This window comes from Physcomitrium patens, chromosome 8 (genome assembly GCF_059467195.1).
Source record: "Physcomitrium patens ecotype Gransden chromosome 8, ASM5946719v1, whole genome shotgun sequence".
NCBI classification, from domain to species: Eukaryota; Viridiplantae; Streptophyta; class Bryopsida; order Funariales; family Funariaceae; genus Physcomitrium; species Physcomitrium patens.
Window position 1 is genome coordinate 10,383,103 of NC_143417.1, and position 72,089 is coordinate 10,455,191.

Sequence of the window (72,089 nt, forward strand, 5' to 3'; positions counted from 1 at the left end):
TTTTCTATAAAAGAAATAAGATTTAGGGAAGATAGCAATCTATCTTGTACTCTTGTTTGTAACTTTTGTATATCTGTGATGATAAGAAGGTGGAAACCAACAATTAGTAGATCCCATTCAAGAACTTTCGCTTGTTGACTTATTAGATAAAATATTTTAATTATTATAACCTTCAAGATGACATAATTGAGATAAAGATCCTCAAGAATAACATATCTTTCCTTGAATAGATGATGAGATATAATATGTTTGATATCACAACCTTGAAAGAGATTCTTAATGTTTGGTGATTTTATTAGAGGTAGGAACAATGTTGTTGTAATCTAAATATATTCATGTATGGAAACCTTACTTGACTTATTTTTCTTTGAACTTTTATTTAAGTTCTTTTTTCTTCTTACCAATCTAGTTTTTTTAATAGTTTTAGAGAAATTTTTCTACTTTCTTCGTTTTTTTTTTTTGAAATTTTTGTTAAATTTTATTTTATCTTTAATCTTAACTTTATCTTTGGTTTAACCTAAAAACTTCTTTTATTTCTTTTACTTTCTTTTTAATCTTTGATTTTAATAGATTCAAAGTTATATTCATAGATGTAAGAAGAATTTTGACTTAGAGGTTGTATTTAGGTTTTTATTAAGGATAAATGGGAGTTTGGATTAATTGGCTGCCATTAACAGTGCTAACTTGGAGGATTAGATTTGGTGTTTGTTTAACTTTAAATTATTAGTTTTTAACTTGGACTTTGAAGACCTTAGCATATTAGGAGTTTTAAGATCCTAGCAAGAAATTGAAGAGTTGAATTAAAAACTAGACTTCAAGCTAAACATTTTACATCCAAAGATTGATAGAAATGAGTCTAAAATAAATGAGATATGGCTGATTAAAATCAGCAAACTAAAACTAGGATTTTGAAGAAATTAGAATAATAGAGGGTTTTGGTTTTAAGCTAGAACTTGAGCTTCAAGACAAATTTGAAGCTCATTTTTTGTGTACATGTCACTTGTGATGTAAAAAGCTTATGTCTAAAATCTCATTTCAATTGTAACTCTAACTTGAGAGAAATGAGGAAATTTATTTGTAAGTATCTAGGGTTTTGACTTTCAAAAGTATTTGATAAGGATTTGGTGATATCAATTGTTTAGCAACAAATTTACAACTGAATATTTGTATAATGATGATCAAAGGCATAAGTTTTATACTCCTAAATTTTAATCTTATTTGAATAGTTAGATCTTGAGATATGAATTTTCAAGCTTCAAGTTTGTTAGTTTATTACAAACATAGTTTTGTAAATACTCAAAGGAGAATTTAAGAAGATTTTGTGTATATTGGATCCAATTTGAATGTAAAGAGAGATCTTGCATCTTCCTACAACAATGCCTAACAATATTCTAAATATTTTATTTGAAGGAAGTTACAAAGGCCTCAACAATAATCAAATAATAAGGTGGTCTTTCTACCCTAGTATAGAATACTAAAAATGGTTGAGAAGACCTATCAACCATCTTCAAAGAAAAAAAAGATCAAAGTATGTAGAAAATATAATTTATTGCATCTTGAATTTCTTCAATATATGATGATTATTCTTCATAAAAATTGTCTTTAGAAGAGGGAAGATGTCATAGACATACATATTTACTCTAATATTTATCTATATGATTAAATAGAAGCAAATAAAAATAGATTTATTTCATAATATTTTCTAAAAATACTTTTTGAAAACTTCATAGATGTCGCTTTGACTTTACATGTATTTGTAATTGATTGATAGGTTAAAAATATAGTCAAAAGTTAACTTCATGCTAATAGCTTATACAACAAGTTAACTATGTAGTGTATATATAGAAAACTTATCTTGCAAGTTAAGATATATGTTTTCCAAGGTCTTATATAACATTGTCATGTGGTTTCTAATTAAAAGTATATATGGAGGCAAGAGTGAAGCCTTCTTGATTCTTTTCAATGCCTTTTAAGTCCTTAGTCTTATTTCAAGATTTTCTAATCTTCTTGTATTTGGCAATAGCCATTCTAATTTAATATTATATCATCTTTGAGTGATTTATTAGTCTTTTTGAGTGACATAAGAATGTATTGATATTTTAGTTATTTGAGGTTCATGTCTTTGATAGATATGAGATTTGTATTTCAACCTATATGAGAGTTGGAAGAAAATCAAAATCCCTCACAATCTATAGTCAATCAAACCTTCTTTTTAGAATTAAATTTTATAACTTTTTTTAAAAAATCAATCAAAGCCAAAAAAACCTACATGTAGTACCAGCTCTTACAATAATGACTTAATCTAGAGCTTCAATCTTATCTATCCATAAAGAAGAAGACACTAGTACCTTAGTTAATTCATCTTATATTTTAGATTTTTAAAAAATCACTGGAGACAAAATTAAATTAATTTATAATAATATTAGAAAATTTATAAAGTTTGACCTTTTGGTAGAAGAATTATCATTTCAAAATTTTGAAGTTAAATATGAGCTAATTAATAATTCAAATAACCATAGTTAGGAAGTTCTCAAAATTCCTATATTTGAATTTCTTCAATAATACAATGATGTGAAAGAATTAAATCTAAAATAATATGATTTATAGTTGAAATAAGTAAGTTGAAGGATAATATAATCTTTGATCAACTATAAAAAATTTCCTTGACTATTAAGAAATTGACTATTATAAAAAATTTAATAAGCAAAGTCAAAAAGACTATTTTTTATATTAATATTATTTTAATTTAAGTTATGATTCAAAAAACCTTTATGGATGGCTATTTGAAATATAATCAAATTTCTACAATTTTTGACTAATTGCCATAGAATAGCTTTTATCACTTCCTATGGCATCTTTATTTTTTTTTAATCATATCTTTTGGGCTTTACAATGCTCCTTCTACCTTTTAAAGAGCCATGACCTTTGATCTTTCATATTTGCTACAAAAATTTGTGACAATATTTATACATAATTTTATTATCCAATCAAATACTAAAGACCATCTAAACCATGCAGAAGAAATCTTAAAAAGGTATAAAAGAATATTATGAAGAAGACAAGTCTCTTCAAAAGAACATAGGATCTTTGATTGCGAGTGGATTATAAGAAGGACAATGTTGTCTAAGTGACCTCAAATATAAAAAAGATAGTCAAAGGCTCAATAAAAATAATACCTCTAATTTCTTGCTTGTCCCAAGATACATCCAATTCCTCAAATGTAAACCTCTTCTTACTAAGATACTTATAATTCACCCATTATTAATCCAATCTAAGTAAAGTTTAGCTAATTCAGCTCAATTCACATTAAAAACTTCAAATTTTTGAATTTAATAAACAAAATTTTGAGAAAATGAAAGCCAAACCTAAAAAAAAAAAATAGTTCCTTATTGCAGCCACTGCCCTCAAAATCCTTGTCCACAAATTAGCATGGATCTTTCTTGGCATAGCTCTTTTTCTTCCATGCTAAGGTTTGTTGAAAAGCTAGCAACAAGATCTAGTTTCTTTCAAAATCTCAAATCAAACCACATCAAAAATTCCAGCGACCCCCTCCTACATACTCCTACCTAAATAAAAAGAGAAATAAAATTCCACTTAATATCAAAATTCCTATCCTAATCTTCTCCCAATATTTGCCTTGAACCATTATAGAATCACATATCTATCCTAAAAGATAATACCTTCAAAGCTTAAATAATCCATTCAAGCCAACAATCTCGTATTCTAAATTCCATTCAAATTTGTAAATATATGAGCATTATATTCCTCTCCTCCTATAAATAAAGTTTATTATCTTCCAAATATCTTTGATTTCAAAAAAATATATTTAGTAGTACAAAAGAGGAACTTATTGGATTATGTGGTGTCCAAAGAAAGAAGAAAACTTGATAAAAAAAAAAAAAAAAAAAAAAAAAAAGAGAATTTATAGCCAAAACACAACTACTAACAAATATTAAAAAAAAAAAAAAAAAAAAAAAAAAAAAAATCTTGAGACATCTTTAATGATATTAAGAATTAATTTCCAATTATGCTATAAAAAATTACCTATTATTAATCTTAAAAGAAAATTGATCAAGTTTGAATGGAATAAAGAGTGTCAAGAAGTCTTTGATTAGATAAAGGCAACATTGAGTTCTTATTTTATATTAAAACCACCTAATAAGAATAACATTAATAGTAATAGTAACTTAAAAAATAAAATTAAAATAATGGTAATAAAAATTAAATAAATAGTAAATAAATAAATAAAATTTTATAATATAAAATTTTTTAGTAAATTAGTATTATGAGTATAAGTTAATGGTAGAGATTTGCTTAATTACTTGGATAATTTAAGAAATATAAAGAGTGTATTAATTAAGATTTGAATAATAATTACAATTTTTAAAAATTACATAGTTAATTCACTTATTGTAAAGTAGAATAAACTTTCAACTAGTGGAGGTTTGTTTTAGCTTGCAGCATATATATTTTTTATTTGTCAAAATGATAAAATAATTAAGTTGAAAGAACTTTTTGATAAACTACATTTACAATGGTATTTTTATCTTCATTATTTTCAAGATATAATATCTTGATCATATTCAAAGAAATGCATTGTAAAAAGATAATATATAATTAACTATGTACAAATATAAGGATTCTAAAATCTATCCCTATATTTTTTAATAATTATCTTTAAAATTTATTAATAGTCATTATAAATCTTATTTTTATTAGTAACTATCTTTGCTACAACTTGAACAAAATCTTCGCAAATAATGGATATAATGTGATCATTGGAAGTAAATCCAATTGTCTCTTGATTTTTATACAATTTAATAATTTTTACTTAACTCAATCACTAAGTTGCATACTGAATAGCCATGATCCATTACAAAATCTTTGATGAGAAGCAATATTTTGTAATAATATAATAAGACATCTAACCTTTAGCTCTAAAAAAATGGTGGCAATCTAAATAGACTTAAACTATTCAAATATTCAATTACATAATAATTACCATTATCGATACCATCTTCCATAATTGCTATATCTATGCTAAAATAAACATGTGAAATTTTAGAAAATCTCTCCATTGCATGCTTGTTTAGATCATCAATATTATAATTATCTACAAATAAAATTGACTTGTCAGTAAATATTCATCTCCAAGTATTTCATCTTCATTTAATCTTGAATAGATAACTTCAATCAAATCATTTTGATATTAGACCTACTTTCATATGTTTTGGAAGAATTACCATGTTTTTTAATAGATTTATAATTATTGATTTATTTCCAATCTGTAAATAGAAACCATTTTTAGATATATTACACAAAAATATTGTATTAAAAAAAATATCTCAAATGAGACACTCTTATATAATGCATACTTTTAAGAGATTTGCAGCAAATAATTGATTTTCATAAGATATATCTTTTAGATGTATATTTTCAGTCAACTTGCACACTTTAATGTTAGACCAAATCTTTGATCTTTTCAAAGAAGCATCAGCAATCTCTTCTCTTGAGTCTTTAATGACAATAAGAAGTATTTGCTGAAATTCTCCACCAAATACTACACTAATTCAATCAAATAGCTTGTTAATGTCATTTATGTCTTAAAAAGTTCTATCAAGTGCCTCAACACAATAGCAATGTTGCATTAGTGTCTCATCTCAAATAATAAAGATTATCTTTTTTTATTTTTTATTTTTTGAGATGAGAATCTAATGCAACATTGTGTTGAAGAATCTCAAATGTTTTTTATTTTTATTTTTTGAATCAAAAAAGTTATTTATGTAACTATCTCATTAAAAAAAACTTAATACAATACTTCTTTCAAATTTTATTAAGACATTATAAAAAAATAAATTTAAGACAATAAAAAATAATATATTTATAAAATTAAAAATTAAAAATTCAATTGGTCATATTAATAGTTATTTAAATTCAATAAATTATTACTTTAGTTGTAAAGATTATTTCATATACTTGTATAACATACATTAATTTTAAAAAAGATATAATACAAGATTTTTTGATAAAATAAAACCATATATTAGATATTTGGAATTTATTAGTGGCTAAAAATAAAGAAAATTTTAAGATTTTAAAATTATTTTTATAATATTTGTGCAAAAACCATATTTTAAAGGTATTAATTATTATTAATATAATTTATCATAAATTTATTTATCTCTAATAATTAAGATTCAATTTTGGTTATTTTAGACAAAATTACTAAAATAGATCATTTATCTTACTTAAAAATATTTGTCTCATTATAAAAGAAGCAAGTTTTTTATATATTTATTGCATTGTGGGACTTTTTGGAATTTTTTTATTTTAATGAATATTTTATGTGTATGTATGTATATATATATATATATATATATATATATATTACATAATTTTTTATCTAGTGTGTGCATTTATAATATTTTTTTATGAATTTTTTGATACCTAATATAAAACATTTATTATAACTAGATTAGAAATAGTTTTTTATTGTTAAAAAATTATTATTTTTATTATAGGTTCTAATAAACGAATAAATAAGTGCTTATAAGTTTTATCATTGGTACCTATTAATGATAATTACAAGCCAAAAAATTCTATTATCTCAACATTTTCAATAAAAGAACCTCAAGAGAAACTTTCACAGCTTTTATTAGAATATTAATACCCTTGAAGTGAACAAGACCCTACAGATCTTCGATTTAATTTTATTTCAAAAATTACATATTGTTCTACTTGTGCCATTATTATTTTTTGTATCCACACATTCTTTGATTCAATAACTTTTTTCAAGAGTGTTCTGTTATTGGATTGTTAAAATTTTAAAACAAACTCATATCCAACTTAAGCATAACCTATATTTAGAATATAAAAATTTATACTACACAGATACAATCACAATATTGTTGCAAGAAAAATCTGCTAGGAATCAATTTTCTTTTAATAAAAATTTCTACAAAAAGAAATTTTAGTTTAAAACAATCATAGCATATATGTAATATGAATTAATAAATAGTTCTTCTAATATTGTATATGAAGAAAAAAATTGTATAAGATTTAAAAATTTATTTTTTGTTGATCAAATATTGTTCTTTGTTTTGGCTCCAAAGATTCTTGTCTAAATAGTAGTTTTTGGAAAAGTCATGGCTTCTAAATTTCTTGTTTAGTAAGTGAACAATAAAATCATAATGACATATTTTTAAAACTTAATATATTTCAGTATAGTAAAATCCAAGAAACAACCATTTAATTTTTTTATTTAATACATTGAACTATATTAAATATTTAGTGATTTTAAGGATATCTATTTATTTTGAAGAAATTTGCAATAGAAAAAACTTATATAAATAAGCTTTCTATGTATCTTATTAAAACTTATATTTTTATATTTATTTTATTCTTAAAAAGTATATAAATTTTAATAAGAGAAATCAAATATTATCTTAAGGATTTAGTATTTTATAACAGAATAGAAATTATTGTTAAGAATTTAATAGAATATAAGGTAGTATAAATTTTAAAAGAAATTAATACACATTTTTCAAAAAAAATAATTTAGGTAGATAAAAAATTAAAAATATTTTTAAATTTCACTTGCATAATTTAAAGAATATAATTCAGGTGAATAATCCATCTTAATTATTAAAATATTATTATAGTTTATAAAATATGCTTAATATAACATAGTTTCAAGTGCTCATGTTTCAACAAATTGTAAAAATTTCATTGATTATAAATATTCGTCAATATCTTTATATTACTACACAGACTCAAAAGACATAAAGGTTTTGTAAATTTTTCCATAAGAAAAAAAAAAAAATATATATATATATATATATATATAGAACAAAAAAACATCATAATAAAGAAAGAAAATACCCTTAAAATAAAATTTTACTAATTTACATAAAAACAAAAGTTTCATTAATTTTTACACTGATATAATTCTAATTTTTTAAAAACTTTCGAATTTCACATATGGAATTGCAATACTAGTTTGATTTTTTTATAGTTTCTTAGACACAAGTCAAGTACTAATTATTGTAGCATGAGGTCAATTCTTTAATTTTTTGTTTTATTTGTAGTTTCGTGTGAAATCAATTTTGTGATCCATCACCTCAAGTTATTGATTTTGATTATTATTTATGTAATTTTCAAAGTACAGATTCTTGTTTTGAGTAACGTTCCTGCAAGCGTGGTTACTTTTTTATTAAAATTTCTTTTGCAACGGCTTTCAAATAATTTACTAGAAAATAATGAATTTTCTTATTTTTAAATATTTTATATATAACTAGTATTATAATTTATGGTTTAATAATTTTCTTCTAATTTTTTAATTTTATAAAACTATTATATAAGTTGGTTTTATAATTTAGTATTATTATTTTAAATATACTATTATTGTAATTTCTTTTTCAAGTATATCTTGTAAATTTTATCTTCAAATATGTTTTTGACTTTACTTTTAAAATTTTGAGGTAAAATTCATGTATCCCTAAAATATTAGAAATAAACAAATGAAATAAATTTGAATTTGCTTTCTCCCTCTATAAGTATGATTAAACAAATAGCATTTAATTTTAAATTAGATCTAATTTAATTTTTTTTTTGCAAGATTATGCATGAATATTTTGGAAGATCACAAATTTTATTTCTTTTCTAAATTTTGATATGACACATGAGGAGCAGTATCAATTTCTTGAAAAACGTTGTTTAACATCTGATGTTTTTATAAAATCATTTATATCTTACAATAAGGTTCACTCCCTTATGTATTTTCTAACCGATTGTATTATAAAGTGTCACCATCTTCTTGAATGAGATCATTAGATACATAGTAAATATTTGTTTTCTCAAACAACTACTTGTCCACTCTTAAAGCCTAGTCTAAACAACTACTCATGCATCTCAGAGGCTAATAAAACACCCCACTTATTGATAAAAAAATCACTTGTAAAAGAAACCCAGATCATGATGAATTTAAACTTAAAACACAAGAAAGATATCTCCATATTCCATATCTGCATTTATTTTCTTATATTATATTTTAACCTAGATTTTCATGAAGTTTATAACAATCCTCACACACAAGTGGATATGCAAAGAGATTTTGAGCAATTTCTATTCATAGGGAATGCATCACCAATGAGAGGTTGCAATGGCATCAATTGTAATAAGATTGTAAAATGGTGGGTCATCAATCCCCCACACAACCAAAGGAGAATCCTCTCTCTCCCCCAAATAGCTAACCCTAAAAAATGGCACCTAGGCTCTCCACCCACAGTGTTCCTGCTTTGGAAACATCATTGAAAAGCTTCAGAGAGGGTATAAATTACATACTATTAAAATATCACAGTAATAAGATACCACACAAACGAGGTAAAGCATAGAGAATACAATATATTGGCAGCTAGGGTAAGAACCTGGAGGGGGGGGGGATGTTCCCAGAGGGGAACGATTTAGGGGAACGATGCTGAGGGAGTTCCCTGCGGTGGGAACACAGTGCGCACGAGGGGAATAAACCACCACCAGCCCACCTGGTTGCATGGCTTTGCCCCCCTCCACCCCGAGATGCCCATCGAGGTACCCAAAATCAAACTGGATGCTATCGGGACGCCACCCAGGTGACCGAATATATGCGTCGTCGCCCCGTCGTTATGTATATTTGAGTCCCCGCCCCCGCCTCACGCTGTCTGTGTGTGGAATTCGTTGCGCTAGTGGGAAGTGCTTCTTGTAATCGCGTTGTGCTGATTTGCAACTCGTTTTGGAACTGATTTGAGAGAGTATTTTTTTCGGGAGCCGTGAGAAAATCCGGGGAGTGAGTAGGGTGGGATTGACGTGGTGAATGTGTTTTTTATTTTATTTGATTTTAAGTGAGTCAGTTGCGTCATATTTTGGAGGAAGGAAGGAGGATTTTGTAGAGTTTAACGGACACGCGAAGACATGAAAGCAGTGTTGGTGCTTCTAAGTGCGTATTGAGAGGGAGAGTATCTGGTGTTGAATTGTCGACGAAGAGGAAAAGTAGTTGGCAGAGGTTGTTTGTAGTGACGAGAAAGAGCGAATTGGGTAGAGAAGAAGGGTGTATGTCTGATAGTGCGGGTCTAGGGGAGGATTATCCAGGCATCGGGGTGCTAGAAAAGCCCTGTGAATGGCCTCACATACGAAGTCGCAGAAAATTCGCTGCCTTTCATCCACCTCACCTCTCGAGGATTTTGATTCCGACATGCCTTCCACATCGTCTTCTGAATCATCTCCTTTAGGCAGCAACATGGCTAGAGGAGGTCCGCGGCCTCAACCAGCTTCAGGAGAGGTTTCAGTCATGATGGAAGAACACATCAACCAACAAGATCATCACAGGAATCTTAAGGTTCCCTTTGAGTCCCTGGATCCTGCAGTCACAATTGCTGGAAGCGCCTTGAAAGGTTGCATTCTTCGCTCATTATTCACCTTCTCCACATGTAACGTGCATGCTAATCCCTTGCAGCGGCTTACAGTGTCTGCTTTTGTGGATGATAATAATCATTTCTGCTAATAATTTTCTCATTTAAATTTCTTAAGGCTAGATCTATTCAAGAGATGTCTCAACTTCGTTCTCCAGCACGTTCGTCGGCAAATGTTGGGGTATTTACTGATAACACAGGGTTAGATTCTTGCACTATTTTTCCACTTGTAACCACAGGTAGGTCGCCGCCTTTCAATCTGAGAGTGCCTGCACTATTTTGGATGCATGAGCGAGGCAGTTCGCGAGGAATTAAGACACTCTGGGAACTACTCCGTTGATTGGTTCCAACTTTATTATTACTATTTTTATTATCATTATTATTATTATTTCTTGTGTTCTTCAGTGACCGATTTCTATTTGAGGTGTCAGAAAACGTTAACATTCCCTGGTGCGATTTCATTGTTGACAATTGCCAGTAAATATCGCGTGTTGTATCTTACGCCTTCAAAAAGGAACATTCTCATCACCATCCTCTTCTGCGTTTAGACATCTGCACTGTTTTATATTCTATTGAGTACGTAATAGTGCACTTGCAATACGCGCCTGAATGGAAGTTAGTAAATGTCGTTTCGTTTATCTACCCTCATTCCTCCGTTGCGCCATGTAGACGTCGGAAGATGTCATGTCTGGTGTCGTAAGTGCACCTGACTTTTCGCGGTGTGTTCAGCGCACAGTTTATGGACTGTAAAACTAGGTGTCCAATATAAGTTTCACGAGGACGAAGGTAGAGCCAGAATGTTATATTTTTTCCATGAAGTAGTGCATACTTGAACTTTACTTCAGAACTTCGATACGTGACCATCTGCATTCATGCACGAAAAAGTCTTGTGTACTTCCTTTTAGCTTTAACCATGAGTGAATTGCTGTCAGAAATTTTGAAATTCTACTACGAAGGTGAGAGAACCTTTCCACCACGAAGGAACGTTTCAATGTGGGACACTATCCATCATCGAATGATACGTAACTAGACTGAACAACGAGATCAGCGGTGAGTACACGTATTTTCTATTTAGTCCCAAAGGACACAAACTATTCACCAGTACGGTAAGTGGTTTGCTTATAAAATACTTAGAGCACTCATTTCTCATGACACTCATTCTATTGTATCCTATCAATCCAAAGGGGGATTGATTCTGACAGTGACAGGCTTCTCCGAAGTCTGCAAGGGTTTGATTGGTGGCATCCTAAAAGAGTTAAATTGATCCCTGCGTGGGGTTTAACGTCGTGGAGTATGTAGCACACTTGCATGTTAAATATGAGAGATATTTTCTGGATTCAAGTCTGTTACTTTGACGAATTCTGAAACAGAAATATGATCGGCCTTGTCTTCGATCTCTGCGCAGGAGCACAAATGCTTGTTTTGAGGACCCAATCAGTGCATCCTTTGGAACCTTTGAGTCCCACCGAAATCGCCGTAGCTGTAGCTACTGTCAGGGCGGCAGGTGAAACACCCCAGGCAAGTGTACAAACCGATCCATTCTCTAAACTTCTAGTGAAAGACTGATTTCTTTTGTGTCGCTTGGAATGTGAGAATATCTGCAACGTCAACCACGCAGTCAAAGACCAAATTGATATGGTTATGTCCCCTCAAGTCCCAATTGTTCCTACTCAGGAGAGGTTTAAAATCGACTGTCCTTAGACAACTAGGAGCTGACCAAAAGATTGTATTACAAAAAATGCACATTTAGTACTTATGTGCCATCAATTCGTCGGTGAACGAACGTTGCCGTAATTCATGCTGCATGGTACTATTTTAGACTCTTGAGAAGTCTAAAACTCTGCCAATATTCATGGTTCGCATGTACGGGATAGGATGCGATTCGTGGAGGTAGTGCTGAATGAGCCAGACAAGCGTGTGGTGGCTGTGGCAGATGCATACTTCTTCCCCCCATATCAACCTATGCTAGACAAACCTAAAGGAAAACCATCTATGTTTCCGACCTTACAGCTACCATACAGGCAGGCCAGGCTTGTTGTCTACAACAAAAGAACAAACGTGACTAGCGTATGGGTGGTGGAGCTCAGCGAAGTCCATGCTGCAGCTCGTGGAGGAAAGAAGTCTCTTCCGCCGTTATACCAGACGTTCAGGCTCCTATGGTACGAATTCCTCCCGTTAAAATTAGCAATCTTTTTTTAACATTCGCTACAAACTACGTTGTAAATTTCTTAAGAGATGTATGTGAAGCATTTGTGTTTTTTCTAAAACTGATATTGTTCGTCTATGCTGTGATGTCAGGATGCGGTAGAGTATGCCGAATGCGAAGCAACCGTAAAAGAGCATGCATCTTTCATTGAAGCTATGAAGAGGCGCGGTATCGAGGACATGGATCGCGTTATGGTGGACCTCTAGTAAGCCTCCTCTCTTTGTGTACTAACTGGCTCGCGAGAATTGCTGGGACTTATTGTTTATTACACGATGACATTTTAGTCCACTATGTCCTTTAAGCTACGAGGAGAAATGATTGCATTGTATGATCAACTTGATTAACCTAATAAGTTCTGAGGGGGGTGGCCTTGTTTGCAGGTGTGTTGGGTATTACAGTGAAGTGGATTCACCCAGCCGAAGACTTGCGAGACCACTAGTCTTTTGCAGAACTGAGAGCGATTGTCCTCTTGAGAATGGATATGCACGACCAGTGGAGGGTATACATGTCCTGGTAGACATGCAAAAAATGCAGGTGCTAACATTCGTCCAATCCTGCATAACGTGAAAATGTTCAGACCCTATGTCGGTTCTCTTTTCATTCAGGCGTTTTTAATATGACAAAACGTCTCCGAAGATGTTATCTGTAATATCAATACCATTGCTATGTGACGTTTTCTACACTCTTTTCCTCCTGGGTTATCAGGTGATAGAGTTTGAGGACAGGTATTTGGTTCCACTACCACCTCCAGATCCTCTGAGAAATTATACACCTGCTTCTTCTCGGCGGGGTGTGGATAGGAGTGACGTAAAGCCATTGCTTATTTCTCAGCCCCAAGGACCAAGCTTTCGTGTAAACGGGTATGCAGTGGAGTGGCAAAAGGTATTTTAACTGTGTGACTCAGCATGGTGAGCAGAAAAAGATCTCATTTCGCATGAATTATATGAAGTGCGTACAGCGTGCTTAAGCATTTGGATGAAGTCAAATAGGAACTGTTTGATTATGCATGCAACTAGTTCATTTAGTCTTCCTCCTGATTTGAACTTTCTACCTGGAAACACTTATCCGCAGTGGAATTTTCGAGTCGGTTTCACACCAAGAGAAGGCTTAGTTATTCATACCAACGACTATGGAAAGATTTGCCACTCGTTAAAACGGGTCAGTGCGTTTTTCCCCTTCTTCAGAAGGCAAATCTTGTCACGTCTATTCTACTTTTTCCTTCATTGTAGCCTCAGAGCCTAACTCCTTATTGATGAAAGGTTCTTTTTTACCTTTGATACCTTAGAGCAGAACACTGAAGCCCTTACCTTTAAGTTACTAGAACACGTGAGTTGAAATGAAATGAACATGTTGATTTGATTATCATTCAAAAGGTGTGCAGGGGTGTGATTGTCTTGGTCTGATTAAATACTTTGATGCCCATTTTACAAACTTTCATGGAGGAGTTGAAACGATCGAAAACTGTGTCTGCATGCATGAAGATCATGGTGTGTTGTGGAAACACCAAGACTGGCGAACTGGTTCTACAGAAAGACGTCGGTCGAGGCGTTTAACTGTTTCTTTCTTTTGCACTGTTGCCAACTACGAGTACGGGTTTTACTGGCATTTCTATCAGGTTTGGTGCTGAAACTGCTTACTTGATGCATATCCTGTCTACAAAGAACTGACTAGAAGATCTTGGTGTTCTGTCTCCACATGCAACACACAACAGTAGTTAAGAGAGTCCGGTGAATGTAAGACAAAACTAATGAACCAAAGTTTTCCTTGCCTCAATTTGTCAGACTCGTTCGCAGAAGTTTCCGAACTAGTCCTAGCTGTAGTTCTTTTTTATTTTGATACCTTTGCCAGGAGTCCATATGATGTTCTGGCTCTCGAGCGCAAGACTTCGGGTAGTACTGTCTGCGGGTTTGAAAACACCGTGATCACTGTCACAGGGATGACAACTGTCTAAGCCCCTAACATGCGTCACTAGATTTTTCATTCCTATCGTAGGGTCAAATTTCTCATTCTACGGTAAGAATCTATGTTCGATTTTGTCTTGGAAGCTATAGGTGTACAGTTTAATTCCTGGATCATTTCAACATAAACTTGGAAGAGATCTAATTAACTAATGTCATGGTTGGGTTGTATATTGTTGTCAGTGATTAACGCCTATCTCTAATGCATCCCTTTCAAAATCTTAGATGTTCTATTCAATAAGCTTGTGATGACAGATTGCCTGAATGTGAAGCTAAGTTTTGTAAGCTTTGTTCTATTTTACTCTTTGGGATTTATTGATGACGACTTTATATAGTGCGATGTCAAGATAGTGAGGTGGGTAATTCAGATTTTAAAGATTCAATGGTATTGCCTGTTCGTAGGATGGCAATATAGAATCCGAAGTTAAGTTGACCGGAATCTTGAGCTTGAGTGCTTTGGATGCGGGTGAGACCCGTCGGCATGGCACTGTAATAGCTCCTGGTCTTTATGCGCCAGTACACCAACATTTTTTCGTTGCCCGACTGGACATGGACGTTGACTGTAAACCTGGTGAAGGTCTAAATCAGATAAATAACAATGGGTTTTCCTTGCATCAAAATTCGAGTTCCTATGTAGGGACGAGAAAGCTAGTCTACACATGCATGAATTAATTTCATCTTTTTACTGGTGGTGGAGGTGAATGTGAAGGTTGAAAAACTAGGACCGAACAATCCTCACAATAATGCATTCTATGCTGAGGAAACCCTTCTGCAATCTGAGCATTAGGCTCAAAGAGATTGCAATTCCCTCAGCGCTCGACATTGGATCGTAAGTAGCACCTCTCCACTCTGAAGAATAAAACTTTTCCATGGAGTATTGATCATCCCCCGAATATATAAGTTATATTAATCCATAATCTGTGATATCATCTTTTCAAAACACTGGTAGAAGCCTTTCAAATAAACCAGTTCTGGTCTGTACAGTATGACCAAGTAAGATAATGATTTTTGTATGCACGTTAAAGCGAGTAAGTCCCATCAGAATTATCGAAACTAAGATATTTGGTTTCGTAGGTACGAAACACGAGAACATTCAATCGAACAGGACAGCTTACTGGCTACAAACAAGTGCCAGGTTCCAACTGTCTGCCTCTTGCGGGGCCAGATGCGAAGTTCTTGAGGCGAGCTGCATTTCTCAAACACAATCTCTGGGTGACCCAATTCCACCCCGATGAGTGCTTCCCAGGTGGGGAATTTCCAAATCAAAACCCTCGGATTGGTGAGGGTCTTCCGACTTGGGTGAAGCAAGACCGGAAACTGGAAGATACAGATATTGTACTTTGGTGAGCTTTTCTGTCGTCTTTCTACCCACTGTTGATGTTAAACACCAATATGAAAAGCCACGGCTTATCCATCGATGAGCTAGAAGAAGTTTAGAGAGACACAAGATTCGGTGCCGCCGATTCTTGAAGCCTATTCTCACCATCTGAACCCTTAAATTCGAGCTTATTCACTGTCTTTTTGACAAGATTCGTAACTCGACTAGGCTGTTAAGTTGGTTGGCCAGGAGTAAATAGAGCTAATAAACTCCGACTTTAGTGAGGTGATGTTCTTACTTTCGTAATAATTTCACCTGGTGTGCAGGTATGTATTTGGAGTTACTCACATACCTAGACTGGAGGATTGGCCAGTAATGCCTGTGGCGAATATGTGATTCAGTTTAATGGTTAGTGACTCCTGTCTCAATATATTTTACTCATGGCTTTGATTTGGAAGCATCATAGATAAACATTGTTCATTGATCCCAGCTGCTGAAGTGGCACCTGCAGCATTGTACATCGGTAAGACTAGATGTAAATGAAAAACTGATGCGTTATGAGATGAATATTGGAAAACTACAATGTTCTTTACTTGTGCTAGTTATACAACTGAGAGTTTTTATATGCTGCTTGGGTTTCATCAACGACCACAGCACAAAATTTAAAGGGATAATAAGACCATATAATTGATCTGACTGTTTGTCAAATGTATCATATTCTAAGATTATTTTTAAACGTAAAACCTTGAAATGAAGTACCACTTTTTTCTGTTATTGTTTCTAACAAAAGCTTAAGTTTGGTAATTGAAGGACAATATCAGTTGTAGATGAATTTGACAAGCTTTGAAGAATATTAAATTAATGTTGCAGTCATTTCTAATTTTGATAGTTGTTGAAGAATTCAGTCTAAGATTAAAGAAATGTAAAATTCAGATATAATTTTAGAAGAACCACTTTGATGCAACATTACAACAATTTCCATGAATGAATTAAGCAAATCAAAAAATATTCTTTAAGAAGCAAGGACAAGCAACAAAGTTACAAAATCCAATATTCAAATTTGCAAGTTCTTAATGCATGCTATGTAGAATTTGCCTTTCAAAACCAAGATGTTGTAAGAAAAGAGTATAATATCAACTTATCTCACAAATATTGTAAATGCAACAATTATGATAACATATATAAATACATGTAAGTTATGAGATAGATTGTTAAAGAAAAATATCTACATTTTCTAGATTTATAATCAAGTATATATAAACATAGTGGCTTCTTCTACTTAGAAAAAAATGCTTTTGATTATGGCCCAAGTGATGGGTCAAATGATAATTCAAGTTATATATCAAATGATGGTAAATAATCCACTTTTCACATCCTACAAAATGTAGGATGTTCTTTCTATTCTTTCTATATTCACAAAAGCTCTTGATAAAGATTATTTTTTGTCTTTCACTTATTGTGGCCTTAATATAAGCTTTTAAGATCAAGTTCTAAGTCAATATCAAGAATAATGTTGATGTTGAGATTGAGTTGATGTTAATAGTTGTATTGAAGTTAATACTGATAATTTTTTCAATGTCTATGTGAAGGTTGTAGATGCTATTGATATAAAGAACATTTTCAAAGTCAAAGACTTTGTTGAGGTTGAGGACTTTTTCAACATTGAGAATTCTAGAGAGGTCAAAAACTCATATTTAGTAATTAAACTTTAAACCTATTTTGATTGTCTTGGTTCTTTAATCTCATCTTTTTATATCTTTTTATGTCTTATTACATTCTATTATCATCAAATAAGTCTTTATTAAGATCAAAGTAACCCATTGATGCAATTTGCTTGAAGTAGATCTTTCTTTAATTCCATGGCTTTAGCTCTAAGGCTTTATAAATCCTTCTTTGAGCCATTCTATGATTTAAGACTTAGAACTTATGTATGTATAAATAAATTAAATAAATAAATATAATAGAATAATAGTTTTAATTTTTATTTTAATAATTAAAAAATTAAATTAAATCTATTTATAACTATTTTATAATAATTTTTTTTCTTATTATTTAATCTTAGTAAATCTATTTTTTTCTTAATTAATTTAATTTTTTAAGGCAACTTAACTATCTTCTCACTTTATATTAATTATTTCTAATTTTTATTTTTTAATATTTTAAAATTAATTAATTTTTTAAATTATTTTAAAATTAAGTATTTTCTTTAAGTTTTAACTCTTTTTATATGATTTTTTTTTCTTTTAACTTTATTTATATTAGATCTTTTTAGAAATATTTTCTAATTATAATTATTATAAAATATTTATAATTAAGAATTAAGAATTTTAAGAAAATAATATAAGATTAATAAATGGTCCAAGCAATACAAGAAATAGTAGAATTCAAATGAATAGGCATGATATCTGAGTCCTTAGGTTGTTCAAAATAACTAATTTGATGACATCATACAAGATGGAGACCTTGAAAATAGAACAATATGATGTATTTAATAAAGCAATATAATTAATCTTGACCTTCTTAAGATGAACAAGAGACTTATTTCATTATGTGGAATAATAATGTTTGTTTCTTTACAAGATTGTATTTATAAAAAGATTGTGCTTGTTCATCTAACAAGTAATGGAGAGCAAGCTTTTTGCATGCAAAGTACTTTAATTCTTTCTTATCTAAATCTAAGAATCACATGAATTTCTTTAGAAATTTATTGTAATTATTAAGCATTAACTTAATTCAAATAAAACTTATTACAAATGCAAGAGTTACAAGACAATCTTTTTTTAATAAATTAGGCTAAATTCATATTTTTTATGATAGTACATTGTTATCATAAGAGATGTATATTACAAAAGAAGTGATTTTGTGGTGCAAAATGATTTGATTCATTTGAGAAGCAAATACTCTTTGATAGTTATTATATATTTATAAAGGTTTATTGGTCAAAATTTTATTTCAAATGGAGGATTATGTTCATCTATTACAAATTGAATAGAAAGGTTGTAGAAGACATTTTCCTTCAAATTTTCAAATGTAATAGTAGCACCATCTTCAAACTTTGACGTTGTGTCTTCTTAATCATAATTTTAAAGAAATATTTAAACATTCTCTTGTTATAACTACATCTTTTATGTAATGTATATATTAACCATATTTTCCACATCTTCTTGAAGTTAAAGAAAAAAAATATGTTTTCATTTGATTTAATTATTTGTAGATAGCAACTGCAATTGTAGTTAATTTAAGAAGTATGAATAAAAAGATTTAGACTATACTTAAGCTATTAAGCAAGCTTGATGAAAAGCTTGTATTAATAGTTGAGACAGATGGAGCATTCTTCAGTGCAAAATAATGAAAAAAAATCTTGGCATTTTTACTCTAGTTTAAATTTCTTAAGTTATTGGATACAAAATTCTTTGTAAGTTTTTACACACTGCCCCTTTAAGTCAGGCTTAAATGAGTTATAGAAAGACAACATGGCTTGGATTACTACTTAAGGTTGTATGATTTATAGTTGAATGTGTTAAAATTTGGATATTCTTGACCACATTAATAAATTATTGACATACCATATTTAGACTAAATACTAGTAGAGCTAATAAATTGATTTTTTATTTTCTTAATGCCACAATTTTTTAAAAACTTTAAAAAAAGATAAAAGATAAAATCTAATCTTTCTCTAATTATATTTATTTTATAGCAAAGGTTTAAAAGATAAAATCTAATATTTCAAATATAATTTTATATCTTTTGGACTCATAAATGTATTAGTTGCTTAATAACTTCTTATAAATGATATTTTTTATGAATTTTTGATGATTTTGTTGTCTATTATTTAAAGAATATTTTAGTTTATTCTAAAAATATATAAAAATATAAACTTTATAAATATTATGTGTTAAAAAAAATTAGAGATGTAAGCTTATATTCTAGGATGAAAAAGTATGTATTTAATACTACTCAAGTTAACTTCCTAGGATACATCATTTCCAACAATGGTCTAACAATCAATCTAAAGAAAGTTCGGAATATCATAGATTAGAAGATTCCAAAAACTATAAGAAATGTGCAATACTTTTTGGATTTTGTCAATTACTATTAGATTTTTATCAAGATTTTTTTAAAAATTGCAGCTTTATTTACACGTTTGACTTGTAAAGTCAAACTTAAAAGGAATAAAGTTGCAAAAGCATTATTTGTTGATTTAAAGAAGAAATTTACATCTATATCAATTTTGTATTCTATTGACTTGTCCAAGATACTTTTTATAGAAATAAATATATCAGAATTTATCTTAGATGCAATATTGTCACAAATGGGAGTAAATAATAAATTCCATCTAATAGCTTTTTATTCTAAAAAAACTTCAAGTACAAAGATCAGCTATAAAATTCATAATAAAAAACTTCTTATAGTTGTGGATTCTTTTTAAGAATGGTATCATTTTTAGAATGAGCTTTTAATCTTATCACTATATATATATATATATATATATATATATATATATTTAGAAGAGCCTTGAATATTTTATATTAACATAAAGATTGAATTATTGCTAAGCTTATTGAAGCATGTTATTATTAAGATTTGATTTTAAGATCACATATTGATCTGGAAAACAACAAGGTTTATCAAATATAATTTTTAGATATTTTTACCTTATACCAAAAGAAAAATATGTAGCTTTTAATCAATAAAGAATCATTATCTTGAAGGTTGAGCAATTTTATCTTTAAGTAATAAAATTAACATTGAATGTTGATTCAACCTTTGTCAAGTATGAGCGATTTTTTTTTTCTCCTCACTAAAATTCAATTTGATTCAATTGTAACTTAGTTTAAAATTCAATATTAACCAATGTAGGTACATAAACCATAAAATAAATAAATAAGTAAATAAAAATATAAATAAATAAATAATATAATAATTATAATTAATCCAATCAAATACAATAAGTCAAATATATAATTTTTATGATTTCTTAAACATTATAGTTTAATTAGTTAATTGCCTACCAAGCTTCATTTCATTAAGCTTAAACTCTGAAAATTATGAAAAAAAAAAAATTAAATTAAATTAAACTTAATAACTAAAAATTGAGTAAAGAGTTTTAAATATTCACAATAAAAAGTCAAAGATAAAAAGTAAAAGTTATAAACTAAGGTTAAAAATAAAATATTTAAATGAAAGGATAAGATTTTTTTTTTTAAAGATAAAGATGGATAAAAAGATAAAACTTTACCATTAATTATTAGAATGAAGAAAAAAATATTTAAAATTATTAAATAAAATTAATTAATTAATAATAATAAAAAAAGTAAAAACTAATATAACAAATTATGTACTAAAATAATGTGATTAGAAGATGATTTGGTAGGAGACCCGTCATCACTTTAAAAATCATCAAAAATTTGTTATAACTTAGAAGTTAATAATTCAAAATTTTTAAATAAATTAGATTTTAAATTAAATTTATAATAGAAAATCACATTAAAGTTGAATTAACCAAGTTACAAATTTTTAGAGTTGATGCTCTTACACTACTAAAGGTAATAGATCCCTTGCTACTTCAAAATTTGTCAAAACTCCATCGAAGCTTCAAATTACTTATGGCTTATATCATTAAAAAGGCGATAACTAGAAGAAGATGAGTAACAAATATTTTTCAAAGCATAAAAAATTAAATAACTGAGAGAAAAAAAATACTGAGGTATTGGCAAGGTGGAAGAAAATTCCTTCAATTAAAGCCTAGAAATAATTTAGTAGGGCTTTGCTTCACAAAAGAGGGAAGAGAGAAAAGGAGCTCAATCACCCAAGCTCTCTTAATTATGTGAGAGGAGGTCCAAAGGTGGCAGCCACATCTCCACTATCCAAATCAAAAAACTCCTAACAAAGATCAAAGGTCCACAATTACTTTAAGCCTAAACCCAACTTTAAGGCTAAAAATGCCTATAACTCAAAAACCAACACCTTTTTGAAAAAACTAACACTACCAATGTTTCTAAAACATGTTTTTATTCGAAGGTTGACTATTCACAAGCCCATATTTCATGGTACTTCTTGTTGTTCTCATTGCATTCAAGCTTCAGTATACCAAAGCAATTGAACTAATAGAGGTGGATTCGAACACTAGAAAAGACTGGTTATATGAATTGGGTCTGTTTGTATCACAATTGATTGTATTCTCGCTATCTAAAATCAAGTATCAAACTACAAAACACTGAGGTTTACTACTTCCATCTTAACTCAATCCATAATCCATTCTACGATTATCAATCCAATAATATTTCTCTCAATCACAATTCTTCATAAGTAAATAATAAAAGCAAAGAAAACAAAGAGGTAGCACCAAGCTTACCCCGGCTTACAACTCTCACAGTGTGGCTCTCGGCTTACGACTCTCATAGTTTGACTCTCGGCTTACAACTCTTATAATTGGACTCTCGATCTTTCTTTCCTCAACCTATTTATCCTACCAAAAAGATGATCCGTCGGTCAATAGATTCCAAAGATTATATCCCTTTGAATTCTTAACCATTTATTCCACTAACAACCTATTGTTATCAACTAAATTACCTAATCATTACTCTAATTTTTAAGGTTATCAATAACCAACCAGTAACTTATCACAACATTTATTTACCTATTCTACATAGCCCTACTCCTAATTGTGTAGCGTCCTCGCAAACATTATTTAGCCTCAACTTATAAACAGGTAGCAGTGTTGGCTTCTTCAGTCAATGGTGTTGGCTTACAATCCTTTGAATTCTTAACCTTCTCCTCTGCTACATCTTCGTCGTCTGCCTCAGTGTTCGATGGTTCTCCATTCGAACGCGTCGTCAAATCTTCATTTAATAAATCTAATTCTCATACTTGAGACTCACGTCGAACAATTTGGTTGTCATACTCCTCCAACATCTTCTGCCATTCTTCTGTCGGTTTCAAAGATATCTTCGAAGGTGTTATCACTGAAACTAACGTATTGGTCTGCACTAAATTATTGGCCTCCTTCGCTAATAGAGCTAGTTTAGTCTGCAACATTGCAACCTCTAACTGCAGCCATTCTTGCCATTCCTTCCAATCAGTCTGCATCCTTACTTTCTCAGATTTCATGTTCGCCATCTTCTCCGTAACTACAAAAGAAAACACAATGCTTGTCAAGAGCCACCTTCCTACTTCTTTCTATGGTCCAATTAATTAGGTCGACTCCGTCTTTTGTAATAGAAAATCCGTCCCAGGTTTATGTATAGTAAAGTTTAAGCCGATTGCCATTGATCTGTGTCGTAAATTTAGTATCCATAAAATCTTCCAATTGTAGTGAATCATTTGGAAATCTGTCAATAACTCGATATGTCCTATGCCATTGAACTTAAAATTTTCCTGAAAATTTTTTAAATCGACTATCATAAAGAAATATCAAATCATTTGGCATAAAAGCCTATGGTCTAAGCTTACTATCATAAAAAGTCTTCCTTCGTTTTTGGGTAGTTTCCATTATCATTAATGCATTGACTCTAGTTTCATCCAATTTTTCTAATTCTTCTAAACGGTGCCATAATGAATCCTGATCTCCCAATCTAGTATCTATAGCAATTTATAAACTTTGGACTTCCAATTCAATAGGTAATATTGCTTCGTAGCCATAAACCAATTGGAAAGGAGTAGCATTGGTAGTAACTTTATATGCAATACAGTATGCCCATAAAGCTGCAAACAACTTAATGTCCCAATTTGTTCCCGCTCTTGAAATTGTTTTTGTTAAGATTTTACATAAAATTCCATTAGTCTTTTCCATTTTTCTAATGGCTCTAGGATGATACGGTGTAGTCTTTCGATGTTTTATCTCGTATTTAGCCGTGAATACTTCAATTATACTATTTATAAAATGAGTTCCTCGATCACTAACCAATTCTCATAGACAACCAAACCGTGTAATAATATTTTCATACAAAAAGGTTGCTACTGTACTTGCACTATCGGTTTTCGTAGCTATAGCTTCAGCCCATTTTATTACATAATCCGTTGCTATTAAAATATACCATTTTTGTCCATTTCTCGAGGCTGGTGCAATTGGTCCCACAAAATCAATTCCCCATTTTTCGAAAGGCGCTTGAGCCAGAATTGGTAGCAATGGCATTGCTGAAGTTCCAATAGGTCGACCTGTTCTTTGACATGGATCACAATGATGGATGAATTGGTGGGCATCTACAAACATTGTTGGCCACCAATAACCAGTCTCTAAAGCTTTACGAGCCGTATTGTCCCCCGCAAAATATCCACGATAATTGTCTAAGTAGCAACCTTCCAATATAGTACGCACTTCAGTCTAATAAATACACCATCGCAAAACTCCATCCTTGCCTTATTGATATAAAGCTTCACCAATCATCATATAAGGTGCACATTTTAATATTAAGCGTTGTTTAAGCTTTTCATTGAAATTGGGTGGAAAGGTTTGAAATGTCAAGTATTGAATTATTTCACTATACTTCGAAATAATTACATCTACGGCAAACAGTTTCGCATCGGGTAGTGCATCGTTAATAAGTTCGTTACTCAATATATTGGATAACCAAGATAAATTGTCCACATTAGAATGTGATTTTCCTGGTCTTATCTGAATAGTAAAGTCAAATTCCTGCAAGAGTAGAATCCATCGTGCAATATGACCACTCAATTGAGGCTTATTAATCATATATTTTAAAGCATTATGGTTGACATGGAAAACAAATTTATAACCAAGAAGATAATGTTGAAACTTTTGTATGGAATAAATCATCGCCAATGCTTCTCATTCAATTGTTGTATAATTTCTTTTAGCTGCTACTAATTGACGACTTGCATAGTAAATAGGGTGATTAAAACCCCGGTCATCTTTTTCGCTTAGCACAGAGTGAATCGCGACATTAGATGCATCCACATAAACTTGGAATGGTTTTTTCCAACAAGATGCAACCAATATTCGTGCTGAAACCAATTTATGTTTCAATGTTTCGAATGCAATTGTACATTCCTTTGTCCAAAATGGATTGGTCCCATCGGTTGGTGGTTTCTTCAAGAGATTTGTCAAAGAAAGGTATATAATTGCAAATAGATAGATAAATCACCGATAATAACTAACATGGCCGACAAATGCTCAAATACCCATAACAGTGTCTGATTGCTTTAATTCTACTATAATCTTTATTTTATCTGGATCTGTAGCAATGCCTGCCATCGAAACTATATGACCCAACAGTTTATCAAAAGGCACACCAAATTGGTACTTTTCCAAATTTAAAAAAATTCCATATTTGGCACATTGATTCAAATATTGAGTGAAACATTCTAAATGTCTGGTTCTCGTATTAAATGTACAAAAATCATCTAGAAATATTTCCATTGAAATTCGTAGATAATCTTGGAATGCTTGCATCATTTCCCGTTGAAATGTAGCTGGTATATTACAAAGCCCAAATGGCATAACCTTATAGGCAAAGGTTCCCCAATCCGTAGTAAAAGTAGTTTTTAACTGGTTTTCTTTTGCAATCAATTGATAAGTGCAATTGATTTCATCTTTCTTGTGCTTGTTTCTAACTAAGATATTAAGAAGTACACTAATTTTGAGTTGATATTAATAGTTTGATCATTAGTTGTTGAGATTCCAATTTGCTATAGAATTTATCTACAGTTTAGTTAGGACTTATGATTTGATCTAAGATTTGGTTAGGATTAGAGTTTGTTTGGAATTTGGTTTAGAACTTGACTAAGGTTTGATTAAGCTTTGTCTAGGATTTTCTAAGATTTAGGGTTTTATTAGGATTTGACTTAAGATTTGATTAAAGTTTAATTAGAGTTTTAATTAAGGCTTGACTTATGATTTGGTTAAGTTTCAATAAGGGTTTTAATCTGAATTACATTAAAAATTTTATTTTTGGTATTTTTATAAGATTTTTGTTAGTTCTTTAAAGGTTTATTTTTATATTTCTTTAAGATTTTTTTTTAATATTTTTCTTTGGAATTAGTTTGGGACTTCTTTGTGTTTCTTTTATTTCTTTTAAATTTATTTTTGATTGGTCTAAATTTGATTAGGGTTATTCAGGTCTACTTAAGGTTATTTAAGATTTTATTAGACTTGGTAGAATTATTCTTGCATTTCTACTTACCTTCCATAGCTAGGCACTCTGTGCATTGTTAAGCGAGAATATGACAACATTCCTAATCCCCGCCCCTGTCTTTAGCAATGGTTGGAAATAGAAATGGTTGGGAACAAGGATAGAGACTAGAAGGGTGCAATGATGGTGAAGATACCATGAGTTGATTTAATAAAAACTTAGGTTGCTTTATCATTCCCCTATATATATATATATATATATAAATAAATAAATTAATGCTTGAAGAACCAAATTCTTGCATACATTTCTTTATTCAATTCAAAGCTTATAAAAACACACACATAATAATAATATATGTATCTATAACAAAAGATTAAATGATTAGATGACATCGTATAGTTCATTTGAAAAGGTGACGACATTCATCCCTCATTTAAGATTAGGGTTTGTTTTTGGCCACCTCGCCTCACGAATGCAGAATGCAGAATGCAGAGAGAGACTCATTCATGCAGTCGAACCGCAGCAGCATTTTTAAATTATGGCGCTGCTGCTGTGTTGTTGCCACGGGCCTCGGAGTTCGCTATTCGCAATGAACCTTGACGATTATAAGTTATTCTGAGTTGCACTCCGCTCTCAGTTTAGTGTTTGGAGCAGCAACTTCGGCAGCTGTTTGTGTAGGAAAATTGCGGTGCGCACTGTGAAGTTGCGTATCTAATTCACGTCATCGCTTTCTTGCAGTGTTTATCTCTACTCGGTACCACGTGTTTTTATTATTATTATTATTATTATTACTAATTTTTTAGCGATGAAGCTCACGACTCGACCTTAAGCTGCGATGAAGTGTTTCTTTTCTTTTTCAAGAATATGGGATTTCAAATAGAAAATCTTGCTTGAGTTCGATCGTTGCACTGCTGAGGAGGCTCTGTAGTTTGGAGGCTTCAATTTTATTGAATGAAAGGGGTGTATGTAGGAATAGGAGTAATTGAGTGAGGTGTCCCTAGCATTAAAGTTGCGATCGTGTCGGCTATGGCGGCAAGGAGGATTTTGATGCTGCATCCGCGTGCTCTGAATTTGAATTTGAAAGGTTTGAGAACACAGGCCATGCCTGATGGGAGGGAAGAGAAAGCGAGGCCGAAGCGGAATTTTGATTTGAAGGGACGGACTGTCCGTGAAATTATTCGCAGTAGGGAGGAGGATTTCGATCATGTGGCTGCAAAGCAGCAGGGGTTGCGAACGGTTTTGAAAGTTCGGGATCTCCTGATGCGGCGGCCAGGGCGGTTGATGGATATTGCAGAACTTTCCACGCGACATCCTGACTTGGCCGAAGCTGTTCTGGATTACCCTGGTATTTTCAATGTGATTGATTATGGGACTGGATCTAGTCTCTTTTGTTTTACTGCGGAGGCGGAGGCTCTCCTTAAGCAAGAGGATAACTTGAAAGATACAACCGAGGCTCATTCGCTGCGTGTAATTCGAAAAATTTTGATGCTATCAGTTGAGAAAAGGCTCCCCCTTAGAAAGCTAGGTTTGTTAGCAATGGATCTTGGTTTGCCGAGCGACTTCAGTGACTTGCTCAGCAGACATCGGGATTTTTTTAAGCTTTCAACCACCCTGGACTATACGACCTGGGTGAGTCTTGCTTCGTGGGATCCTGAATTGGCAGTAAGCTATGCGGAGATCGATGAAAAACAACGAATGGACGGTAATGTTCTATCTCCTCTTTACGTCTTTATGCATTGTTGTTTTCTCTAGCTGGTAATTTTTCCTAGTTGTAGGAAGTTTTAGGGGTCTAGACTGGTGGCTGAAACCAGAATGTAAGCTTGGTATTGCATGTCTTCCATCGAAGTCGATGAACATACTTCATTAGAGGAGTACAGAGATGTTACATTTACATATGACATATTCATCTTCACGAACACGAATTTTAATAAAATCAAAAAACAAAAAACAAAAACAAAACAGAAATCAATTTCCTGGGTGTGCAGTGAGTTTCTTACTCCCTCTAACTTTGATAAGTTTTACAGGTCTGCCTGCTGTCGCAGTGAAAGCTTGATATGTAGATACATGTCTTGGTTAGTCCAGAGTTCGTTTTTAGTTGAAAATGAGCTAACCGATTTCTTACAGCAACCCGGATTTCTCCGGGTATTGACATCTCTATTAATCACAGTCATGAACCCTAACATACCGATGGTCTATGGATGTTTTGGGTGCATTACAGGGACGATGAGTCAAATGGAGATGTGGACACCGAAAGGTTATATTCTTTCAAAGAGACATAGGAAGGTTCTCGCTCGGTTCCGAGAAGCACCATTTGTGTCTCCATTTTCAGATTTTAGAGATTTAGAACCTCTTAAGATCAAGTTTGAGAAGCATGCCGTTGCTGGAATGCAAGAGCTTCTTAATCTTACCTTGCACAAGAATCTTGTGCTCAGTAGTCTGGCAGAATTAAAAACTGAGTTTAGCTTCTCAAATAAGCCGTTAGATCTTGTTTTAAGACACCCCGAATATTTTTACGTCTCACCAGTCGGAGAGCAAGAAACTGTATTTTTACGGTCTGCATATAGAAATGGTGAACTTGCTAGGAGAAGTTCATTAGCTTCAATTCGAGAGCAATTAGCGAAGTTGCTAGGGATTAAGAAAATTTAAGAAAAGTAGAATTGAGAAGGCACTCTTGCTAATGACTATCAATGTAGGTCATGTGCACCTAGGTGATATCACTGCTTTATAATTATCAGTGCTTTGAAGCTACCAAGTTGTTCGGCACGCATTGGTGAGGACTCAACAAGAGTTCGCTACCGTTATGTCTAGAAAGACCGGCTTGCACATATGATGTACGATTCAGAGGTACTCAAACTTTCTAAACTATTTCCTCTCATCTCTAGATACTCAAACGAACGTTTCACATGATCATATGTATATTGGATGCTCAAGCAAGGCTACTATAACTTAACTGTTAGCGCATCTGAAGTTGTTGTGCACTGAATTCTGTTACAACATGACTTTTTTCTTACTGCGGCTCTTGAAGAGATCTCTTCTGTGCAGAGAACGTTGAGCTACGATTTGCGAAGTACTCCTTGGCAACCCTTTGTATACAAGGTCGACTTATTGAGACTGTCCAATGACAATAACCCCGGATTCACCATTGATCCGCCTTTGTTATTCAAAATTTGTGGCGTTCAGCTCTTGTATACTCGCCGATGTTTTGTCATCGGTGTTGCTTTGTTTTTCAACGTGCCGAGAGTTGGTATCTCGAATATCTGCATCGATTTCACACATTCACAGATGTTATGCACCAATCTCACTTTGGTATTCACTCCATATCATTAATTTTGATTCAATCGGTGATTTATGTTTTTGTAGGAAGGTGCTCCTTACAGAATGGTACAGAATGGTCCAGATTGTAAACCAAAGGACTGGAAGCGGGATATATATTGCAGCTCGATGTAGAAATTTACAGCAGTTTTGCCAGACATCATTGATGTCTTTTGGGTCATGGTGTTGTTTCTCTTTGCCCGTGAATTTCTGCTTTGAAACTCTGCTTGTGTATATTTTTGTGTTCTTTCTCTTTGCGTGAGTATTTTGAAATCCAAGGGGTTTGCACACAAGGTTTCTACAGATCTTAAAACTTAAAAGATAAGTGTGGAAGTTACAAGATTCTTTTATTTTTTTATGCTTAAACCTAATGTTAGATATTAACATTTAAATTAGTCAATTGGTTCCAGTTTCTTTGCCAACTTGTTTTAAAATATAATCTTAGTGAATTTATTTTCTAAAAAAATCAATTTAGTTTTTCGTTTCATTTTTTGGTAGACTTGGATAATTCTTATTAAAATCTTAAAACTTAAGCAACACTCTTACAAATTTATTTGGTAGTTTTTTTTTGCAAATTTTATTTTATAGTTCTTTGAACTTGTGTTTTGCAACAACTTTAAATAGCTTAGAGACTAGATTATTTTGGTCGTAAAAATTTCAATTAAAAGCCCATAGGAATCTTGTGTATTTTATTTTGAAAAGTTTTATAGAAATAAAAATATTAAATCAATATTCGATAATTGAATTTAAATATAAAATCATCCAATTTATAATAAATTCTGATATATTTTATCATATTTTGTTTCAGCAATATTAACATGATTTGGGTTTTTATTCTTTAGTAAGATCAAATTCATTCTTTTTATTATTTTTTGTATTTATCATTACATTTAGAATCAAAAGATGCAATTACATTGATATTATTTGATCAATTTTTTAAAAACTTGCTATCTTTTCTTTTCTTTGTAAGATTTGAAATTACAAATGCTATAAGTTCAATAATCTTCATTTAAATAATTGCCTCAAAAATCAATTATATACATTCTAAACAGCTCATTTCTTTTATTCCACGAACATTCACTTTGTTTCTGTAGCTGAGTATAAACTCAATTGTACTTAAAATTGAGGTAAATTTGAAAGAAGTTTGCAAGATGTCCGCTAAATAAGGAAGCAAAGAAAGTACACCATTACTTTTTAAAAAAAACAAATAAAAGCGAAAAGATTAAACAAGGAGGGGAGGAGGGGGAGCCTTGGATACGAGACACCGTACCAATGCCTACGGAGTCATACACATCTGGCATTTGATTATTTTACTATTTACGAAGTATATCTGCGATCCGGCCATAATAGGACTCCATTGATTCCCCTGCAAACATCCTGCTATTCATAAAACTTTCTCTAAGCCGATCTTCAAATCCAATTGGTCTAAAATGGATTAGGAAGGCATTCCTCAAGGCCTCCCAATTGGAAAATCTATCCATTGGTTGCTGAATATACCATTCAAAAGCTATATCTTTTAAAATTGCTGGCAACCATCTCAACCAAATGTCTTCAGTTCTACCATTATTAGCTACGCAGGCTGTCAAGTATTGAGATATATGGTGATCGGGATCAGAGCCCGACCAACCACTAAAAGTAGGTAATAGTGCACACTTGTAGTTCGGTCTCCTACTGCTCCCATTTGTACTGCAATTGGTACTTCTAGCACTCCTGTGGCTATTGGTGTTATCACTGGTTTCTTTGGTATTTGAATTTGAATTTTTCTTCTTTTGGTTTTACTTGTACCTACAATTCCTTTTTGTCGTTCCCGTAGGAGATTTCTTATGCATAATCGCTCCTGTCTTTCTTTTGCTTGTCGATTAATTCTTTGATAATCCTTTCCTTCATGATTATCAATTATAATCTTTCATTCTTCTTTACAAAATCAATATTGCCTTGAATTATAACTCACATATTTGTAACCCTAAAATTGGTTCTTTTCATGTTCTCATTCAACATATAATTCCATCTCCCATACAATCAATTTCTAACATTTCATATTATTATCATTTCCCCGGCAACGGCGCCAAAATGTTGTTCTCGTTGTATTCAAGCTTCAGTATACCAAAGCAATTGAACTAATAGAGGTGGGTTCGAACACGGGGAAAGAATGGTTATATGAATTGGGTCTATTAATGTCACAATTGACTGTACTCTGGCTATCTGAATCAATTATCAAACTACAAAACACCAAGGCTTACTACTTTCGTCTTAATTCAATCCATGATCCATTCTACGACTATCAATTTAACAATACTTCCATATTATTATTCATTCATCTCCCACTTATTCTCTTTGCGGTTTATATATATTCAATTATTGATCTCCAGTTTACTTATTGTATTCAATTTTTCAATTCATCACATAGAATTCAATATCTCGGCTTACAACTCTCACAATCTGGCTCTGATCTCTCTTTCCTCAACTTCTTTATCGTACCAAAAAGATGATCCGTCCGCCAGCAGATTCCAAAGGTTATGACCCTTTGAATTCTTAACCATTTATTCCACTAACAACCTACTGTTACTAACTAAACTGCCTAACCATCAATCTAATTTTCAAGGTTATCAATAACCAACGAATAATTTATCACAAAGTTTATTTATCTATTCTATAATATTTTAAATTATAAATTATTTTATAATCTATATAGTATTTATTTTAAAATAATTATGTATACTGTTTTTAAAATCTAATGAAGGCCAAATTTTAATTTCTTAAATATATTAAAACTAATCTAATAAGTACTCAATAAACATAATTTAAACAAAAATAAAATTTTATTACTTTAAATAGAATAATTTTAGATTAAATTTTTTGACATGCATAATAGATCATTGAATTTCTCAAATTTTAAATATAATCTACAATCTATTTTTTATTTTTTATTTTTTTAAAATTTTATCATAAGAACAACTTGTATAAATTGTTTTAATTTTAATATAGCTTACACTTTATCTATTTACATTTCTTACATATAAAAAAATGTTTTTGGATTCTAATATCTTTGTGAAAACAAAGTAGTTAACTTTAACCTGTATTAAAAAAAAATCACAATTATTTTAAAATTAGTACATCAAAAAAGTTAACAGCTATTTTTAAATAATTTTATGAAAAATGTTCATACCTTTATTATTTTTATTTCAAAAATCTTATTAATAACAATTACTTGTGTTCATAGAAATTCTTTCACAAAATAATAAAAAAGCAACAACAAATTTTTATTTCACTAAAAATAAAAATAATGATTAAAAATAAGTAAGTTGTACAAAAAAGGGTAAAAGTGAATGTGCAAGCCACAATTTTATATTCAATTAATAGAAATTGGCTTAATAATCTTTATAATGTTATTAATCGTATTTCTATTTATGTTATTCACAGATCTAAAAGCTTGTTGTCTAAACTATTAGAAATTTGCTGCACATGCAACTAAACTATATATATATATATATATATAGAAAGGCTTGCTTGTCAAAGCCTTTTACAAAATCAATTGATTAATTAAATTATATCTATCTTTCTTTATAAGTAATTATATGCATTCTATTTGTCCTTCTGTAACAAGTACTCATACAGGTGGGTCTAGATGTTTGGGATTAAAAAACTCAAATTTCTTCACTTATCTATTCTTTAATATATCATATGGAAATCAAATTCTTATATATATATATATATATATATATATGTATATATGAAATAAGTTATAATACTAAATCTATGTACTCAATTAGACTGTATGCAACAACGTTTATTCCCCATTAATCACATGAAGCAGTCAGTATACAAGTCAGGTCTCCTTTGGACATTGAATTGAATTGAATTGAATATACTGAGTGATAGAATTCAGTTTTACTGTGTCACTTCCATTTTCCACCACCATGGCATTCGCAGTTTCTCTCAATTGCAGGCTATACTATACTGAAATTAGTAAATATGCCAGTTCCACAAACTCTTACGCCCATAATAATATGTGGAGAGGAGGGAAGGGAGAGAGGCACACATGATGTTGTTGTTGTGTACCATGTGGTACTACTACTACTACTAACTGACTAACTAACAAACAAACTAGGTCTTCTCTCTCTCTCTCTCTCTCATTCGTTTACTCATTCATCAAGGGCATCATTCGTAACCCCCCCCCCCCCATACAATGCCAACCCACTAAAAGGATCTATTGAATGAATAGATGAATGAATGAATGAATACATTATTGAAGAAGAAAGAGAGGAAGAGGGAGAGTGGTGTTTCCACGAAGGAGCGAGAGAGACCCTGTGCTCAGCTCCCACCCCCCCCCCCAGCACTGCCCAGCCTAGACCCGCCCCAGCCCGGCCCTGACAGAAAGGGCAGGGAAGGGAAGGGCAGGGGCACATGGTGGGGGGGGGGGGGACGTCCAAGAAGAAGACATAGAATGAATGGGATGAATGGGATGAATGAATGCGTGTGCCTTCCCTCCCTCCGTCCCTCCCTCTGACGAAGAAGTCCCCTCCTCACTCGTTCGCATCCAAGCTGCCCCCTCCCTTCCGCGCCTGGCCCCTGTGGTAGAATGAATGAATGGGGCTCGCATTTTTCTTCTTCTAAGTTATAACTTAGGGATTGACAACCAACCAACCCAACCCCCTCCCCCAATTTTAACTAGTTTATAAATTAGATATTGTAATATCCTTGGGTCTAAACAATGGTCCACCTTGGTTTAAATTTATATGCTTCAGTTATTCATTTACTTGTTCTTTTTTTACATTGCAAGTGGTCGCAATATTTGCAAAATGTCATATAATTAATTATTGGTAAAAACAGGATTACATTTTATTTGTTGATTTATAGATTGTAATAAGAAGCTCAAATACCAACTTCGTAGCTTCAGTCGTATTGTGGATTTTTCAGAAATAATGTCCAAAAACCACAAAGTTGGGAATAAAATAATCAAATTCCAGTTTGAATTCTTAAAAAAAGTTAAACAGAGTTCATGGTTTCAAATTTTAATGTATATCTTAATTCTATGTCAATTAATGAACTTGGGAAAATAGCTATATGTAAGTATTGTTGACAAGGAATTTAATTAATAGAAATGATAATGATTTAAGAATTTTAAAAGGCTTTCCTTCATGCTCTTTTACTTATCATGTATTTTAGATCATGGTGCTCCTCTATTGCAGTTTATATGGATGAATTACACTCTTAAGCATTTTATTCTATGTAATAAAAATAATAAAAAAAAGAAAAGGACAAGAACAGTATACCAAGAATAACTTTTATTTATTCAATGCTTTTGATCCAATTTGAAAGCTTTAAAAATAACTTAGTCCTAAGGCCCCACCCTTGAGCATCTTTTGGGTAAGCAACTATTATCTTTAATAATTATGTTTTAAAACAATACTAGGTACACATTTGAGATTACTAGAGTGCAAACACAAGATTTTATATCAACGTTTATTAATGAAAGGTGTATCAAAATTTTGTGATTTGCACTTTGGACTTTTAAAACATTCTTTGGAAAAATGGAATACAAATATTATTACACAACTCAGGCTAATTGAAAAGTATGGTTAGTTCATGAATTATTTTTTAAAATATGTAATACGTGTTTTCTATTATTTGTCAAACTAAAATATTTAACAACGCTTACTATTCTCTGAATTTAAATACCTGAGTAATAATAAATTTAATACTCATAAATTTAAAAATCAGGTATTTCAGTAAATAAAATACCTGAGTTCTCTAAATTTCAAATTTCAGTTTTTTGATGCTTTTGTATGAATACAATAAAGAATCATAAATATTGATTTTCAGTTATTATTATCAACGTCATATCCATGATTCGTTCAACCATTAATTTCTAAAACAATAATTATAATCTTCTAATTTTTAATTACATTCATTTATTAGAGGAAGCCAAATATTGCAATTTGTATCCTTTAAGTTTGTCTGAATGTTATTTCCGTCATGAATAATCACATATTTAGATTATAAAACAAAATAAATGATTATGTGATATTTCATTGAGATTTTTCTTTTCATGAAAAATATTATTGGATGGCAAATGGTTTAATTTTGGTGGTGTCGAATTTATTTTTTGGATTGGAATATTTTATAAAGTGATTAAAGAAGTATAAAAAGTTGTTGCAAAACCTTTTTTTCAAAATAAATGCATCCAATATAAGTTGTATTGATTTTACTAAATATTCTGTTTCTTTGTATTTTGTTTATGAAAGGAAATTTAAATTGATTGACAAGTTTAAGCTGTACCGTAAAACTGTTTTTAATTCATGCTTCCTCTTTGTTGTTACATTGTGTTTGTGTGTGTATGCGTGTATGTTTTTGTCCCGTATGATTTGTACAATCGTGTTTGCGTGTGCATGTGATTCTAGTGTTGGACTCCATTGCACTATGCAATCCATGATGTGGCTACCGTGTGTCGTTGTGCGATGAGCTCTTCTCTCTTCTCTGTCATCGCCGACACAGCGAAGTACTCACGACCATGTGCACCTTCCAGCCTTAATTGATGCTATTAATTTTGATGGAGAATAGGGGCACTTTTATCACCATGAGCTGCAGCTCTATGTATGTCCTCATCGACCAGGAGAGGGGAAGCAGCAGCCTGGGTTACACCACATTCATCGCTGGATGCACAGGGCTCCCGAATTCCAATGCAGTTGTAGCAGCAGGTGTTGGAATTGTAGCAGTACAGGATGTGGACTATCTTGTGCGTGGCCGAGCATTTTCTTGTGCAGCAGCAGAGCTGCTGCTGCTGCTGTTATTTAAGCCGTTGAAGTTGTTGTTGCGGCCATTGGTTCCTGTCAGCTGACCATCCCATTGTACAAACCACAATGCTTCACTAGCTTGAATGTTAGCATGTGCTGTGGCTTCAGAGGGAGCTGCTTCCAGCTGCCAAAGGATGCAGCGTAACCAGTGAGGTAACTTGTGCAACCAAGCGCTCTTGTTTTCCAATCACGAACAGTCAAAGCTTGGCTCTCACCAGATCCCATTCCAACGCAGCAGCAGCTGGCACGTTGAATTCGCAGTTCAAACGCATCGCCTGCTTCTCAGGTGGAGCACCGGAAGCAGAGAAACTAAACCTTTGATCTCCAATGAATCTCACAAATTCTTCCAACAAAGGGTTAGAATGTTATCATATCAATAGAAACCTGCAAGTTGAATTTATGCGTGACCGTGAGTGTGTTCCAGGCTTTTCAACACCGAAGTCGCAGGGAGTAATTTCGATGAAAGCTTTATCAGTGTGAAGCAGGTTTAATCAGCGGTACGGAGAGGGGCTTACGCCAGAAGTCTCGTCCGTGCACTGTCCGTCGACGACGACGGCTTTAAACATGGCCATCATAGATCTCTCTGCACCACACTCTGGTCTCCTACATAGCAGCCGCCCCCGCCATCTCCACAGAAATTCACTCTCCCCTTCAGCCGCCTTCATGATCATGCACTAGCTTTGCGCTTCGACCACTACCGTCTTTTTTCTTTTTTCTTTTTCTTTTCCAATTTCACACCCCTATGATTTTAATTTCGGAACATTTTTCTCCTTCGTCTGAGTTGTCTCAAGCCTGAAAGTTTATCTAGCCTCCATTTAGTTTGTGAGTGATCATCGCGGTCATACTTTCAGATGTGCCGAACGTCTCCCCGTGTACTTCTGGAGGTTTTCAAGGCTGCGTGTGATTGCATTAGCAACTCGTACTGCCCAGCTGAGGTTGATAGATTCATCTTCACTTTGTATCACTCGTTTCTTGAATCAAGAGCATGTTTCCTCGGGACTGCTGAACCTGGCTCCCGCAGTTAGCAATGTTGCGTGATTCCCATGTATGATTTTACGTTAGATGATTGATTCTTCTCGCATGTGTTTTAACGCTTTACACTTGGAAGTTTCAGTAGAGCTGCCGACTTACAATCCAGTTTGAGAGGTTAGACCACCTAACATCTCATAGAAGTGTCTGGTCTTCGAGTCTTCCTACCTCGCTGTGTATCTTTGTAGTTCTTTTCATGATATGTTTCCCTTAACGACATTGTCTTGACACCCCAACTTTGCCCCCCCATTCGAACATCAGCACTGTCGTTTCCGCAACAGATATTGAACACCATAGTGTATCGATGGCGAAGATCAACCTCCTGTTCCTACCCGCGCAATTCGTGTTTTCGATGGCCTTTCTCGTGCAAGATATAGCTGGTTCGGACAGCCACTGCGGGTGGAGTAATGCTCATGCAACCTTCTATGGCGGCCATGACGCCCATGGAACCTTGGGTACGAGCCCCGGTTTCTTGACGAATTTTCTCTATTTGTGATCGCAACATGCTCATCTTTAGCTCATCTGTATGAGACCTGCCCCGACACAAGTGTGACGCATGTTGGTATACGTAGGTGGTTCTTGCGGCTATGGAAACGTCATCGCTCGCGGTTATGGAACCAACACCGTAGCGCTGAGCTCTGCACTTTACGGCAGCGGACTCTCATGCGGGTCGTGCTTCGAAATCAAGTGCGCAGGGGGAGAAGGTTGCATTCCAGGCAGTGGTGCTGTAACTGTCACTGCTACCAATTTTTGCCCACCAAACCCGCACAGACTTCCCAACAATGGAGGCTGGTGCAACATGCCCAGACAACACTTCGATATGGCTCAGCCTGCATTTCTGCGCATTGCCCAGTACCGCGTGGGTATTGTGCCTGTACTGTACAGAAGGTACACTACCTTGGTCAAAGCTTTTGATTACTGTAGATTAGCTAGAAATGATTCATAATTAAATGGCTTTGACTATTCGTGCAGAGCTGCGTGCAGGAGGAGTGGGGGAATGCACTTCACCATGAATGGGCACAAGTTCCACAACCTTGTCCTCATTTCAAACGTAGGTGGCGATGGAAATATCCGAGCAGTGAAAATCAGAGGATCAAAGACTGGGTGGCAGCCGATGTGGCGCAACTGGGGTCAGAACTGGCAATTCAGCAGTAACTTGTTCGGGCAGAGTCTCTCATTTATGGTCACTACAGGAGATGGCCGCACGGTGACTAGCATGAATGTTGTCCCACCGTTTTGGAAGTATGGGCAGACTTTTCAAGGGTTGCAGTTCTGATCGAAATTCGTGATATCTGTGAATTATGAGCTTGAGTGTGTAACTTGAAGCACTTTGTTTAACATTGGATACATCCATAGGCGGACACCGAAGATATGCATTTCCCATCAGCTCGGTTCTTTGCATATCAGTTGACTTGGCTGCTTTCTAATTGGTGTTCATAGACACGAAAGGTAAATTCGATTAGTGGCTTCATACATTAAATTTAAGTGTTCACATTGTTTTGATAGTATTGTATTTCAGAAGTTTACGTTGGTTCGAGCATTGATATTAAACAGGACCGAAAGATTAGAGATGTAATGATACACTATGAATACCCCGACTCAGGATTTGACTACAACTTAGTATATTTCATTGCACGGATGCAAGTCATACTGTTTGCAAAGTTATCATCATAGTCGGAATTGGCCAAGGTCTCCTCGGTTGCACCAGTAATTGAATCCAATTACTGGTTTAGAGCTTGTAAGTTACGACGTTAAATTCATAAATGGCAATGAAGCATCATAGAGATTCCCATCGAATATTTCATCTCAACCCTTTCGGGTTTCTCTGATGTCCCTATTCTTTTTTTAGTCATCTGCTTCAAGCAAAGGGCGAAACATCTTCATCGAAGAGATTATCTTACACAAGAACACTTCCCTTCAATGTACATATCCAGCGTTTTGATGGAGGAGGTCGCAATTCCCCAAAAAATAATCAGTAGGTGACATATGTAAATGTCAGTACCCCATCGTACCATAAGCTGAACCAGAGTCATCGAGCAACGGCATAGCGAAGGATGCATAGAAAGAAGACGTTTCCTAGGCGTCTTCTCCCTTGTGATATAGCTTCAGGGAACGGATCCTTTGGCACGGCCTTAACCAAGGATCAGATAGAGAAGCAATTCGCACAAAAAAAAAGCATGGTATTAAATACGTGAACCCTTTACGGCGAGAAAATCAACAAGCAGCTGAATACCGACAGAAGCAGCCTTGCGGCGGCCCTTGTTGTAACAACTAATTTACTGAGACAAATGACCAAAGTCTACTGCTTGAGGGCCTCGACGAAGCTGAAGACTACTAGACAACCATCACTACGACCATTCGTGAAAAGAGAATGCAGCAACAACTCAGGTTCCTCAATGACACAGATGAAGTAGACTAGTAAGCCTGTGCATATATATATATATTTTGCGGAAGAGACGAGTTCTTCTGCGGTAGGGTTAGGGTTTACAACACACTGGTGAGGCGAAGACCATGTTCCCCTGTTCCCCTATAATGAATGAAAATGCGAAAGAACGAACGAACTTCATCTCTCCAAGCATGGGGCTTTGAAAGAAGCTTCTACGTGGCTTCTATGGTCAGTTGGTTGTGTAGGCATGGATTAAGAGACATTAAGAATATGCATAGAGGATAAATGGCAAGTAATAATAAAAATAATCCTCACGAAAATATATATGTATATATATATAGCATCTTCGAATGACAAAAAAGCACAACCAGATTTCAACGTTCTATATTCTACACACGTAAAAAAATATATATATTTAAACGTAAAATATGGAAATGAACATTGTGTAAATAATGAACCAAAATGAACCCACAGTAATAATGATAATGATAATACTGTGTATAATAAAGGGTATTTAAATATTGAATGGTGATTAAATAAGAACAAAGTTGACCATTTCATTAGTAGTGAACATTGTATAATTGTAATGACGTGGATAATACTAAATCCATGGTGTTTGATTAAAAAATGGCTGAACAGTTGATGTAGATTACTTTTTTATTATTATTAGGCTCATGATATCTTCATATTGCAAGAAAATAGGTGTTTTTATTTTTTATTTTTTATTTGTTATGTGTTTTCAATTAAATGTTTTCAATTAAACGGAGACAGGAGACGAAACGATTCGTCAATGTGTAATATGCCAACCATCAACTTCTAATGTCTTCCTAATTTTTTTCAGTGCTTATTATATATAGTATTCACGGAATCAATCATAAAGAAATAATTTTGATACATTTTAAAGTATTTTGATGTTATGTTAGAAAGTAGTAGATAAATACACATCAATTAATCAATATCAATAGATACTCAACATCATACTTATATATATATATATATATATATAGGGAATTTTTAAATTTATCCAGGCATTTACTAAATCGACCCACCCATCCTAACCATCATAATAGTAATAAAAGAAAAAACATCTAGGTTCATTTCTCCACTATTGGATCCAAAACCAATGAAAACCAACCGCATTCATCATCAAGGGTAGGTCAATTTAGTGAAAACCTGGATCTATTCAACATTCCCCTATACATATATATATATATATATATATATAATATACATGGACCCAATAATTGTTTGTTAACCTAAAAATGGTTGTGGTGTGAATAATAATAACATCAATGATTGCAAAAAATAATAATTAAATGAAGGATGAAAAATTTAAATAGAGACTAACTTGCTCATTCACATCCGGATAAGCAAGAAAACATGAAATTTGCCCACTTTTTACCGTTCCATGTTGAGTTAAAATTAATTAATTTACTAGTTAGTGAAGGCTGCAAGGTCTCGTGAGTTGCTTCACAATATCCGCGTTCATACGGGATCGAATTTGTTCGCGTCGTTTTTAGTTCGAGTCTTAACCACGTTCTCTTCCTGGATCCCTAATCTTGCATCTGGGTCGCTTCGTCTCCTGTCTCCGTTTCTGTTCCCAATCGAAATTCCTGCACGTTTTTTCTCGAATCTTGAGGGTTGCATTCCGCAGACGGAAAAGACTCGAAGAGCCGTTTCCATTGAGCCCAGAATCATGTCAGGGCAACGCGTGATGAGCAATCCGCACCATACCCTAAGTCTCCTCAATCAACGAAAGGAGCAGCTTCAGGAAGAGCTTCGCACGGTTGAAAAGCAGGTATGGGGTTTGTCACCTTCGCACATGCTGTGCTTGAAATATGTATGTCTAGTGCTCATGTGGAGGATTGCAGCTCTTATTTTTGCGAACCAGTGATTGAGAGTGGTTCATTTCATCTGTTTATGCAGAGAGCGTTGGGCACTGCATGTGTCTCATATGTGCAGTGACACGACCTGCGTTACCTTTATTACGCTCGTTGATTAACTTGACTTGTAATTAATAGTTGGACGATGATTGACAATACAGATGAATTTTACTTGTGATTTGTAGTTGTACGATTTGGAGACCACATACCTGCACGATTCGAGCCAATGCGGCAATGTGCTGAAAGGCTTCGAGGGTTTTCTTTCATCTATGAAAGGGTCTGGCAAGTAAGTGGATTCTCTGGATGTTACGTGTAGCACTCTAGATAATTGTGATCTGTTAGAGGTGTGAAACTCGACAATGCTTTGAACAGTAACTTGTCGAGAATTTCAAGCTACATCTACTGATTTGCAAAAGTTAGGATTAGTCGATTTTTCATTTGAAGAGATTGGGAGTGTCGTACTCTATGCTTCTCATGTCTCTTTAATTTAACCACTTTTGTACGGTATGAACTCATCCCTACTTATCGTCTCCGGTAGGTTTGTGATCACGGGTCATAGTGGTTGTTTTTCATAAAGTCTGTATTTTTAACAGTCCTCAGTTCGGTGATGATGGATCATAGCTGACATAAGCCTCTCGGTTCCGCACATATTGTTTGTAAGCCTGAAACGGCCGCGAAAATTTCAACCTGAAGATCGCCTTTTCTCTCTATCGTCCGTGACTTCGCCGGTGGTAATTACTTCAAATCTTTTGTTAATTAATCAGTTGTGTTTTGAAAGACAAGTAGAACTGTTGACGCAAATATATTTTGTGTGCTAGTTGTGCAATATTTTTAAATCCTGCAATCTTTTTCAGAGTTTGTTAGTTTTGCTAACCGACATACTCTCTTCCACCTCTGTCTATGTTGTGGATGGCAGGTAGTGTTGAGCTGGAAAAGAAACTGACTATTTTTAGTCTTACGATGTGGATTAGATTACTGTCTCCTGCAGTTCTATGCGGTTCATTACACCTCTACTGGAAAGTGTCAGAAGCCCAGTGTCACATTTTGGTTTTTAACCTGCTTTTGGTTTTCTTATGATCTAGGTGGAGGAGTTATCTGGAGGAGGGCGTGATGCAGGTATACTATCAGAACTTGGTCCTGACTCGTCTTTCAGTTGGTGTGAATGTCTAGGATGACTACCTAGACAGATGCATCAATTGTTCCTCGTTTTATCTTTGATATCACATGTCTTTGTAGATGGAAAGCTCGACAGCGGCGGTCCTGGGCGCAGCAAGTCAAACGGGTTATTTGTAAATGGACCGTAAGTGCATATCGCTTTAAATAGTTTGAAATAGCTTTGTGGAAGTACCTCCGTGTTCACGTTTTTAAACCTAGTGGGAGAGCATTTTGTAGATTTTTCTTGTGGTTCGCATGAATACTTTGCATTGCTTGCCAAATCACCCTTATCAGTTGGTCATCTAGTCTTGGTTCTGCAGCAGATACTTGTGTTTTCACCACAGGTTCACTTTGAACTATGTTGGTTTTCATGTCCTTACAATCGTTTTTTCATCGTTCTGCAGCGGAAAGCAGAAGCGTGGCCGAACTGGACCGAGAGAAGGCAAGCGAATTAAGCAAGTCACTGATCATGGGCAAGATGAAGAGGATGAAGTTGACGGTTTCCTTAAATAGTACTGCTCAAATGACTTTGTGTTATAGCACTGAATGTAGAATGCATATATATATATATATATATATATATATATATATATATCTTTTAGAGTTAGCTCACTTCATTACTCGAAACCATACGCATCTTCGACATGTTTACTTTAAAGGGAAGATCTTGTATTTTGATTTGGGAGGGCACTGAAGGTTCATTCATCTAGTTGAAAATAGTGAACGGAGTGGCTCAAGAACAAAGATTTTGGTCATCGTTCGCAAGATATGTAAATCTTTTTTGTTCACTGAAGTGAGCAAACGCTCTGTTGTATATTGTTGAAATTGCATAATCTGCACATATTGTGGACCAAACCGAGTTGAGGTCTCTCCTCAATTGTCATTCTCTATCACTTTCAAGTCGGTGTTCAAAGTTTGTAGTCATAGTTCGGTTTCAATATGACCTGCAGCAACTTTCTACCCTATGATCTGCTTCACGATACATGACATTGAGTTTCAGAATCTTAAGTCAATGAGGAGAGCCTTTAATGCTTACAAGCTTGAAGCGTTGCCGTATGTTCACCGAAACCTCGCTAAATGTAATAAGCATTCAAACGAAGGACTGCGTCTGTTTGTGGAGGAATTGTGCGCAGGAAATGCAGAAACTAATTAACGATGATATGGACCAAGTCGTCTAGAAATGCAACATGGTCCCTGTTTACGAACTCCTCCGCACGTAGACTATGACCCTTGTCAACGATCTAGCAAGTGCCTTGTGACCCTAGATCCTGACTGGGTCAATCTCATGCTCTTGCACGTTTCCTAGCGTTTGCTCAGATAATTCTTGTGGTCGTGCTGTTTGTGTACCTTATGCTGTTCGCATCATAGACCTTGCGCAACCAAATCCTTGCATTGGCAGATGTGCTCTAAAAGTAAAAAGAAAAAAGAAAAAAGAGAGAGAATAATCATGTCTCGTAATTTCTTGGAGTGGAAGGCGAAGGTAACTTTTTGTGCTATCTGAATAAAGCTTTAATCACCAGCAGGACATCAGCAAAATGTACATCGTGTGTCACTTATTCTCTTGATTTAGCTGGCCGGAGTTGGAATTCTTTGGCGAATCGAAACAAAACCCCCAACCGCAGCATTGATAGTTCCACTTTGGATGTGTTCAAGAGCGTGTGTTGATTGATTGCCTGGCATAGAGATCCAGTTTCCAAGGTTCCATCAATCTCTGTACGTTTTTATTTTTATTTTTATGACGGAGGCGAGACATCGATGCAGCGAAGTCCACCGCTCAAGCTAATAAGACTGCATGCCGGAATAGAAATTGAAAGGGCACCTACAGCGGCAAGTCCGGCTTACCCCTCGAAATCAACTACCAGTAATCTTCCTCCCTGTACTTCATCCGCTTCCAAATAATTGAATTGCACACAAATGATTTCATGGTGATTAGAAGCGCTGCTCGCAGAAACTAATTCGAAGGACTCGTTACTGCATGTGGTTCGATTTCGATCCACTGTCTGTAATGGCATAGTGCCGTCGTCACCCAGGTTTCCCGACAGATAATTCCCAATGCAACTACCAAACAGGCCCACTCCGAAACCAACTCGCCTGCCGTCTCGACATTCAGGTCCGTCGTAGCGATATCATCGCCATCGCACAAAATCGAAACCCTAATTCACCAAGCTTCCGTAAAATTTCGGCGGTAGATGAGGTTTGCAAAGCAAGGAGTCCGGCAACAAGAAATATCCATAGCCCGCAGTGTGAAGAGGGTTTTTACACTGCCAGCTCAACATAAGCCATGCAAACCATATTGAAGCAACGTCATATAATATTCTACCCTGTAGTTGGTAAGCTCAAACAATATGCTAACAAGTTTGATATTACATTCAATATCATATACAATGGCATCTTGCCTAATTAATATTTTTTAATTAATATTCCTTTCTTGCTTGGTAGATAATATTAGTTAGAACCAAGATTATAAAATATATATATATATATATATATATATATATATTGGTTAATAATAATAAATAAATAAAATTTCATAAATTAAGTCAAGAATGAATTTTTAATTTAGTGATTTAAGCAGTGCAAGGTTGCATTAGTGCCAACAATAAGCCCTTTTTTTTTTACATTGGCTCTTTTTTTACATTGAAACTTGAAGCTTGTCTTTGTGTTGCATTAGTGCCAACAATAAATAAAGAGACAAGTCCAATGGAAAGGCAAGCTTCAAGTTTCCAATTCTTTGTTGAGAACAACATTAACAAATCTCATTGGTCAACTTGGAGACTTGGCAATGTGCCATGAGAATAGAAACCATATCAACAAATCTTACTTGGTGCTTGAATGACCCTCATGATCATTAATTCAAACTCAATAGCTCTTTAGTTGCCTAAGCTTTCCAATTCCAATCAAAAAATCCTGCAAGTCCTTTATTTTTCCATCAAGATCTTATTGAAACTTTGCTTATAAATCCTTTGTGGGCCATTGTTTCTTTACTTGTGTTATTGTTTCATATCCTTCTTGTAGTTTGTTACGCCCTTCATAGCTACAATTATTGAGGAAGTTTGGATTGATTCAATAAATTATAGAGGTGTAACTCTATGATTTCATATAAATAAATCATAGAGATATAATACATAAAATTAAGATGATTCTAGATAAATAAATAAATAATTGTGAACACTTTATGAAATTTCCATCTATTGAGGCTGTAAAATAGGTGAGATATCACTATAAATATAAAAAAATAAAAATAAAAAATAAACTATAATTATTCATATTTAATTTTGCAATTTTCTTGACTTAATTATATAATTAAACTTTAATTATTAATTAAAATATAATTATTCATATTCAATTAGTCAAGAAATCAAGTTAAAATTTAAACTTGATTTCTTGACTTAATTATGTAGTTAATATTTTAATTACGTAATTAAAATTTTATGATTTTCTTGACTTCATTGCAATTATATATGGTTTTTGTTATTCCATCAATTATGGTATTTTTACATAGATTGTATAATTTTTAACTAATTATATTATTTTTTATATTCTAATATAAATTTAAGAAGCATGGTGACAAATTTATGTAAAAATGATCATATATATATATATATATATATATATATATATATATATATTTGTGTATACATTTCAATCTAAACTGAAACAATTTTTGAAACTTTGATGATATGAAATTTTAGGTTCTTTAAATTTGTATTTTTTAATATATATATATATATATATTTATATATATTGATAAAGTTAATTACCTTTAAACATTACATTCTAATAATTTAGTATTTGATATGTAAATATTTCAAAAAAAAAATAATAATAATTCACAATATATTTAAAAATTTCTTTTAAGATTATCAAAAATATTTAGATAAATTTAAATGTAACTCTAGTAGATTAATATTTGGTACTTAAATAAAGTTACAACAAGTTTAGCATATATATATATATATATATATATATATATATATCTATCTAAAATATTGCTAATGCTACCATAATTTATGTTGTTGCCACTACAACTTGCAATCCACTACATACCATCCACATCTTTTATTAATATCATTAATAAATTTTATTTATTTATTTTGACTAATATTAATAAATAATATTTAAAGTATCAACAAAAATAAAATAATTATAATTAAAAAAACTAAATAAATATATCAAATATGTGGCAAGTTATTGTTGCAATAGCAAAATTGTATTGACAACAAAAAATTGGAAACAATATTTTATTCAATAATATAATTGATGTGTAATAATAAGTTGATGCTATAGAAATAATCCCAATTAATTGGATAAATATAAAACATTGAAACACATGAGTGAAAATTACACATTTTTGATGATAACATATTCATAAGATTAAAGTTGGATAACTTTTAAAATATTTCTATGACTTTTCAAAATGTATAATTGTCAAGGACAAGAACTCGATGAAAGCTAAAGAGTAAGTGAGACTTTTCTCAAAAAGAAATAGGACAAAATAGAAATATGTATATTAAGAAAGAAACTGGAATGGCTATTGCCAAAATACAAGAAAACTAGAGACCCTTGAAACTTAGACTAGAAGCAAGAAAGGAGTTGACAAGAGTGAAGAGGGCTTCACTCTTGCCTCTATATATACTATCTAACTAGAAGCCACGTGGCGATGTTCTATAAGACCTCCAATATATGTTGACTTTCTAGGCCACATGCCTTTGCTTGCAAGGCAAGTTTTCTATGGATGGACCACGTAGTTAGCTTGTTCTTTAAGCTTCCAACATGTGTGGCACATGGCTAACTTGTTGACCAAGTTTCTAACCTAAAAGTCAACTATAGACTCCTATAAAGTCAAAGCAGCGTCTATGAAGCTTCTAAGAAGCTTCTCTAGAAGATATTACACAATTAACCTACTTTTATCTACTTTTACATACTTTTATCTATTCATATAGGTAATTATATGTATGTCCGTGACATTACCCCCCCTTCTAGGGACGAGTTCCACGAGGAGCGGTGATTATATATTGAGAAAATCTAATATGCGGCGAATTGTATTTGCTACATACTCTGATCTTTGTTCTCTTCGAAGATAGTTGATGGGTCCTCTTAGCCATCGATAGTGTCCCATTCCAGGGCGAGAAGACCACCCTGTTATTTGATCACTGTTGAGGCCTTCATAACTTCCTTCAAATAATACATTTGAAACACCATCAGGAGTCGTTTCTATCTCCAATAATATCACCAAACATCGAGAATCTCTTCCAAGGTCGTGATACCAAACGCGTTGTATCTCACCATCTATTCGAGGAAGAACATGTCGTTCTTGAGGATCTTCATCTCGGTTGCGTCGTCTTGAAGGTTGTGACAATCGTAATGTCTCATCCGGTAAGTCAACAAACGAAGGTTCTTGAGTTGAATCCGCTGGTTGTTGGCTCTCCATCTAATTAGCGTCACAAATGCAAAGAAGTTACAAACAAGGATAGGAATTTGAATGTTATCTTGCCTCAATCTTGTCTCTTTTATAAGAGAGGTTTTCATCTTGGTTTTGATGGATGTCGTTGATGAAAAACTTTGACTTTAGCTGATGCATTTGCTAGATTCCTGGATGGCTCCCATGTGCGCTCACTAATATCATATCCGCGCCAATGAACAAGATATTCTAGCTTATTTCGGCACCGCCTTGAGTCTAATATCTCTTCCACCTCAAATTCTTCATTATTATCTACTTCTATAGGAGGCGGTGGCATTTGTCTTCTTCCTTGTATATCCACTGTCTTATATGGTTCAAGAAGAGACACGTGGAATACAGGATGGATCTTCATTGACTCCGGTAGATGTAACCGATATGCAACTGGGTTGATCTGTTCAGAAACAGAAAAGGGGCCAAGCCTACGATAGTCCAATTTGTCACAAGGTCGAGTGGTCTTGATATTGCGACGAAGTAGCCATACCTTATCACCCACGTTGAGTTGTGGTTGCTCTTTACGATATACATCTGCATTTATCTTTTGTCGTTCTTGAGCTTTCTTCAACTGCGCCTTCATTATTGCATGTAACTCTGACAACCGATTTGCCATATCTTCTGCTGCAGGATTATCAACTTTTGAAAAATCAAAAGTATCAAGTCGTGGATGATAGCCATAATTGGCAAAGAAAGGTGTTTGTTGCGTGGAGGAATGTACCGTATTATTATAAGCAAACTCTGCCAATGGCAGAAGGTTTGTCCAATCATCTTGTTGGTAGTTGATGGTACACCTTAAATACTGTTCCAAGACTTGGTTTACGCGCTCTGTTTGTCCATCAGTTTGAGGATGGAAAGCTGAAGATAGCTTTATGTCCACTTTTAAAATCTTGAAAAGAGTCCTCCAGAATCTCGACACAAATTGAGTTCCCCTATCCGATATGATATCTTTAGGTAATCCATGATAGCGATAGATATTATCAATGAAAAGCTTAGCTGTTTCTTCACCTGTGATAGATTTTGTACATGGCATAAAATGTGCCATCTTGGTGAAACGATCTACTATCACAAATATAGAATCATAAGATCTTGAGTTTGGAAGATCTGTGATGAAATCCATAGAAACAGAAGACCATGGTTGTTCTGGTATAGGTAATGGCTGAAGAAGTCCGTAAGGTCGATGTCGAGGAATTTTTGATCTTGAACAAATATCACATGATTGTACAAAGTCTTTGACTGACTTCCACATTTGTGGCCACCAAAAATCTCTTGATATGAGTTCCAGAGTCTTATTATATCCAAAGTGCCCTGCTGCTGGAAAGTCATGACGTGCTTGAAGAACACGCAAACGTGCTTTTCCTTCTGGAACATATAGGCGTCCTTCAAAATATAATAGATTATTCTTGAACTCGAACTTAGAAGAATCATGAGACTTGGAAGAATTATTCTCGATATCATGAACAAGAGGGTCTGAGGACATACTGGACTGGATTTGCTTGAGAAAAGTTGAATCAACAGTCAATGTTGATTTCACTGCTCGGAGATGAAATTGCTCCGGTTTCAAGAGGACCGTTCTTTGTTGCTCAAAAGCTGCATCTCCTTCTTTTGGTGCAAAATAAGAACGTCTAGACAGGGCATCGGACAAACCTTGTTGTTTTCCTGGCCGATAAGTGATAATGAAGTCGAATCTTGACAAAGACATACTCCAACGAGCTTGACGACGATTCAACACGCGTGCTGACATGAAATACTCGAGGTTCTTGTGATCTGTATACACAGTGACTGGACTAGAAGCGCCTTCTAGATAATGACGCCATTCTTGAAAGGAATCCACGATCGCAAGAAGTTCTTTATCGTGGATCTCATAATTGATCTCGGCTGCTGAGAATTTTCTTGAATGAAAAGCTATCGGATGAAGTTTGTCATCTGTTCCCATTTGTGATAAAACTGCACCCAAGGCAAAATCCGATGCGTCTGTTTCCATAAAAAATACCTTGGAAAAGTCAACACGATATAAGACTGGTGCAGAGACAAACGATGTCTTCAAGGCTTCAAATGCTGCTTCCGCTTCTTGATTCCATTGAAATTTATCTTTACTAGTCAAGCGTGTAAGTGGAGCTGCAACTCGTGAGAAGTCTTTGATGAAGATCCGATAGTAATTGGCAAATCCCAAGAAACATTGGACATCTCTTACAGTCTTTGGAATCTTCCAATCCATGATTGTTTGGACTTTCTTAGAATCCATCATGAGACCATCATTTGAAATGATGTATCCTAAAAAGTCAACTTGAGTAGTGTGAAATACACACTTTTCCATCTTGGCGTACAATCCTGCATCTCTAAGTTTTTGTAATACTTGACGAACATGTATTTCATGTTCTTCAACGTTCTTGGAATAGATCAGGATATCGTCTAGATAGCAGACGACAAAATTGTCTAAGAATTCACGAAATACATCATTCATGAGATGTTGAAAAGCAGCTGGTGCATTCGTGAGTCCAAAAGGCATGACATTGTATTCAAAGTGTCCGTACCTGGTTCGAAACGCAGTCTTCCATTCATCTCCTTCTTTGATCCGTACTAGATTATATGCTCCTCTTAGATCTATTTTTGTATAGATCTTAGCTTGATTTAACTGGTCAAGGAGTCCTGATATCAAAGGTAATGGATACCTGTTCTTGATTGTGATCTTGTTGAGTCCTCGATAGTCAACACACATTCGTAAAGATCCATCTTTTTTCTTTACGAATAAAATTGGAGCTCCTGCTGGAGATTTTGAATGACGTATGAAATTCTTCGCTAAATTCTCGTCAATATATGTCTTGAGTTCAGCCAACTCATCTTGCGATAAACTGTAAATTGGTCCAAATGGTGGCTGAGTTCCTTCCTTGAGATCGATTGAACAATCGTATGGGCGATGCTCAGGAAGAATATCTGCATTCTTTTTCTCAAAAACGTCTTGATAATCCTGATATTGACTTGGAATGCCACTTGAAGTCTTTACGCTTTCAGAAATAGGTGCAGCATAAATAGCAAAAGTTGATCCTTCTTTTGCTGCGTGTATAAACGCTTTTGCACCTATAAGTGCGGGTTTTTCTATACTAGACTCATGGTTTTTTACTTGATTAATAGAACTGTTACTAATGCTCCGAGGAAAATCAAGTTTACGAGAAATCCAATCTATTCGAGGATTATACTTTTCTAACCATGATAAGCCTAAAATTACTGGATTAGAGGGAGATCTAATTATATTAAAAATTACGCAACTACTATGACCATTTATTACTACATCTACAGGAAGTGTTTCGTGAGTTACATCTCCAGAAGACAACGGACGACCATCTATAACTTCTACGTGTACAGGTTTAGTTTTTTGTATTAATGATATTCTATGACATCTAGCAAATTCTTCATCTAAAAAACAAGCTGAGGCTCCTGAATCTATCAAGGCAGAGGCTTTGTAATTATTAGGTCCTAAACGCACATCTATTATAAAACAAGGAGATGGTTCTGAGGAGAGGATAGGACCTTCATTAGAAGTTGTACAAGATTCCAGCCGCACGGTCCCTATTGTAGCTGGACGTACTCGTTTTCCGACATACTGTCTTCTTTCACAGTCGTACTCCTCATTTTGTAGTTACGTCGCTTCTTTGGACAATGTTGAGCAGTGTGCTTAGGTTCTCCACAATATAAGCACAATCCTCCTTGTCGACGACGAGACTTTTCTTGCTCAGTAAGAGGTTTGAAACGTACCGCATCAATTTGCATATCCTCTACTTCCGAAGGTATGTGTTGAGGAGACGTCGGTGTTGCCATTGAATTGTAGTAACGTTGAGGCCCACTTGTACGACTCTCGGATCGAAATTCAAAAAGTCGATTGTCGCACTTCACAGCAAAGTCAATTGCTTGACTCAATGTTTGAGGATCAGGTAAATTAAGCATCAATTTCTTTACCTCATATTGTAATCCGTAGAGAAATTGACTCACAAGTGCGGCATCATCCCACTTGATATCAGTTGCAAGTTGTCGAAATTGCGAAGCATATAATGTTACTGATCGATTGCCTTGTCGCAAAATACGGATCTTGTTGGTTGCAACACGAATTGCATCATGTTCTCCAAACATGGATCGAAACTCCGCCAAAAAAGCCTCCAGATTATCCAATATTGGATCTCGTCGTTCAAGAAAAGATGAAAACCATGACAATGCTGAACCTGAAAGGAGTGTACCAATGAATCTAACTTGTGACCCTGGAGTTGGATAGCTCTGGGGTTGAAGTTCAATTACTAGTTGGACCTGATTGATGAATCCTCGAAACTTGGATCTGGTACCATCAAACTTCTCGGGCAAGGCAACTCTCGGTTCTCTAACACTCGAAGGGTGTTCCATTCTGGGAGAAGGGACATGGTTTGGTGTAGATGTTGAAGCAGCCCCAATCATCTCTATATCTTCACTTCCTACCATTCTTGTTGCTCCTTGTGGTGGTAAATTGAGTTGATGCATCGCAAGCATTAACTCCCTCAATTGCTCTTGCATCTGTGCCATTGCACTCTTCATTTCAACAAGCTCTGCCATAGTAGCACTTAGAAAAGAGAAGATGTCTAATAACGCTCAAAACAAATAGAAGAGAGGAATTGATAACAAAGAAAATACTAAGAACAATATCAGTTTAAAAGAGGGTAATCCGCAACTTCTAATGCGCTTATGTCTTATCAAGAAAAAGGGGTAATCCACTCTTAATCAAGAAAAGACAAAGCTCTGATATTGTAAGTGTACTCTTGTCAATCTGTCAAGGACAAGAACTCGATGAAAGCTAAAGAGTAAGTGAGACTTTTCTCAAAAAGAAATAGGACAAAATAGAAATATGTATATTAAGAAAGAAACTGGAATGGCTATTGCCAAAATACAAGAAAACTAGAGACCCTTGAAACTTAGACTAGAAGCAAGAAAGGAGTTGACAAGAGTGAAGAGGGCTTCACTCTTGCCTCTATATATACTATCTAACTAGAAGCCACGTGGCGATGTTCTATAAGACCTCCAATATATGTTGACTTTCTAGGCCACATGCCTTTGCTTGCAAGGCAAGTTTTCTATGGATGGACCACGTAGTTAGCTTGTTCTTTAAGCTTCCAACATGTGTGGCACATGGCTAACTTGTTGACCAAGTTTCTAACCTAAAAGTCAACTATAGACTCCTATAAAGTCAAAGCAGCGTCTATGAAGCTTCTAAGAAGCTTCTCTAGAAGATATTACACAATTAACCTACTTTTATCTACTTTTACATACTTTTATCTATTCATATAGGTAATTATATGTATGTCCGTGACAATAATAATTGCAAGTTAATTTCAAATTTTAAAAATTACTTTTCACACCAATGTTGAATTGAGTTCTTGAATTATGTCAAAATATAACATAAAATTTTATTTATTCTAAGAAATTTTAATTATCATTGAATAGAAAAGACTTTTTTCAATTAAAAGTATATTCAAATTTTACAAGATTTTTACAAAGAAATAATAGATTCATATAATTCTATTAGGAAAGTTGACACAAAAAAATCACATGTCATACGAAGGTCAAAAAAGCTTTTAAGATATTGAAGATTGCCTCTGCATCAACACCAAAATTAAGACATACAAAATTAAAAAAGAAATTATTTTTTAAAGAAATGAAACCATAGATTTTATATTGGATTTAATTAAATCACAATATAGAGACAATTTCAAGCTTCTTATATACTTTGTTATTATTATTATTATTATTATTATTATTATTATTTTATTTCAAATCAAATATTTGTATTTAATGTATAAATTCATAATTGGTACTATCTTTGTATGTAATTAATACCAAATATTATTGCTAAATTTGAATCATTATATTTTACATAAACCCCTTAAATCTCCACATTTCTCAGGCTGTTACTTTTTCTCTTTTTCATTCCAAACATCACAATATAAATGAAAATCAGAGAAAATATAAATTCACTTTTTCTGATTGCTAACACAATAGGTGAGTATTGAGAGACATATTGGTCCACCTTGCTTGTAGTGATCCATGAGCTGCCTCCTCCATTACACATTCTCAAACAAGCTAAACTAGTATGGACAACCACAAAAAAGAAAAAGACATGAACAAAAACATCACAATTTAATAACCATGTAATATTACAAGAATTTGGTAATTAACCATCCAAGTCTTCTGAAAACAATACAAAAAAAGAAAAAAAGAAATGGAGAATGAATGAATTTCCAAAGGGATGAAAGCAAAACACATAGCAAGCAATCAGGCAAGCAAATGGACTTTGTGAAGGAAGGGCAACACCATCACAAAGGAAAAAGGAGGGGAGGGTAGTGACGTGGCCAAGGGAAGGTAGGTAGGTCGGTAGAAAGCATGGCAGAGGGTGGGGAAGGAACAGAAGAGGCACCCATGGCCCAACTGCCGTTTCTCCGTCCGTCCGTTCGTTCGTCCGTCCTATTGCCCCTCATCATCCTCCTATGACTGTTATTGCTACCTACCACCCACCACCCCCGTCACTCCTCGTAGAATCGTGTCTCAGAAACCTCCTTATTCAATCGACTGGCTCCGCCATTGTATGCCGTCAGATCGCAGCTGCCGCTCAGATGCGATATCAACCGTAGATTGGATTACTTGGAACGGAAAGAGGGAACGTAGGGGAACCAGGGGAGCGGGCAGGTTGGAGGGCCCTTCAGACTGCCCTCAATGCACATGATACTCTTGTTTCCATGAAGAATTCTTGCAACTCATAAATGTTTTAGGTAGTGTTAGATTTTTTATTAGATATATCATAAAAATATATGTTTCTTAGAACCAAAATAAAAATTTTTAGATTTTTTTTAAAGAATTTTACATTGCATTTACATACAACATAATGATCAAAAAAAAAAAAAAAAAGGAAAAAAAAGACTTAAGCATGATTACATAGATATTTCTTTTAAAAATATAAAATATTTTATTTCATAAAAAATTATTTAAAATTAATGGTTCTTTATTTTAATGAAAAAAAAAGTTCAACTTTAAAACGATAGTCTTAAAACTTTAGTAATACAAAAAACACTTTAGTTTTGAGTTATATATATATATATATTTATATATATATATATATATATATATATATATATATATATAAAATAATTATAGATATAAAATAATTATAGATATAAAATAATTTAAAATAATTCTATAGTTATTATTTTAAAAAATAATTCTATTATTAAATCAATTTTATATAAAAATATATAAAAGAAGAAATTTAAAGAAAAATATATTTTATACATAATAAAATTTACTTATATGAATAAATAAAATTATATAAAATTAAGATGATATGTTAGATGATTAACTAGTTTACTAAATATTTAATATTGTAAATTATTATTTAATCTTATCATAACTATTTTCAATGTTTTTTAGAAGTATAAGCTCTAATATATATAGAATTACAAATATTTGCAATCAAATTCTTGTTAAAAAATATAAGATCAAATGTGTATTAAGTATTGGAAATTAGAAAAAGTTCCAAGTTACAAACTTATTTTGTAGTATTATAAGATATTTGTATAATATTAATAATCATAAAATTAAATAGTGATATATATATATATATATATATATGTATATATATTTATGCACATTTATTATTTTAATAATTTAAAAAGAAGTAAATAAAATAATAAAATTGAAGAAAAAATAAGATTTTGTATTTGCATATACACATAATATAAATCAAAATAAATAAGTATAATATAAAAACCATAATAGTATCTTATATATTATTCTTTTTATATTTTTTAAAAATCATATGAATTTTTTTTATATATAAAATTTTATTAGAAAAGACAACATTAAAAAAATTATAAGATATATTTAAGTTAGTTTTTAGTTACATTTGGATAATAATTTATAAATTTAAAATTCCATATTTATTAATAATATATATATATATATATATATATATATATATATATATATATATCTTAAATATACATAATTTTAGTCTTTATAAATATTTTAGATTTTATAATTTATAATATTAATATAATTTATTTTTTAAAATAATCAATTAATTAATTATTAAAGTAAAAAAGCATATTAAGTATTATTATATTTTTATATTTTTAATAGTACTAGAAGCATCTTTATATATTTAAAAGAATATTGTGTTCATTAAGATTATATATAAAAATTACTAACTTAAACTTATATTTTATAAAAAGTTATTTATAAATATATATATAATTAAAAATATATATTTAAGAAGCTTCTATAGAAATAAAGTATATATTTTGTGTAAGTTTTATATTATAAAAAATTTATATTTTTATATTATATAAAATTAAACATCCATATATATCAATGTAGATCAATACAAGCTCAATGAAGAAGAGATTTTGAGTTTTCAACCTATCGCCCTTCAAACTAGCCAACTTCTAACTTGCATGCTCCCGTGGTTCTCTTATGTTCTTTCTTTTTGTTCTTAGTAGTCAAATTAATGGTTGATTTTGCATCTGAGCAAAGTTTGTAATTCAATAGCCCACAATACTGGAATTAGTTGATTGAATAAGAATTTTTTTGTCACAAGTACACTTTACATAAGACCAAATAAAAAGTTGAACAAAAAGGTTTCAAGAAGAAAGTTAATATGAACTTGATTAAATCACATGAGTACAAAATCAATACTAAGAAAGATGAGCTAAAGCTTTAAGAGATGTATTGTTAAGATTGAAGATCTCTTCAGTTTCAATTCTAATATATATTAGGTATTAGGAAGCTTCTTAAGAAGTTTTCATGTTATTTGGACACAAAGCAATTGTAAGATCTTTCTTGTATAACTTCTTTAATCCTCCAAGAACTTTTTACAATACATTGAAATTCTTTTAAAATATTATAAGAATACTTTAGAATCTTTTACTAAAATATTTTGAAAATCTTCTAGAATCTTTTATTAAAATATTTTAAGTATCTTCTAAAAATTTTAAAATATAATAAAATATTTTTAAAATATTCATAGAATCTTCTTATTAAACATTTCTAAAATTACTTTTCTTTCTAACTCTAAGTTTCACAATGAGCATCAATTTCACATTTGCAAGAATTCAAGGATTTGTTGGATAATAGCCACAATATATATTGAATGTTGATCTCTACTTAAAAGATAGATTGGTATATTTAGATAGCAATAATATTCACCTTCATCTCTTTATAAAAGACATATTTCTTTGAACTTGGTTAGCATTAAGGCCTTCAAAACATCCATGAAAAGTGACTTCAATTCTATTTGGTTCTACTGGACCAACTTGTAATAGAATGATCAAAGCTTGAATATCATCTTGGAGGTTTTTCTATTTGAATTGATTGTAACATGGACATTTTCTCCTTTTATAAGATATAACTTCATCTTAAAGATGATCTTATATAGGTTGCAAGAATTGGAATGGTTGATTTGGTAATTATGATTAGAAAAACTCCAAATCTGGTTCTACTTGAGATTTATGATCGAAAGACTCTCTAAACACTTTATAATTTGGATTATAAATTGGATACATTGAATTCTAAGGTTTTTGTGAGCAATATTTGTTTTGTTTTTGTTTGTTTGTTTGTTTGTTTTTTTTTTTTTTGTTTTTTTTTGTTTTTTTTTTTTAATTTCATATATAACATGTTAATAGAAATTTTATAAAAAAATTATCCTAAAATAGATTTAAATTTTTGAAGATAGCATCAATGAAACTTATATATATTTTGCATTACATTAATTAGTTATTTTATTTTATTTTATTTTATCTTTTTATTTTTTTATTGATTTTTATATATACTCATTGATATCATAGCCACACCAATGAATAAAGTATTTCAACTTGTCTTTCTTTTGTTGAAAATTAAGGACTTTTTTTTACTTTAGTTCTACATATTTATCTATTTCAATGCAAGGCGGTGATAGTTGTATTTTTCTTAAAATAGTTGATTTTATATAAGCTTCTAATAGAAAAATATAAAAGACTATATGTACCTTCATAGATGTGTGTAATTATAACCAATAAGTTATTTGATTGATTTGCTTTTGAATACAAAATGGCCTCAATCTTTGTTAGTCCAACTTATTGTAAGATCAATTGACTTGATATTTTGTCAAAAAAGCTACTTTATCTCCAACTTTAAAAGTAGTAGATTCTTTTCTAAATTTTTTTAAAGATGCTTTGTAAAAATCTTGAGCTACTTATTAATAGAGCTTCAAAGCTTTTTGGAGCTAAAACAATTATTTTGGAAGATCTTTAGCTACTAAATTTTCATCTTTTGATATACTTAATAAATCAAGCTTCAGATTATAACTACAACTTGCTTAAAATGATGTTTGTTGAGTTAAAGCATAAAAAATATTATTATAAGGAAACTGTGCTAAAAGTAAATATAAGGTCTAATCATCTTATTGATAGTTGATAGTATATTGCAAATATTACTCTAAAATTTGATTGATTCATTTTATTTGATTATTGATTTGAGAATAGAAGAAAAAAAAGTTTGATATTTATCTTTAATATATTAAAAATAGATTTTTAAAAATTCAATATAAACTAAGGTCCTCAATCAAAAGTGATATCATTAGATAGGCCATAATATTGATATATATTATCAAGAAAGAGCCTTAGTATTTCTTCTTTAGAAATTACCTTTTTATAAGAAATATAATGTATCATCTTTATAAGTCAATCCACAACAATGTAGATAGTATCAAATATAATTTATGGTAGTAGATTAGTTATGAAGTCCATTGATATTAAAGACCATGGTTGCTTTAGAATTGGTAGTGGTTGTAAAAATCCATAAAGATAATGTTAAGAATTCTTGGATCTTGAAAAAATATTACACAAGAAAAAAAAAATCTTCATAGACTTCTATATTTGAAGCAACCAAAAATCTTGAGAGATAAGCTATAATATTTTCTTAAATCCAAAATGTCTTGTAGTTAAGAAATCATAACAAGATTAAAAAACATGAAGTTACATTAGTCTTTTTGGAATATGTAAATAATCTTCAAATACAAAAGATCTTCCATAAACTTGAACTTATTATTATTAAGAAATTGCTTGATATAACAAATTAATGAATCCTTAGCTGATGCTATACAAATTTGTTTTAAAAAAATTAAATCAATATATATAACTATAGAAATAGTACAAAGATGAAATTGTTCTAACTTCAAAAAAATTGTATATTACTAATCAAATATTGCTTTCACAGCATTTAGCACAAGATATGATTTTTTTGATAAAACATCTAATAGTCCTTGTTATTTCTTTTCTTGATATGTAATCACAAAATTAAAACAAAATAATGACATATTCTAATGAGCTTGGCGACAATTCAAAATCTAAGCTGATATAAAATACTCAATTTTTTTGTGATTTGTATATATAGACATATGATATATAGCACCTTCTAATAAGTGGCGCCATTCTTAAAAAGAATCTATAATTGTAAGAAGCTCTTTATTATGAATTCCATAATTGATGTCTATAGTTATTTTTATTTTTATTTTTATTTGATTAGAATGCAATTAAGTAGGGCTTTCTATCTTTTTCTATTTGTGATAGTATAGCTCTTAATATAAAGTCAAAAAAATCAAATTCCAAATAAAAACCTTTCATAAAATTTGGATGCACTAAGATTAGAGTTGTAATAAAAGCTATCTTCAAATCTTGAAAAGTCCTTTATACTTGAAGTTTTTATTTTAATGTCTTTGGATGTCAATCAAATAAAAAGAGAAACTTAGAAATAATTCTTTACAAATATCTAATAGAAATGGGCAAATTTTAAAAAATATTATACATTCTATATTGTCTTTAAAGTTGCTCATTCTATTACAACTTGAACTTTCTTTGGATCTATCAATAGGCCTTCATTGCATATAATATATCCAAAAAACTCCACTTTTGATTGATGGAATATGTATTTTTTTAATTTGGCATATTATCTTGAATTTGATAACTTTTAAAAGACTAATTTCATATGTTCTTTATATTTTTTAAGAATCTCAAAACACATTAAGATATCATTAAGATATCATTGAGATATCATTAAGATATCATTAAAATAACAAATAATAAACTTTTCTAGGAATTTTTAAAAAATATCATTCATCAAATATTAGAATATAGTTGGAGCATTTGTCAATCTAAAAGGCATGTCATTATATTCAAAATATCTTTATCTTGTTCAAAATATTCTCTTTTATTTATCTACTTCTTTAATCTATACCAAATTATATACTCTATAGAGATCTATTTTAGTTTAAATCTTAGCTTGATAAAATTATTTTAAAAGCTCTTATATCAATGATAATGGATAACAATTCTTCATCATTATCTTATTAAGGTTGTGATAATCAATACATATTTATAAAGATCTATCTTTTTTTTTACAATAAATATTGGTGCACATACTAGAGATTTGGAATTATCAAAGATATAAATCTCAAAGAAAGAAATCATCTATATATTCTTGTGTTACTCAAAAAGAATAAGAAATTATTCAAAGATAGTAATATATTAAACTAGAATGGCTATTGCCAAAGATAAGAAGTCTTGAAACAAGATTAAAGACTAAAAAGACATTGATAACACTAAAAAAGGCTTCATTCTTGCCTTCATATATATTCTTTAATTAAAGCTATGTGGTACTCTTTTATAAGACCTCCAACATGTGGTGACTTTGTATTAAAGATAAGAACTTCATGAAACAAAATGAATAAGTATAACAAAATGAAAAGAAAAAAAATATGTATATTAAAAAAAACTAGAATGACTATTGCCAAAAGATAAGGAAATTAAAGACTCTTGAATCCAAATTAGAAGCAAGAAAGAGATTGACAAGAGTGAAGAAAGCTTCACTCTTGTCTCTATATATACTATCTATCTAAGATCTATGTGGTGATGTTTAATAGAACTTCCAAAAACATGTTGACTTTGCATGATACATTTCTTGACTTCCAAGACAAGTTTTCTATATAGTTACCACATAGTTAGCTTATTCCACAAGCTGCCAATATATATGCCACATTCATAGCTTGGTGATCAAGTTTCTAACCTATCAATCAACTAAAAACATATGTAAAGTCAAAATAATATCTAAGAAGCTTCTAGGAGGCTTTTCTAGAAGGTATTATGAAATTAATCTACTTTTATTTAATTCTACCTATTTAGGTATTGAATATGTATATATTTGTGATATTACCTCTCCCTTCTAGAGATGAATTCTATGAGGAGCGATGATGAGATGTTGATGAAGATTAAGATGCGACAAATTATATTTGTCACATATTTTGATCTTTGTTTCCTTTAGAGATTATTGATAGGTCCTCTCGACCATTAGTACTATCTCATTTCAAGGCAAAAAGACTATCTTGTGATTTGATCATTGTTAAAATCTTCATAATTTTCTTCAAACAAAAAAATTGTAATATCATGAGGAATCGTGTCTACCTCCAATAAAATCACCAAATATTGAAAGTCTTTTTGTAGATTGTAATACCAAATGCATTGTATTTTACCATATATTTGAAGAATGACATATTATTTTTGAAGGTCTTCATTCCTATTATATCATCTTAAAGGTTGTGATAATTGCAATGTCTTATTTGATAAGTCAACAAATGATAGCTCTTGAATTAAATCTATCAATTACTGATTTTGAATCTCTTTGATGTCACAATTATAAAGAAATTATAATAAAAAGATAGAAGGTAGAAAAAAATATTTCCTAAATTATATTTCATTTATAACAAAGTTTTGCCATCCCTCATCTTGATTTTTATAGATATCATTGATGAAAAGCCTCCATCTTCTTTGCTGCATTTGCAAGATTCTTTATTGGCTTTCATATGCATTCATTAATATCATATCCATGCCAATAGGCAAGATATTTTAATTTATTTTGGTGCCACCTCGAGTCCAGAACTTCTTTCACTTCAAACTCTTCATTATTATCCACTTCTATAGGAGGAAGTGGGACTTATCTTCTTCTTGACATATTCATAGTCTTATATGATTTAAGAAGAGATATGTGGAATATAAGATCTATCTTCATTAACTCCAATAGATTTAATTGATAAGCAATTAGATTGATTTATCGACAAATAAGAAAAAGTTCAAACCTATGGTAGTCCAATTTATTATAAGGATAAGCAGTCTTAATATAATGACAAAGTAACCATATCTTATCACTTGTATTGAATTATGGTTTTTTCTTTTAATAGGCATCTACATTGATCTTTTGTCATTCTAGAGCTTCTTTTAATTGCACCTTCATTGTTGCATGTAGCTCAGATAAATGATTAGCCAAATCTTTCACCATAAGATTATCAACTTTTAAATAGTCAAAAATATCAAGTTGTGGATGGTAACCATAATTGACAAAGAAAAATACTTATTGTATAGAAAAATACATCATATTATTATAAGCAAATTCTATCAATGGCAAAAGAATTTTCCAATCATCTTGTTGGTAATTAATCATATAGCTTAAATACTACTCCAAAACTTGGTATACACGCTCTACCTATCTATTAATTTAAGAATAAAAGACCAAAGATAGCTTTATATCTATCTTTAGAATCTTAAAAAGGATTTTTTAAAATCTTCATATAAATTGAATCATCTTATTTGATATAATATCCTTGGATAATCCATAATATCAATAGATATTGCTAAAAAAAAGCTTAGTTATTTTTTCACCTGTGATAGATTTTGTATATAATAAAAAATGCTCCATCTTTATAAAACAATGTATTATTACAAATATAGGATCATACAAACTTGAGACTAAAAGATACATGATAAAATCCATAGAAACAAAAGACCATGGTTGTTTTGAAATAGATAATGGCTAAAGAAGTCCATAAGATTGATGATAGGGAGTTTTTGATCTTCAACAAATATCACATGATTGAACAAAATCTTTGACTGCCTTCCACATTTACGGCCACCAAAAATTTACAGATATTAGTTCTTAAGTCTTGTTGTATCCAAAATGTCCAATTAATAGAAAATTGTGGCATGCTTGAAGAACAAGTAAACATATTTCTCCTTCTAGAATATATAGGCATCCTTCAAAATATAATAGGTTGTTTTTGAATTCAAATTTGAAAGTATCATGAGACTTCAAAAAAATATTCTTAATTTTATATATAAGAAGATTTGAAGACATAATTGATTGAATTTGTTTGATAAAAGTTGAATCAATACTGAATGCTGATTTTATTACTCAAAGATAAAAATGCTTGAGCTTCAAGAGAATCATTTTTAATTGATCAAAAGATACATCTCCTTCTTTTGATACAAGATAAGAATATGTAGAAAGGGTGTTTAGCAAACATTTTTATTTTTTATATTGATATATAATCTTTAAATCAAAACTTCATAAACAATGTTTCAATGGACTTGGCAAAAATTCAAAATACGTGCTGACATGAAATATTGGAGATTCTTATGATTTATATATATGGTGACTAGACTAAAAGTACCTTCTAAATAACGATGCCATTTTTCAAAAGTATCCATAATTGCAAGAAGCTCTTCATTGTAGATTTCATAGTTAATCTCGGGGGCTGAAAATTTCTTGGAATAAAAAGCTATTAGGTGAAGTTTATTATTTTTTCTTATTTATGATAATACAACGATCAAAAAAAAGTATAATGCATCTATTTTCATAAAGAATGCCTTAAAAAAGTTGACACAATATAAGATTGGTGTAGAAACAAAAGTTATCTTTAAAGCTTCAAATGCTACCTTTGCTTCTTGATTCCACTAAAGTTTGTCTTTATAAGTCAAATATATAAGTAGAGTTGCAACTTGAGAGAAGTCTTTAATGAAGATCTGATAGTAGTTGGAAAATTCCAAAAAATATTGGACATTTCGTACCATTTTTGAAATCTTTCAATCCATAATAGTTTGAACTTTCTTAGGATCTATTATAAGTCCATCATTTGAAATGATGTAACTTAAAAATTCAACTTAAGTAGTGTAGCATATACACTTTAGTATATTGGCATAAAGTCCCATATCTCTTAATTTTTGTAATACATGATAAACATGAAGTTCATATTCTTTTATATTCTTAAAATAGATCAAGATGTTGTTTAAATAACAAACAACAAAATCGTACAAAAAACTCTCAAAAAATATCATTCATAAGATATTAAAAAGTTATTGGTGCATTTGTAAGTCCAAAAGGCATGACATTATGTTCAAAATGTGTACACTTGGTTCGAAATGCAGTCTTCTATTCATCTCCTTCTTTGATGTGTATTAAATTGTATGCTTCTTATAGATCTATTTTTGTATAGATCTTAAATTGATTCAATTGATCAAGAAGCCCAAATATTAAAGGTAGTAGATATTTATTCTTGATAGTGATCTTGTTGAGTCTTTGATAATCAACACACATTTGCAATGATCAATGTTTTTCTTCACAAAAAGAATTGGGACTCATGTTGGAGATTTGGAATGGCGTATGAAGTTATTGGCTACATTCTCTTCAATACATTCTTTAAATTTAGCTAATTCATTTTGTGATAAATTGTAGATTGGTCCAAATGGTAGTTGTATTCTTTCTTGAAGGTCTATTGAGCAGTCATAGGGACGATGTTCTAGAGGAGTATTCTCATTCTTTTTTTTCAAATACATCTTGAAATTCTTGATATTGGCTTGGAATGCCACTTAAAGTCTTTTCACCATTAAAAATGGATGTAGCATAAATGACACAAGGTGATTTTTCTTTTGCAATATGTAAAAAAGCTCTTACACCTACAAACATAGGTTTAATTATATTAGACTTGTGATTTTCTACTTGATTAATTATACTTTTAGTTATACTTTTAAAAAATTCAAGAATACAAAAATCCAATCAACTTAAGGATTGTATTTTTTTAACCACGATAAACCTAAGATGATTAGATTAGAGGGAGATCTAATGATATTAAATACCACAAAGCTATTATGACCATTGATTATTACTTTTATAAGAAGGGTTTCATAAGTAACATCTTTAGAGACAATAGACAACCATCTATGACTCCTACTTGAACAAATTTAGTTTTCCTCACTAAAGATATGCTAAATCTTTTAATAAATTTTTTTATCAAAGAAACATGCTGAGGCTCTTGAATCTAATAAGATTAAGGCTTTGTAATATTTAGGTCCTAAAATAATATTTAATGTAAAAAAAAAGAGAGGATTGTGAGGAGAAGATAGGGCCTTTATTAGATATTCTATAAGATTTTAGTTGCATGGTCTCTATTGTAGCTAGACAAACTTATTTTTTGATATATTGTCTTCTTTGACATTTGTACTTCTCATTATATAATTACGTCACTTCTTTCAAAAATATTGAGCAATGTGCTTAGATTCTCAATAATATGAGCACAATCCTTTTTGACAATAATAAGTCTTTTTTTGCTTAGGAAGAGGTTTGAAATATATTGCATCAATTTACATATCCTCTATTTTTGAAGATATGTGTTAAAAAGGTATTAGTATTACCATTGAATTATAGTAATGTTAAGGCCCATTTGTTTGGCTCTTAGATTGAAACTTGAAAAGCTAATTATTACATTTCATAGCAAAGTCAATCGCTTGACTCAATGTTTGAAGATTAGATAAGTTGAGATTCAATTTTTTTATCTCATTTTATAATCTATAGAGAAATTTGCTAATAAATGCAGTATCATCCCACTTGATATTAATTACAAGTTATCAAAATTGTGAAGCATATAATATTACAGATCAATTTCCTTGTTGCAAAATACAAATCTTATTGGTGGAAACATAAGTTGCATCAGGTTCTTTATACATGGATCAAAATTGTGCCAAAAAAGCCTCTAAATTATCTAGTATTGGATCTCGTTGTTTAAGAAAAGATAGAAACTACGATAATACTAAACCTGAAAGAAGTATATTAATGAATCTAACTTGTAATCCTGGAGTTGAATAGCTTTGGAGTTGAAGTTCAATCACAAGTTGTACTTGATTGATAAATCTTCAAAACTTGGATCTTTTGCCATCAAACTTTTAAGATAAGATAACTCTCGGTTCTCTAGTATTGCAAGGATATTCTACCATAGGAGAAAAAATATGATTTGATGCAAATGTTGAAGAAATTTCAATTATATCTATATCTTGACTTAATACCATTCTTATTGTTCTTTGTGGTGGTAAATTGATTTGATGCATTGCAAGCATTAATTCTCTCAATTGGTCTTACATTTGTGAAATTACATTCTTCATTTTAATAAGAACTACGATAATGATAGTTAGAAAAAATATCTTATATTGTTCAAGACAAGTTGAAGGAAGGACTTGAGAACAAAGAAGATACTAAGAACAATATTACTTCAAAAGAGGGTAATCAACAACTTCTAATATGTTTTTATGTTATTGAGCAAAAATGAGTGATCCATTCTTAATCAAGAAAAGATAAGGCTCTAATATTGTAAGTGTATTCTTGTCAATCTTTTAGGGACATGAATTAGAAGAAGATGCATAAACCTAAAAAATCTATGTTAAAAAAAAAGGGGGTAAAATAAAAATAAAGTAGTATGTATATTAAAAGAAAATTAGAATAAAAATTGCCAAAAGGCAAAGAAACTAGAGACTCTTGAATCTAGACTAGAAGCAAAAAAGAAGTTGAGAAGAGTGAAGAAAGCTTCACTCTTGCTTCTATATATACTATCTAACTAAGAGCTACATAGCAATATTCTATAAGACCTCTTATATGTGTTGACTTTACAGGGCACATGCCTTAGCTTACAAGGTAAATTTTCTATATGTGCACCACATAGTTAGAAAAATAATATTTAAAATAAATAATTTTTTCTTTCAATAACTAATGATGAACTAATTTTTTTATTTTTGTTACATCAAAGACTTTTTATTTGTAACAAATTATATTTTTTTTAACACTTTTTAAAATTTACAATCAATATTTTGGATTATATATGAATTATTTTTATAAACCTTTAGAATAAGATGACTTTTCTAGAAGTAGAAGAAAATAGAATTTATCCTCAACTCTATGTATGTTTACAATGCCAATGTAAAATCTTTTGTAATCTAAAATTCTAATAGTTCCTTGTTCTGTCATGATTTCTTGTATGTAAGATTAGACTTTTCAAACTCCTCTGCTTGCCCTTGCATTCTTTTTGGCTCTTTCTAATGATCATGATGGATCTCGTAACAACCAAGATTAATTCTTGAAATTTGACAATTGAGATGCCTTAAGCAAGTCAATCAAATAAAGAGATTTCTTTGACACATAGTGACGAGCCTTGTCACTACATGTTACAAAAATTATTATAAACAACTAATAAGAATATTTTAGAAATATTCTTAGAATATTCTATTAAATTCTAAAAGATTATAAAAATATTTTAATATAATATTTTAAAAAGAATTCTAGAATATTCTAAAAATATTATATAATAAATTATAGAAAGTTATCCAAAAAAGATCCTAAAGTTGTTTTATTTTCAAGCAATATGGAAATTTCTTCAGAAGCTTTTTAATACCTAATATATATTAGAGTTAAGATCAAGGGGATGTTTAATCTTGATAATATATCTCATAAAGCTTTAACTCATTTTCTTGATGTTGATCTTGTACTCATTTGATTTAATCAAATTCATGTTAACTTTTTTGTTGATACTCTTCTATTTAACTTCTTGTTTGGTCTTTTGTATAGTGTATCTATGACAATTTATCAAAATTATTCTCTTATCAATACTTGAACTTAATCCTTCTTGATAGAGAGTAAGTAAACTTTCTTCTTAAAAGTATCTAAATATTTTAGAGATTGTGGATTATTCTCCTTTAAATTAGTATTATTTAGATTTTTTTTTTTTTTTTTTTTTTTTTTTTTTTTTTTTTTTTTTTTTTTTCTTTCAAGATGGCTAGAAGAAAAGATGTTAGTATGGTTGAATTTATTGAATCCAAGTTAGATACTATTATGAATATGTTGAATTCTTTATCTTATAAAATTATTAAAATTGAGGAATTTTTTGCAAGATTTCATGTTAATACAAGTCTTTGAGCAATTCAATTTATGATGCAATTACTTCCTTAAGCTTCTAAATTCAAGAAAGCAATGGCATGTCTACCTCAACAAGAAAATTTATCTATTTAACAACATAAAGAACTATACATTAGTCTTTTAAAAAAGTTTAATAGCATATGCTGTAAGTTTTTGTGAAGAACCATATACAAGACAAGGATTTAAGATCAAGAAATGGAGGTAGTTTGATGTTGGAATAATAACTAAATATAAAGCAAGAAGATCCTAGCTAGAATATAAAAAATAATTGTCGAGATTGAAGATCTCTTCAACCTTGACTCTTATATATATTAGGTCCTAAGAAGCTTCTTGAGAAGTTTTTATAAGGCTTGAGAACAAAGCAAGCCTAAGATCCTGCTTTGCTACCTTCCTAAATCATCTAAAGCCTCCTAAAACCTTCTAAGATCTCTTATGACCTTCTAGAACTTTCTTAGAATCTATTGAAACCTTCTAGAACCTTTAAGAATCTTCTTAGAATCTTTTAGAACCTTCTAAAATCTTCTCAAATCTTCTTCAATTGTATGTCCGTGACATTGCCTCAAAGCTAATCAATATATGCTCAACCAAGAAGTAAGGTTGCTACTAATCAATATATGCTCAAGAAGTTGAAGATTTGTTGCATGGTATCCACTATATATTCTAGTTATTTTTTGTAAGGTAAATGATTCATAAGTCCTTTTAGCTATTAATAGTACCTCAAGCCTTCTACTTATGACCAAGTATAAACTTCAATATCTTCTTTATGGAATTATTCTAAAAATACTCCTTCTAGGTATCCTTCATAGATAGATTCTACTTCAAATATAATTACCAACGACTTATTATTAGGTATCTTTAGATGTCTTCATGATTTAGGTAGCTCTTCATCTTGGAATTATCTTTGTGATGAAGAGCTACCTAAATCACAAAGCTACCAACTTGGTTGAGATGTTATAATCAAAAAAGTATCTATCTTTTAACCATTCATATCATATAAAGTAGACAAGATCAAAAGAATATAAATAAACTATGGTCGTGAACTCAAACTGTTGATTTGTATTATTTTAAATATTTAAAAAAATTGCCTCTTTAGAAGCTGCCTCTTCTTCTTCTTTATGACACCAAGAACTAAGAATCTTCATGGTGAAGCCATCTTACTAAGCTATTGTTCTTTATTTTGTCACTTTTGATCTAGATGGATGTCTTTGATGGAACTTTTGAACCTTCATTTGTGCATTTATAAGGTTGCCAGCTAATTCCCATGTACGATCATTGATATCATATCTATGCCAATAGATCAGATATTTAAACCTTCCATATCTTATTCTTGAATCTAATACCTCTTCTACCTCAAATTCAATATGATCATTGATTTCAACTATAAGAGGTGGTGGTTGTCTTTGATCTAGTATGTTTGATTCTTTATACCTTTCTAAAAGTGAAACATGAAAGACTGGATGAATGTATATGGATGAAGATAACTCTAAGTAATAAGTTATATTATTGATTTATTTTTGAATCACAAATGATTTCAACCTTTGGTAGTCCAACTTATCATATGGCTTGTTGATTTTTATATTATGTCAAAGAAGCCATACTTTATTACTAACTTAGAATAGAAGATGTTTTTTTTCTTGATTCATTTGCCACTAGCTTATAACGTTGTTGAGCCTTTTTTAGGTGAATCTTTATAGTTTCTTGAAGTTTCGCCATTTTTGTAGCAAACTCCTTTGCTACTAGATTTGATGACTTTGAAGGCTCTATCATATCTAACTTTGGATGATGACCATAGTTTGAGTAGAATGGCATTTATTGCATAGATGCATGATTTGTATTGTTATATGCAAACTCCACCAATGACAAGTAGAAAGTCTAGTCGTCTTATTGATAGTTGATGGTGTATCTCAAATATTACTCAAAAATTTGATTGACCTGTTTTATTTGGCTATCAATTTGAGGATAGAAGAAAGATTGATGTCAACCTGGAAAATCTTGAAGAGTGCCTTCCAAAACCTTGATAAAAATTGTGGTCTACAATCCAATATAATATTATCTGGTAATCTGCAGTAACAATAGACATTGTCAATAAAGAGTTTTGCCATCTCTTCACTAATACTTGACTTCTTACAAGATATAAAATGTGCCATCTTAATCAATTGATCAACAACTACAAAGATAATGTCAAATGAGCTTGATGATGAAAGATTTGTAATAAAATCCATGGAAATAGATGACTATAGTTGTCATGGAATAAGAAGAGGTTGAAAAGGTCTATATAGTTGATATTGAGGATTCTTTAACCTTGAACAAGTATCACATGATAGTACAAATTTCTTAATATTCTTCCACATTTTAGGCCATCCAAAGTCTCTAAATGGAAGTTCTAAGGTCTTATTGAATCCAAAATTTCTAGTTGTAAAGAAATTATGGCGTATTTGAAGAATGCACATGCAAGTTGGTCCTTTAGGAATGAACAAATGTTCTTCAAAGAACAAGAGGTTGTCTTCAATATTCAATTTAATAGATTCTTCAAGAAGATTATTAGCAAGATACTTGATATTAAGAATAAAAGGATCCTTATTTGAGGCTTTATGAACATGATGAAGAAATAATAAATCCACAAGTATTTATACATTGATTGCTTGAAGATGAAATTACTTAAGCTTTAACAAGTTTTTTTTATTGTTGATTATATGTTACTTCACTTTCTTTTAGTTCAAGGTAGGAATGTTGTTATACTATAAAAGCTTATAGTATGTAATAATAAATTAAAATATATTATATTTTAATAAATCTAGATGTATGTTAGAATGGTTAATAGATTAATTTAAAGACAGGGGATTTATAAAAAAACTTTATTTTGAATTTTATCTTTTTTGATTATAGCATTTAAAAAAATCATAGGACCTAAATGTTTAATATGAAACCTTGAGAGGAGATTAGAGCTTAAAGAAGAAATTCTTAACTAATAGGAAGCTTATTGGAAGAGATGAAAGCAAGGCATGGTTGAAAGAAGGGAAAGAATGGGGATCTTCATTCCTATTGATCGAAGGCCATGCCCAATGGGCTTCAAGGAGGTTGTCCGAGGCCTTATTAAAGATTAGGGTTTCTTTATTGAAGTCATTCGAGCTTTGGAGGCTAGGATCATTAAGTTTAGATTTTTGGGTATGGATGAGGTGCAAATTTTGTGTAATTTGGAGTTTTTATGAAGGAGTTATTGGTGCTCAAAGTTAAGGTGTCAATTTCATACCTACTATCACTCTTTGGGGCATAACATACGATTATGGAGAGCAACAAGAAATCAAAGACTAGGACTCAAGAGAGCACTTCTTTGACTATACTTTTTATATATTATTTGATGAGTTTAGAGTTTGGATAAAGATGTTACAGAGGGTTGAAGTAAGCACATCCAAATCAAAGGCAATAAGTAAGTGATTTTATTCATAGTAATAGTTGGAGCCATATCTTAAGTCTTTGGATGAGTTTTGGACTCAAATCTTTGAGAGAAGGTAGATTATTGTGTCAAGAAGCTATAAATTCAATTTTTGTGGCATTTGAGTGCTTGATTTGTGAGATATGAAGAAAATTATACATGGGTGTATAAAAACTAGGATTTGAAGCTATTGTTAGGGCTTTGGTGATATCTTAAGATCCGTAATAAATTTACAATTGAAACTTGTTATAGTAGTTGTTAGAAGTACATCAATACTTTATATAAAATTTGAGTATGTTTGAATGGTCCAATTGGAAGATATGAATTTTTGAAGTTTGGAAATAATATCCGATAAGGATATATAAGGATTTAGAGTTTTTTTTTTTTTTATCATATTTTGGATATTTTGGAAACTTAAGACTTATATATTTGGTGTAATTTCTTCTAAAAGTGTTATATATATATTTATATAAACTTGGTCTTTCTTATCTCAAGACTTGATTGAGCAATTAGTGGTAGATAGGAGCCTA

General features: G+C 31.7%; 4 protein-coding genes, 1 long non-coding RNA gene, 1 other non-coding gene and 1 pseudogene across 11 annotated transcripts; 5 read left to right on the plus strand and 2 right to left on the minus strand.

Moving 5' to 3' along the window:
• Positions 1-10,017: 10,017 nt before the first annotated feature.
• LOC149988466 (uncharacterized) lies at positions 10,018-12,490 on the plus strand. The gene is made up of 4 exons (XM_090252517.1): positions 10,018-10,424; positions 11,375-11,492; positions 11,848-11,960; positions 12,376-12,490. Exons 1-2 carry the CDS (start codon positions 10,151-10,153, stop codon positions 11,470-11,472), a joined length of 372 nt encoding a protein of 123 aa, XP_090108643.1. The 5' UTR covers positions 10,018-10,150; the 3' UTR covers positions 11,473-11,492; positions 11,848-11,960; positions 12,376-12,490.
• Positions 12,318-16,493, plus strand: LOC112285587 (spermidine copper dependent amine oxidase 2-like; annotated as a pseudogene). Its single transcript, XR_016504628.1, has 9 exons — positions 12,318-12,601; positions 12,741-12,853; positions 13,029-13,182; positions 13,354-13,530; positions 13,720-13,806; positions 14,030-14,263; positions 15,304-15,435; positions 15,681-15,949; positions 16,251-16,493. The product of XR_016504628.1 is annotated as a spermidine copper dependent amine oxidase 2-like (transcript).
• A 9,985-nt stretch (positions 16,494-26,478) lies between these two features.
• On the plus strand, positions 26,479-29,290 carry LOC112285373 (protein WHAT'S THIS FACTOR 1 homolog, chloroplastic). 3 transcript variants are annotated; one of them, XR_002970671.3, is made up of 3 exons: positions 26,479-27,717; positions 28,234-28,859; positions 29,041-29,290. XR_002970671.3 is itself a non-coding variant. In XM_024526131.3 (2 exons), the coding sequence occupies exons 1-2, from the start codon at positions 27,042-27,044 to the stop codon at positions 28,659-28,661; spliced, it is 1,104 nt and encodes a 367-aa protein (XP_024381899.1). In that variant the 5' UTR covers positions 26,479-27,041; the 3' UTR covers positions 28,662-29,290. The 3 variants fall into 3 exon arrangements, 1 of the variants encoding a protein (XP_024381899.1); XR_002970670.3 differs by having other exon boundaries at positions 29,058-29,290; XM_024526131.3 differs by having other exon boundaries at positions 28,234-29,290.
• Positions 29,291-30,085: 795 nt separating this feature from the next.
• On the minus strand, positions 30,086-32,193 carry LOC141045665 (uncharacterized). Its single transcript, XR_012217965.2, has 2 exons — positions 30,598-32,193; positions 30,086-30,421 (listed from the first exon to the last, which is right to left on the minus strand). It is a non-coding gene; the product is annotated as an uncharacterized LOC141045665 (long non-coding RNA).
• A 4,206-nt stretch (positions 32,194-36,399) lies between these two features.
• On the plus strand, positions 36,400-38,947 carry LOC112285490 (expansin-A4). Of its 3 annotated transcripts, XM_024526364.3 has the most exons (4): positions 36,406-37,267; positions 37,412-37,605; positions 37,723-38,038; positions 38,123-38,947. In XM_024526364.3, exons 2-4 carry the CDS (start codon positions 37,455-37,457, stop codon positions 38,424-38,426), a joined length of 771 nt encoding a protein of 256 aa, XP_024382132.1. In that variant the 5' UTR covers positions 36,406-37,267; positions 37,412-37,454; the 3' UTR covers positions 38,427-38,947. The 3 variants fall into 3 exon arrangements, with proteins under 3 accessions (XP_024382134.1, XP_024382132.1, XP_024382133.1); XM_024526366.3 differs by having other exon boundaries at positions 36,400-37,605; positions 38,135-38,947; XM_024526365.3 differs by having other exon boundaries at positions 36,407-37,605.
• LOC112286198 (small nucleolar RNA R44/J54/Z268 family) lies at positions 38,922-39,010 on the minus strand. The gene has a single exon (XR_002970956.1). It is a non-coding gene; the product is annotated as a small nucleolar RNA R44/J54/Z268 family (small nucleolar RNA).
• A 2,093-nt stretch (positions 39,011-41,103) lies between these two features.
• LOC112285530 (uncharacterized) lies at positions 41,104-43,429 on the plus strand. The gene is made up of 6 exons (XM_024526437.3): positions 41,104-41,334; positions 41,605-41,705; positions 42,081-42,150; positions 42,502-42,535; positions 42,656-42,719; positions 42,979-43,429. Exons 1-6 carry the CDS (start codon positions 41,233-41,235, stop codon positions 43,085-43,087), a joined length of 480 nt encoding a protein of 159 aa, XP_024382205.2. The 5' UTR covers positions 41,104-41,232; the 3' UTR covers positions 43,088-43,429.
• Positions 43,430-72,089: the final 28,660 nt, after the last annotated feature.

Excerpts from the sequence above, each read along its gene's own strand:
- LOC149988466 (XM_090252517.1), top strand. The coding sequence starts at position 10,151 with ATGGCCTCACATACGAAGTCGCAGAAAATTCGCTGCCTTTCATCCACC. Across the intron at positions 10,425-11,374 it reads TGCTGGAAGCGCCTTGAAAG|AAATTTTGAAATTCTACTAC; the intron begins GTTGCATTCTTC and ends AATTGCTGTCAG.
- LOC112285373 (XM_024526131.3), top strand. The coding sequence starts at position 27,042 with ATGGCGGCAAGGAGGATTTTGATGCTGCATCCGCGTGCTCTGAATTTG. Across the intron at positions 27,718-28,233 it reads TGAAAAACAACGAATGGACG|GGACGATGAGTCAAATGGAG; the intron begins GTAATGTTCTAT and ends GGTGCATTACAG.
- LOC112285490 (XM_024526364.3), top strand. The coding sequence starts at position 37,455 with ATGGCGAAGATCAACCTCCTGTTCCTACCCGCGCAATTCGTGTTTTCG. Across the intron at positions 37,606-37,722 it reads TGACGCCCATGGAACCTTGG|GTGGTTCTTGCGGCTATGGA; the intron begins GTACGAGCCCCG and ends TGGTATACGTAG. Across the intron at positions 38,039-38,122 it reads GTGCCTGTACTGTACAGAAG|AGCTGCGTGCAGGAGGAGTG; the intron begins GTACACTACCTT and ends CTATTCGTGCAG.
- LOC112285530 (XM_024526437.3), top strand. The coding sequence starts at position 41,233 with ATGTCAGGGCAACGCGTGATGAGCAATCCGCACCATACCCTAAGTCTC. Across the intron at positions 41,706-42,080 it reads TCTATGAAAGGGTCTGGCAA|CCTGAAACGGCCGCGAAAAT; the intron begins GTAAGTGGATTC and ends ATTGTTTGTAAG. Across the intron at positions 42,536-42,655 it reads TGGAGGAGGGCGTGATGCAG|ATGGAAAGCTCGACAGCGGC; the intron begins GTATACTATCAG and ends ATGTCTTTGTAG.